A 72,089-nucleotide genomic window follows, 5' to 3' on the forward strand; every position below is an offset into this window, starting at 1 on the left:
ACCCGCGAGAGAATAAAAAGGAGATTTTTGGGCAAGTTTTCAAAGATAAATGTTGGCGGGAGCGAGCTGGAACCGAAGGTCATTGTTATATTGCAGGAGGATACTGGAATGGGGAGCTGTGTTGAGTGACCAGAAGATAGTGTGTGTGTGTGGGGCGGGGGGGGGGGGGGGGTGTAGTATGTAATCTGAGCAGCCGCATGTGGCAGGGAATGGGGACAGCAGTTCCTGCTCAGACCCATTGGTGAATGAGGATGGAACCGGGGGAATGGAGAGAATGCTGTGTTCACCTTGTAGACCGAGTTTGATTTTAGTCACTCTGTCAATATTGCAAATCACAAAGGACCCGATCGGAATCGCTGTCATTGAGAAATTTTTTTGGGCCGTGTTGTGAGTGAAGGAACCGGATGCAAATCAAACTTTGAGCCGCTTAGTCACTTCGGAAGCCCGTGTGTATTGCGGCCGGAGCGAGCTGAAAGTTTGAATTGCACCCGGATCCTTCACTCACAACACGGCCCCAAAAGATTTCTCAATGACAGGTGACCTCTGGACTGTGTGCACCTTCCTGTCTGTGGAAAGACTGAACTACACTGAATATTGTTATTAACACGGTAAATATCTAGAATCAGAAAGAATCCTTTTTGCAACCTATAATTTCAAATCTCTAATCAGACTCAATTCCTGGCACTGGATTGTGTCCAAAACTCATCCACAGGTCTGTGCAGATTCCAGCCAGTTCAGCTGCTCACTGCAATGAAAAGTTGTCTGTTTGATATAATGCTGAGCTGGTTAATTGTTCACTGATGCTCACTGTTGTCTCGAATCTCTGTGTCCTTTGTATTTTCTCCAGCACCAATTCAGTAAATAAAACCACAAATCGACAATTACTGGTGTCAGAGGGAGAAAGGGTCTGACATGTGTTGTAAATGGTCAAGTTTTCAAAATTACATCACTAAAATCAGATATATGCTGATATAATGGTTGCTATTCATGGGATCTTCCTGTGTGTAAATATCTTGTGGTGCTTCACAATACAATAGGGATTGTTCTTTGAAAGCATTTCTCCTCTTCCTGACGGCCCTCTTAGTGCTGTGTTACTGACAGAATTCTATCAACAAGGCTGCAGTGCTGCCAGCCCTGCTGTATGTGTCAGAGACATGGAGAATGGACAGCAGATACCTTCAATCCCTGGAGAAATATCATCAGGACACCTCTACAAAATACGGCAAATTCAATGGCAGAATAGGTGTTCCAATATTAGTGTCCTCTCTCATGCCAACGTCCCCAGTATGAGGCACTGGTTATGGTTCATCACCTACACTTTGTGGGCCACATGGCCCACATGCCTGATTCAAGACTCCCAAAACAAGCTTGCTACTCTGACCTACACCATGGCAACGAGTTACCAGTAGAATGTTTTCACTGACGTCCTCAAAGCCTCCCTGAGAAAATGTACCAGCCCCACCAATTTGCAGGGACCTCTTGCTCGAGATGACCAAACTGGAGAAAAAACATCCGGGAATGGCTCAACCACTTTGAGAGTCTTCGGCAGGTCCAGGTGGAGGCCAAGCACAAACAGCAGAAGGAGGTTCCAAAATCCAAGCCTCCCACCCACCTCATCAAGCACTACCTGCCCCACCTGTGACAGAGTGCGTGGACCCAGTATTGGACATTTTAGTCACCGCAGAACCCACATCCCTGGAGTGGAAGAAGGTCATCCTCGGTCGTCAGGGGCTGCTTAAGAGAGAGACAGACTGACAGAAAAGTTTTTTTTAATAGAAATTTAGAGTACCCAATTATTTCTTTCCAATTAAGGGGCAATTTGGCATGGCCAATCCACCAAACCTGCACATCTTTGGGTTGTGGGGTGAAACCCACGCAGCCAGGGGGAGAATGTACAAACTCCACATGCACAGTGCCCCAGGGCAGGGATTCGAACCCGAGTCCTCAGCCCCGTAGTCCCAGTGCAAACTACTGTGCCATTTGCCGCCCTGACTGACAGACTGACAGTTTTACCCATTTTACTGATAGCTATTCAAGAGATCTTCCTGTGTGCAACTATCCGGTGGTGCTTCACATTACAATAGGGATTATTCTTTGAAAGCAATACACCTCTTCCTGGTGGCCCTCTCACTGTTGACATTGTGAATTTCGTAAATTCCACTTTCATATTCTCTTTCAACACGCTCTCTGTCCTTGAAAGATAATGCCTCATCTCCAACCAACGGTATGGGGATGCAATGGTTAGCACTGTTGCCTCACAGCACTGTTGCCTCACAGTTCCAGGGACCCGGGTTCGATTCAGACCCGGGTGACTATCTGTGTGGATTTGCACGTTCTTCCCTTGTCTGCATGTGTTTCCAGCAGATGCTCCTGTTTCCTTCCACAGTCCAAATATGTTCAGGTTAGGTGGATTGGCCATAATAACTTGCCCCTTAGTATCCCAAAGGTTAGCTGAGGTTACTGGGTTACAGGGATAGGGCGGAAGCATGGGTTTAAGTCGGATTTTTCCAAGGCCGGTGCAGACCCGACGGCTGAATGCCCTCCTTTGCACTGTAAATTTAAATGAGTAGAGACACATAGTGGTAGTGATTGTTTAAAGTGAATTACACTATTTTGGATTTGAGCATGTGGATCACCAACAGGAAATCCACAATGTGAATGCTGTGGGGGAATGGAGATTTGAGTGAGGCTGTAAAAACACAGCCCCTGTGGCAAGTCTTTTTTTTCTCTTTTTCTAATATAAATATAGAGTACCCTATGCTTTTTTTCCACTTAAGGGACAACATGGCCTGGCCAATCCCCCTACCCTGCACATCTTTGGGTTGTAACCACTGCGGGCCTGTGATCCAAGAAACTCAAGCCAGGGGCTTTTCACAGTAACTTCATTTGAAGCCTACTTGTGACAATAAGCAATTTTCATTTCATTTCTCTCCTACACAATCCTGTATAAAATTTCCTCTTAGACTTCCCCACCTCAAGCAGAACAGTCCCAACCCGTCCATTCTATCCTCATAACGAGGTATCACATCCCTGGAACCATGGTTCTAAACCTCCTCTTCAGTCTCTCCAATGCATTCATTTCCTTCCTATACTGTGACACACAGAACTGCAAACAATATTCCAGTTGAGGTCTAATTAGTGTCTTATCCAAGTTCAGGAGAATCGCTTTTCTCTTCTACGCTATGTCATCATTAATGAAGCACAGAATTCTACATGCTTTATTAACTGTTATTTCAACCTCTCAATGAACTAGGCACACAATCAACCAGGTCCCTCTGCTCCTACAGGTCCTTATCAGTTTTACGCAATATTTTCGATTGGCTCTCCATATTCTTCAAACCAAAATACATTACTTCACATTCATACATCATTAAACATCATCTGCCGCCCAGCTGCCCAACCCAACAAATTGTCTGTCACTGTTTGAAGTTCTACTCTCTCAGTTTACAATACTTCCAAGTTTCATATCATTCGCACACTTTAAAACTGTCCCCTGCACACCAGGATTTAGATCATTGATATGTATCTGGAAAAGGAACACCCCCAATTTCCAGCCTGACATGCATCCATTGAGCAGTATACTTTGGTCCTTATTGCTTGGCCAATTTTCTATCCATAGAATCTGTACCGTGCAGAAGTTGGCCATTCATCCATCAAGTCTGTACTGACACTTCAAATGAGCGCTGTACATATGCCTACTCCCCCACCCTATCCTTGTAACCATAGGCAGTGATCATGGCCAGTCCACTTAAGCTGCACACCTTTGGACAGTGGGAGGAAACCAGAGCCCAGAGGAAACTCACACAGACAATGTGAAAAGTCCAAACACACAATCACACAAGGCAAAAATCAAGCCTGGGTCCATGGTGATGTGAGGCAGCAGTGCTAACCACAGTGCCACCGTGCTGCTGTAGCCCCTTTTGCCCATCATTTCACTATGAAGATTGGCTTGTTTCTGTCCTGTAATTTGCTCAGCCAAGCTGCCACGTCTATGTGCAGAAGTCTGACCATTACACCCTGTTTATTAGTATATTTCTTATCTTCACACACAGTGGTGAGTTGTTGGAACGTTTGACAGGCTGAATTGCAACCTGCATGAAGAGCATTTCAAGTTCTGCACCCGTGGCCAATAATTCCAGAGTGGATCTTGAACCCGCAGCTTAGGCATGCAGGTTACCTACTGAACCCAAAGACCTCACTCATCTAAGGCCCTCACGCCACATTACAGGGAGGGACTGGATGCTGTTTTACCCACTGGGACACAGTGTACCAGTGAATGTTTGACATGAAATGTAAATGTAATTTTAAAATATCACTGTAATGACAAGTGTAGTGAAGCAGTCTCCTGTACTGTATTGGCAGAAACTGGTCTATATTGCATTTTAACATTTTTAATGTCATGTGATGCACTTGTAAAATTTACAATTATCAGAAAGAAATCTGCACAAGATAATGAACATCTCCAAGAAGAGAGAATGTCATCACCTCTTCTTTAACTTTAATGACACTCCCATTGCTGAATCACCTCCCATGCTGGTCGTTGCAATTAACCAGAAATTGAACTGGACCAACCATATAAAAACTGTGACTACAAGAGCAGGTCAGGGGCTGGGAATTTCGCAGTGAGTAACTCACCTCCTGACTCCGCAAAGTGTGTCCACTGACTACGAGACACAAGTCAGGAGTGTGATGGAACATTCTCCAGTTGCCTGCATGACAGCAGCTTGTACAATACTCAAGAAACTTCACTCAAGTACTGGCAAAGCAAAAGTAAAATATTGTAGACGCTAAAGATCTGAAAATTCTGGAAAAGCTCAGCAGGTTTGGCAGCTTTTGTGGAAAGAGAAACAGAGTGAACATTTCAAATCCAGTTCTAAAGAAGACTCATATTGAACTTGAAATGTATACTGCTACCTATGGCACTGAAGACCAGGGTCCGATCCCAGCCCCGGGTCACTGTCTGTGTGGAGTTTGTACATCCTCCCCATGTCTGCATGGGTCTGACCCCCACAACCCAAAAGATGTGCAGGTTAGGTGGATACCACGCTAAATTGTTCATTAATTGGAAAAAATAATTGGGTGCTCTATCATTGACTCTATCATTTCCTACAGAGCTCCATCGTCACATAGTTTAAGTTCATTGACCAGACTGAAACAGATGGGAATGTGGTTTTAATACATAATATTATGCAATGTGGCTTGATGGTACAGTTAGATCTCAGCTCAATTCCTTGAGGGTCCTCTTTCATTAGGGGCAGCATGGCAGCACATTGGGTAGCACAGTTGCTCCACAGCTCCAGGATCCCAGGGTCCCAGATTCAATTCTCGGCTTGGGTCACTGTCTGTGCGGAGTCTGCACATTCTCCCCGTACCTGCGTGCGTTTCCTTCGGTGCTCCGGTTTCATCCTACAGTCCAAAGATTAGGTGGATTGGCCATGCTAAATTGCCCCTAGTGTCCAAAAAGGTTGGGTCGGGTTACGGGGTGACAGGGCTAGGATGGAGATGAGGGCTTGGGTAAGGTGCTCTTTCCAAGGGCCAGTGCAGTACAAATGAGCCGAATGGCCTCCTACTGCACTGTAAATTCTATGATATGATTCTATGATATTAGGAATATCACATCATTCAATAAAAGAATGACACTAATCACTGGAGATGTAATTATGAAATTTTATTCAATACATGACACAAATAACAGTAAATTCAATAATTCTCAGACACTTTTCATGGCTTTATGTAAACACAACTCATCAGGATACAGACACTGAAACATGCAGTGTGTGGAATACAGTACATATGGACAATATTTCAGATATTGTGTCTGAGGTGCCTGTTGTTCAGGAACAGCAGCTACATTTGTCAGAGGATTTGCCTTTACACACACAGCCATTGGCACAGTTCGTGCATCCTGCAGGACAGCAAGAGCAGCAACCTGAGAGGACAGGACAAAGACACAAATCAGTAACAATCAATGAGTTGACTGAAATCCCTCCAGAGCCTCCCATTGCAGCACTCAGCTCCTCACTCACAAACCCATCTGTGTCATATCCCATCTGCAGAGGCTCAGCACCAGAACACTGTGTGAGAGAGTTTGGGTGAAGATGTTCCACTCACTGTCTCCACTACACCATTTCTAATCATCAGTCTAGAATATCAACACTTTCTGATGTGACACTGAGACACTTCTTTAACCAGCAGCTTCCTGTCTCCACAATCTTTAGCCTGGGTATGGAATCAATTCGATGGGAATGAAATCAGGTGAAATCCTACATCTTGTACTTTTCTATCGTGTTCCTCTGTGAGTTCTACTCAGAACTACTGTCACATCAATACAATGTGAGCAGTTTGGAACTCTCCCCCAGTTACTCACTTTTCTGGCAGCGTCCAGCTTTGCTGATGGGACATCGGCAGTCGGAGCACCTGCAGGTGTTTTCACAGGAGCAGGATCCTGAAAAGAGGAGAAAGACAGACATTGAGTTGTGTTCAAAGCCTGAGAAATGCCGCCCATGCCGCCGTGTGGAGGAGGGCGGGCTCTGCGTCACATTCTCTTCTGCAGTGAGTTGAATAAAGAGCCGCCCCTCCAATGCTGCAGCCTCAGTGGGAGTGAGCCGGCACACTCTGCTAAAAACACTGACACCAGTCACCACTCACCATCCAGGCACACACAGGGCTTCGAGTCAGACATTTCACTAACTTCTTCTTCAGCTTCCAGTCCTCGCCCAGTCAGCGCTTCCCGATCTTGTGCCGTTTGCTGAATGGGAGCCGAGTTTTATGGGGTTGTGATCGGTGGGGAACCGGCTGCAAAACCGGGGAAGGGGCGGATCGGTGCCGCCTGAATGCACACGGGGAAGCCAAGTGAGTGAGCGGTTGAAAGTTTGAATTGCACCCGGCTCCTTCACTCCCAACACGGCCCAAAGAGATTTCTCAATCACAGCAATTTCACAACATTTCCTGTGGAATCAGCGTGTGTGTGCGCGTCTGCAACACGTTTCCCCTCACAGTGTGGGGGAGAGCAGCATCCACTTTCTGGTGCTGGGAGAGAGCAAGTGAGTAAATCAGTGAGTGAAGAATTATCAAGGTGATGGGAGGATCAAAGGCTGGAGAGCTTGAGTTTTTAAATTGTAGCTGTAACTAAATTGGGGGATAGTTTTTCCAGGAACAGATGCTGAAGAAAGTAAAGATTGGGAAGAGGGGAGGAGGATGTGGGCGAACAGTGAGACCAAGAAGTGATGCCAGATATCCTTGGATAGTCTCAGTGGACGTAGTGAGCCAATGTGAGATTGTAAGGTCAAGGGGGTGTCTGTGAACATGGATTGGGGATTCACCATGAAGAGGGAGACTATGGGAGGATAAGAGGGCAGTGAACTGAGTGGAGAGAGAAGATAGTGAATCAAGATGGAGGTTGAAATCATTCAGGACCCTGGATGATGTGGCTGAGGGAGATCATTGAGAATGCTGTGGACAGTAAAGTGATCTCAGAAACAATGGATCAGATTCAGTGCAGACACTCCCAATAATTACTGGTGGGAGACAATTTAATAACCAACAGGAGGTGAAATCACCACAAATATCCCCATCCTGTAAGATCTGGGTGCCCAGCACATGAAGACAAAACACAAAACCGATCATATTCAACCATCTCCAGCCAGAATGCTGAGTCGATAATATATCCTGGTCTCCTCCTCTGAACCCCAGTATCACAGACACCAGTCACCAGGCAATTTGATTTTCTCCATGTGATACCAAGAAACATCTGAAGACACTGGACACAGCAAAGGATCCAGGAGCTGACATCATCCTGGAAGTCGTACTGAAGACAGCCAAGCCCCTAACCAAGCTGTCGCAGTGTACAGCTGTAACCAGACAATTTGGAAAATTCCTCAGCTGTGTCTTATCCACTAAAAGCAGGTCAATGAAATGCTGGCAAAAACGTCCCCATGAGCCTAATCGTGATCTTCACAAGGAGCTGGAAGGTGTTCTCTAATGTGCTGTCAACCAGCACTTCGTCACCAATAATCTGATCAGCAATTTGGTCCATTAGGGCTACTTTGCGCATTACAGCCTTGGTACAAACAGGGAAAAAAGAGCAGAATTTGAGAGGTGAGGTGAGTGTAATTACACTTGATGTCAATGTGTCATTTGACCGAGTGACATCAGGAAGCTTGAACAAAACTGGAGTCAATGGGAATCAGGGGGAATATTCACCTCGGGTTGGAGTCGTACTTAGCAGGAAGGACGTGGGAGGTGGATCTCAATCATCTCTATTTCAGGACATGACTCAAGAGTTCCTCAGGGTAGTGTCCAAGGTCCAACCACCATCAGCTGCTTCATCAATGACCATCCCGCCATCATAAGGTCAGAAGTGGGGATGATCACTGATCAATGCCCAATGTACAGTAACATTCCCCAATCCTCAGATACAGGAGTAGTCCATGTCTGTATGAAGCGTAATGTGAACAATATAGAGATGTGTGATAAAAGTGGCAAGTAACGTTGACAACTCACTTGTGCCAGGCAATGACCAACTCCAACAAGAGGAGCTCAAACCACCTCCCTTTATATTCAATGGCATTACCATCACTGAATCCCCCACTGTCAACATCCTGGGGGTTAACATTAACCAGAAACTGAACTGGACGAGTCATATAAATACTGTGGCTGCAAGACCTGGTTAGAGGTTGTGTAATGTGGCAACAAATATCCAAAATCCTGATGCCCCAGAGCCTGTCAACTATCTACACGACACGAGTCTGAAGTGTGATGTTATACCCTCCACATGCCTGGGTGAATGTGGTTTCAACAACGCTTGACACCATTCAGTACAACACATGTTGGGCACACTATGATTGGCCCTAAACATTCGCTGCCTCCGGAGCAGCCATGTGTATGATCTGCAAGACGCACTGCAGGAACTCACCAAGGCTCCTGCCCCAGAACCTTCCAATTCCGGGACGACTAGCATCTAGAAGGGCAAGGAGAGCAGCTACATGGGAACATCAGCACCTGTAAGTTCCCACAGGCCACACACCATCCCAACTCTGAACTGTATCGTTGTTCATTCACTGTTGCTGGGTCAAAATCATGGAACATCCTCCCTAACTGCACTGTGGGTGTACCTACACCACACATACAGCGATTCAAGAAGCTGGATCAACACCACCCTGCAAGGGGCAATTAGGGATGGGGAATAAACATTGGCCTTATCAGTGATGTCCACACCCGCGAGAGAATAAAAAGGAGATTTTTGGGGGCAAGTTTTCAAAGATAAATGTTGGCGGGAGAGAGCTGGAACCGAGGGTCATTGTTATATTGCAGGAGGATTCTGGAATGGGGAGCTGTGCTGAGGGACCTGAAGACAGTGTGTGTGTGGGGGGGCGGGGGGGCGCAGTATGTAATCTGGAGCAGCCGCACGTGGCAGGGAATGGGGAAAGTAGTTCCTGCTCAGACCCATTGGTGAATGAGGATGGACCCGGGGGAATGGAGAGGATGCTGTGTTCACCTTGTAGACTGGAGTTTGATTTTAGTCACTCTGCCAATATTGCAAATCACAAAGGACCCGATCGGAATCGCTGTCATTGAGAAATCTTTTCGGGCCGTGTTGTCAGTGAAGGAACCGGATGCAAATCAAACTTTGAGCCGCTCAGTCACTTCGGAAGCCCGTGTGCATTGCGGCCGGAGCGAGCTGAAAGTTTGAATTGCACCCGGATCCTTCACTCACAACACGGCCCCAAAAGATTTCTCAATGACAGGTGACCTCTGGACCGTGTGCACCTTCCTGTCTGTGGAAAGACTGAACTACACGGAATATTGTTATTAACACGGTCAATATCTAGAATCAGAACGAATCCTGTTGGCAACCTATAATTTCAAATCTCAAATCACACTCAATTCCTGGCACTGGATTGTGTCCAAAACTCATCCACAGGTCTGTGCAGATTCCAGCCAGTTCAGCTGCTCACTGCAATGAAAAGTTGTCTATTTGATATAGTGCTGAGCTGGTTAATTGTTCACTGATGCTCACTGTTGCCTCGAATCTCTGTGTCCTTTGTATTTGCGCTAGCACCAATTCAGTAAATAAAACCAGAAATCTACAATTACTGGTGTTGGAGGGAGAAAGGGTCGGACATGTGTTGTAAATGGTCAAGTTTTCAAAATTGCATCACTAAAATCAGATTATATGCTGATATAATGGTTGCTATTCATGGGATCTTCCTGTGTGTAAATATCTTGTGGTGCTTCACAATACAATAGGGATTGTTCTTTGAAAGAATTTCTCCTCTTCCTGACGGCCCTCTTAGTGCTGTGTTACTGACAGAATTCTATCGACAGGGCTGCAGTGCTGCCAGCCCTGCTGTATGTGTCAGAGACATGGAGAATGGACAGCAGATACCTTCAATCCCTGGAGAAATATCATCAGGACACCTCTCCAAAATACGGCAAATTCAATGGCAAAATAGGTGTTCCAATATTAGTGTCCTCTCTCATGCCAACGTCCCCAGTATGAGACACTGGTTATGGTTCATCAGCTACACTGGGTGAGCCACATGGCCCACATGCCTGATTCAAGACTCCCAAAACAAGCTTGCTACTCTGACCTACACCATGGCAACGAGTTACCAGTAGAATGTTTTCACTGACGTCCTCAAAGCCTCCCTGAGAAAATGTACCAGCCCCACCAATTTGCAGGGACCTCTTGCCCGAGATGACCAAACTGGAGAAAAAACATCCGGGAATGGCTCAACCACTTTGAGAGTCTTCGGCAGGTCCAGGTGGAGGCCAAGCACAAACAGCAGAAGGAGGTTCCAAAATCCAAGCCTCCCACCCACCTCATCAAGCACTACCTGCCCCACCTGTGACAGAGTGCGTGGACCCAGTATTGGACATTTTAGTCACCGCAGAACCCACATCCCTGGAGTGGAAGCAGGTCATCCTCGGTCGTCAGGGGCTGCTTAAGAGAGAGACAGACTGACAGAAAAGTTAAAAAAAAAAATTGAGAGTACCCAATTATTTCTTTCCAATTAAGGGGCAATTTGGCATGGCCAATCCACCAAACCTGCACATCTTTGGGTTGTGGGGGTGAAACCCACGCAGTCAGGGGGAGAATGTACAAACTCCACATGCACAGTGCCCCAGGGCAGGGATTCGAACCCGAGTCCTCAGCCCCGTAGTCCCAGTGCAAACGACTGTGCCATTTGCCGCCCTGACTGACAGACTGACAATTTTACCCATTTTACTGATAGCTATTCAAGAGATCTTCCTGTGTGTAACTATCCGGTGGTGCTTCACATTACAATAGGGATTATTCTTTGAAAGCATTTCACCTCTTCCTGGTGGCTCTCACTGTTGACTTTGTGAATTTCGTAAGTTCCACTTTCATATTCCCTTTCAACACGCTCTTTGTCCTTGAAAGATAATGCCACATCTCCAACCAACGGTATGGGGATGCAATGGTTAGCACTGTTGCCTCACAGCACTGTTGCCTCACAGTTCCAGGGACCCGGGTTCGATTCAAACCCGGGTGACTATCTGTGTGGATTTGCACGTTCTTCCCTTGTCTGCATGTGTTTCCAGCAGATGCTTCTGTTTCCTTCCACAGTCCAAATATGTTCAGGTTAGGTGGATTGGCCATAATAACTTGCCCCTTAGTATCCCAAAGGTTAGCTGAGGTTACTGGGTTACAGGGATAGGGCGGAAGCATGGGTTTAAGTCGGATTTTTCCAAGGCCGGTGCAGACCCGACGGGCTGAATGCCCTCCTTTGCACTGTAAATTTAAATGAGTAGAGACACATAGTGGTAGTGATTGTTTAAAGTGAATTACTCTATTTTGGATTTGAGCATGTGGATCACCAACAGGAAATCCACAATGTGAATGCTGTGGGGGAATGGAGATTTGAGTGAGGCTGTAAAAACACAGCCCTTGTGGCAAGTCTTTTTTTTCTCTTTTTCTAATATAAATTTAGAGCACTCTATGCTTTTTTTCCACTTAAGGAACAATATGGCCTGGCCAATCCCCCTACCCTGCACATCTTTGGGTTGTAACCACTGCGGGCCTGTGATCCAAGAAACTCAAGCCAGGGGCTTTTTGCAGTAACTTCATTTGAAGCCTACTTGTGACAATAAGCAATTTTCATTTCATTTCTCTCCTACACAATCCTGTATAAAATTTCCTCTTAGACTTCCCCACCTCAAGCAAAACAGTCCCAACCCATCCATTCTATCCTCATAACGAGGTATCACATCCCTGGAACCATGGTTCTAAACCTCCTCTTCAGTCTCTCCAATGCATTCATTTCCTTCCTATACTGTGACACACAGAACTGCAAACAATATTCCAGCTGAGGTCTAATTAGTGTCTTATCCAAGTTCAGGAGAATCGCCTTTCTCTTCTACGCTATGCCCACATTAATGAAGCACAGAATTCTACATGCTTTATTAACTGTTATTTCAACCTCTCAATGAACTAGGCACACAATCAACCAGGTCCCTCTGCTCCTATAGGTCCTTATCAGTTTTATGCAATATTTTCGATTGGCTCTCCATATTCTTCAAACCAAAATACATTGCTTCACATTCATACATCATTAAACATCATCTGCCGGCCAGCTGCCCACCCCAACAAATTGTCTGTCACTGTTTCAAGTTCTACTATCTCAGTTTACAATACTTCCAAGTTTTCTTTCATTCGCACACTTTAAAACTGCCCACTGCACACCAGGATTTAGATCATTGATATGTATCTGGAAAAGGAACACCCCCAATTTCCAGCCTGACATGTATCCACTGAGCAGTATACTCTGCTCCCTATTGCTTGGCCAATTTTCTATCCATAGAATCTGTACAGTGCAGAAGGAGGCCATTCATCCATCAAGTCTGTACCAACACTTCAAAAGAGCGCTGTACATACGCCCACTCCCCCACCCTATCCTTGTAACCATAGGCAGTGCTCATGGCCAGTCCACTTCAGCTGCACACCTTTGGACGGTGGGAGGAAACCAGAGCCCAGAGGAAACCCAAGCAGACAATGTCAAAAGTCAAAACACACAATCACACAAGGCAAAAATCAAACCTGGTTCCCTGGTGATGTGAGGCAGCACTGCTAACCATTGTGCCACCATGCTGCTGGAGCCCCTTTTACCCTTCATTTCACCACGGAGATTGGCTTGTTTCTGTCCTATAATATGCTCAGCCATGCTGCCATGCCTCATGTGAAGAAGTCTGACCATTACACCCTGTTTATTAGTATATTTCTTATCTTCACACACAGTGGTGAGTTTTGGAACGATTGACAGGCTGAATTGCAACCTGCATGAAGAGCATTTCAAGTTCTGCATCCGTGTCCAATAATTCGAGAGTGGATCTTGAACCCGCAGCTTAGGCATGCAGGTTACCTACTGAACCCAAAGACCTCACTCATCTAAGGACCTCACGCCACATTACAGGGAGGGACTGGATGCAGTGTTATCCACTGGGACACAGTGTACCAGTGAATGTTTGACATGAAATGTAAATGTAATTTTAAAATATCACTGTAATGACAAGTATAGTGAAGCAGTCTCCTGTACTGTATTGGCAGAAACTGGTCTATATTGCATTTTAACATTTTTAATGTTATGTGATGCACTTGTAAAATTTACAATTATCAGAAAGAAATCTGCACAAGATAATGAACATCTCCAACAAGAGAGAATGTAATCACCTCTTCTTTAACTTTAATGGCACTCCCATTACTGAATCACCTCCCATGCTGGGCGTTGCAATTAACCAGAAATTGAACTGGGCCAAAACTGTGACTACAAGAGCAGGTCAGAGGCAGGGGATTTTGCAGTGACGAACTCACCTCCTGACTCCCCGAAGTATATCCACCATCTACGAGACACAAGTCAGGAGTGTGATGGAACATTCTCCACTTGCCTGCATGACAGCAGCTTGTACAATACTCAAGAAACTTAACGCATGCACTGGCAAAGCAAAAGGAAAATATTGTAGACGCTAAAGACCTGAAAGTTCTGGAAAAGCTCAGCAAGTTTGGCAGCTTCTGTGGAAAGAGAAACAGAGTGAACATTTCAAATCCAGTTCTGAAGAAGACTCATATTGAACTTGAAATGTTCACTGCTGCCTACGGCGCAGAAAACCAGGGTCCGATCTCAGCCCCGGATCACTGTCTGTGTGGACTTTGCACTTTCTCCCCATGTCTGCATGGGTATGACCCCCACAACCCAAAAGATGTGCAGGTTAGGTGGATACCACGCTAAATTGTTCATTAATTGGAAAAAATAATTGGGTGCTTCAAATTTATTTAAAAAAAAGAACTTGAAATGTTTAAAGAGACAATATCAGCAGAATTGTAGTGAATCATTGACTCTATCATTTCCTACAGAGCTCCATCGTCACATAGTTTAAGTTCATTGACCAGACTGAAACAGATGGGACTGTGGTTTTAATACATAATATTATGCAATGTGGCTTGACGGTACAGTTAGAATTCAGCTCAATTCCTTGAGGGTCCTCTTTCATTAGAGGCAGCACGGTAGCACAGTGGTTATCACAGTTGCTTCACAGCTCCAGGATCCCAGGGTCCCAGATTCAATTCTCGGCTTGGGTCACTGTCTGTGCGGAGTCTGCACGTTCTCCCCGTACCTGCGTGGGGTTGCTCCGGTGCTCCGGTTTCCTCCTACAGTCCAAAGATTAGGTGGATTGGCCATGCTAAATTGCCCCTAGTGTCCAAAAAAGTTGGGAGGGGTTACGGGGTGACAGGGATAGGATGGAGGTGAGGGCTTGGGTAAGGTGCTCTTTCCCAGGGCCAGTGCAGACCCAATGAGCCGAATGGCCTCCTACTGCACTGTACATTCTATGATATGATTCTATGATATTAGGAATATCACATCATTCAATAAAAGAATGACACTAATCACTGGAGATGTAATTATGAAATTTTATTCAATACATGACACAAATAACAATAAATTCAATAATTTTCATACACTTTTCATTTCTTTATGTAAACACAACTCATCAGGATATAGACACTGAAACATCCAGTGTGTGGAATACAGTACATATGGACAATATTTCAGATATTGTGTCTGAGGGGCCTGTTGTTCAGGAACAGCAGCTACATTTGTCAGAGGATTTGCCTTTACACACACAGCCATTGGCACAGTTCGTGCATCCTGCAGGACAGCAAGAGCAGCAACCTGAGAGGACAGGACAAAGACACAAATCAGTAACAATCAATGAGTTGACTGAAATCCCTCCAGAGCCTCCCATTGCAGCACTCAGCTCCTCACTCACAAACCCATCTGTGTCATATCCCCAAGTAACCCATCTGCAGAGGCTCAGCCTCAGAACACTGTGTGAGAGAGTTTGGGTGAAGATGTTCCACTCACTGTCTCCACTACACCATTACTAATCATCAGTCTAGAATATCAACACTTTCTGATGTGACACTGAGACACTTCTTTAACCAGCAGCTTCCTGTCTCCACAACCTTTAGCCTGGATATGGAATCAATTCGATGGGAATGAAATCAGGTGACATCCTACATCTTGTACTTTTCTATCGTGTTCCTCTGTGAATTCTACTCAGAACTATCTGTCACATCAATACTATGTAAGCAGTTTAAAACTCTCCCCCTGTTACTCACTTTTCTGGCAGCGTCCAGCCTTGCTGGTGGGACATCGGCAGTCGGAGCACCTGCAGGTGTTTTCACAGGAGCAGGATCCTGAAAAGAGGAGAAAGACAGACATTGAATTGTGTTCAAAGCCTGAGAAATGCCGCCCATGCCGCCGTGTGGAGGAGGGCGGGCTCTGCGTCACATTCTCTTCTGCAGTGAGTTGAATAAAGAGCCTCCCCTCCAATGCTGCAGCCTCAGTGGGAGTGAGCCGGCACACTCTGCTAAAAACACTGACACCAGTCACCACTCACCATCCAGGCACACACAGGGCTTCGAGTCAGACATTTCACTAACTTCTTCTTCAGCTTCCAGTCCTCACCCAGTCAGCGCTTCCCGATCTTGTGCCGTTTGCTGAATGGGAGCCGAGTTTTATGGGGTTGTGATCGGTGGGGAACCGGCTGCAAAACCGGGGAAGGGGCGGATCGGTGCCGCCTGAATGCACACGGGGAAGCCAAGTGAGTGAGCGGCTGAAAGTTTGAATTGCACCCGGCTCCTTCACTCCCAACACGGCCCAAAGAGATTTCTCAATGACAGCAATTTCACAACATTTCCTGCGGAATCAGCGTGTGTGTGCGCGTCTGCAACACGTTTCCCCCTCACAGTGTGGGGGAGAGCAGCATCCACTTTCTGGTGCTGGGAGAGAGCAAGTGAGTAAATCAGTGAGTGAAGAATTATCAAGGTGACGGGAGGATCAAAGGCTGCAGAGCTTGAGTTTTTAAATTGTAGCTGTAACTAAATTGGGGGATAGTTTTTCCAGGAACAGATGCTGAAGAAAGTAAAGATTGGGACGAGGGGAGGAGGATGTGAGTGAAGAGTGAGACCAAGAAGTGATGTCAGATATCCTTGGATAGTCTCATTGGAAGTAGTGAGCCAATGTGAGATTGTAAGGTCAAGGGGGTGTCTGTGAACATGGATTGGGGATTCACCATGAAGAGAGAGGCGATGGGAGGATAAGAGGGCAGTGAACTGAGTGGAGAGAGAAGATAGTGAATCGAGATGGAGGTTGAAATCATTCAGGACCCTGGGTGAAGTGGCTGAGGGAGATCATTGAGATTGCTGTGGACAGTAAAGTGATCTCAGAAACAATTGATCAGATTCAGTGCAGACACTCCCAATAATTACTGGTGGGAGACAATTTAATAACCAACAAGAGATGAAATCGCCACAAATATCCCCATCCTGTAAGATCTGGGTGCCCAGCACATGAAAACAAAACACAACACCGATCATATTCAACCATCTCCAGCCGGAATTCTGAGTCGATAATATATCCTGGTCTCCTTCTCTGGTCCCCAGTATCACAGCCACCAGTCACCAGGCAATTTGATTTTCTCCATGTGATACCAAGAAACATCTGAAGACACTGGATGCAGCAAAGGATCCAGGAGCCGACATCATCCTGGAAGTCGTACTGAAGACAGCCAAGCCCCTAACCAAGCTGTCGCAGTGTACAGCCAAAACCGGACAATTTGGAAAATTCCTCAGCTGTGTCTTATCCACTAAAAGCAGGTCAAGTCAAATGCTGGCAAAAACGTCCCCATGAGCCTAATCTTGATCTTCACAAGGAGCTGGAAGGTGTTCTCTAATGTGCTGTCAACCAGCACTTCGTCACCAATAATCTGATCAGCAATTTGGACCATTAGGGCTACTTAGCACATTACAGCCTTGGTACAAACAGGGAAAAAAGAGCTGAATTTGAGAGGTGAGGTGAGTGTAATTACACTTGATGTCAATGTGTCACTTGACCGAGTGACATCAGGAAGCTTGAACAAGACTGGAGTCAATGGGAATCAGGGGGAATATTCACCTCGGGTTGGAGTCGTACTTAGCAGGAAGGACGTGGGAGGTGGATCTCAATCATCTCTATTTCAGGACATGACTCAGGAGTTCCTCAGGATAGTGTTGTAGGACCAACCATCTTCAGCTGCTTCATCAATGACCTTCCCTCCCTATTAAAGTTAGAAGTGGGATGTGGTGTCAGAGCCGGGGAACATAAACGCGGTGTTTAGGGAGTACTACCAGTACTACCAGGGACTGTGAGAGGCAGACCCGGGTGGACAGCAGGTCTGACAGACCTCTGCATTCACCTGAGGAAGGAGCAGCGCTCCGAAAGCTAGTGACATCGAAACAAACCTGTTGGACTTTAACCTGGTGTTGTAAGACTTCGTACTGTGCTCACCCCAGTCCAACGCCGGCATCTCCACATCATGGCTACCTTGTAACCATAGGCAGTGATCATGGCCAGTCCAAGCCATGCACAACTTTGGACGGTGGGAGGAAACCAGAGCCCAGAGGAATCTCACGCAGACAATGTGAAAAGTCCAAACACACAATCACACAAGGCAAAAATCAAACCTGGGTCCCTGGTGATGTGAGGCAGCAGTGCTAACCACTGTGCCACCATGCTGCTGTAGCCCCTTTTACCCTTCATTTCACTATGGAGATTGGCTTGTTTCTGTCCTGTAATTTGCTCAGCCAATCTGCCACGGCTCATGTGAAGACGTCTGACCATTACACCCTGTTTATTAGTATATTTCTTATCTTCACACACAGTAGTGAGTTGTTGGAACGTTTGACAGGCTGAATTGCAACCTGCATGAAGAGCATTTCAAGTTCTGCACCCGTGTCCAATATTCCAGAGTGGATCTTGAACCCGCAGCTTAGGCATGCAGGTTACCTACTGAACCCAAAGACCTCACTCATCTAAGGCCCTCACGCCACATTACAGGGAGGGACTGGATGCTGTTTTACCCACTGGGACACAGTGTACCAGTGAATGTTTGACATGAAATGTAAATGTAATTTTAAAATATCACTGTAATGACAAGTGTAGTGAAGCAGTCTCCTGTACTGTATTGACAGAAACTGGTCTATATTGCATTTTAACATTTTTAATGTTATATGATGCACTTGTAAAATTTACAATTATCAGAAAGAAATCTGCACAAGATAATGAACATCTCCAAGAAGAGAGAATGTAATCACCTCTTCTTTAACTTTAATGGCACTCCCATTGCTGAATCGCCTCCCATGCTGGTCGTTGCAATTAACCAGAAATTGAACTGGACCAACCATATAAAAACTGTGACGACAAGAACAGGTCAGAGGCTGGGAATTCCACAGTGAGTAACTCACTTCCTGACTCCCCAAAGTGTGTCCACTGACTACGAGACACAAGTCAGTCGTGTGATGGAACATTCTCCACTTGCCTGCATGACATTAGCTTGTACAATACTCAAGAAACTTAACGCAAGTACTGGCAAAGCAAAAGTAAAATATTGTAGACGCTAAAGACCTGAAAGTTCTGGAAAAACTCAATAAGATTGCCAGCTTCTGTGGAAAGAGAAACAGAGTGAACATTTCAGATCCAGTTCTAAAGAAGTCTCATATTGAACTTGAAATGTTTACTGCTGCCTAGGGTGCTGAAAACCAGGGTCCGATCCCAGCCCCAGGTCACTGTCTGTGTGAACTTTGCACTTTCTCCCCATGTCTGCATGGGTCTGACCCCCACAACCCAAAAGATGTGCAGGTTAGGTGGATACCACGCTAAATTGTTCATTAATTGGAAAAAATAATTGGGTGCTTCAAATTTATTTTTAAAAAAGAACTTGAAATGTTTAAAGAGACAATATCAGCAGAATTGTAGTGAATCATTGACTCTATCATTTCCTACAGAGCTCCATCGTCACATAGTTTAAGTTCATTGACCAGACTGAAACAGATGGGAATGTGGTTTTAATACATAATATTATGCAATGTGGCTTGATGGTACAGTTAGATCTCAGCTCAATTCCTTGAGGGTCCTCTTTCATTAGGGGCAGCATGGCAGCACATTGGGTAGCACAGTTGCTCCACAGCTCCAGGATCCCAGGGTCCCAGATTCAATTCTCGGCTTGGGTCACTGTCTGTGCGGAGTCTGCACGTTCTCCCCGTACCTGCGTGGGGTTGCTCCGGTGCTCCGGTTTCCTCCTACAGTCCAAAGATTAGGTGGATTGGCCATGCTAAATTGCCCCTAGTGTCCAAAAAAGTTGGGAGGGGTTACGGGGTGACAGGGATAGGATGGAGGTGAGGGCTTGGGTAAGGTGCTCTTTCCCAGGGCCAGTGCAGACCCAATGAGCCGAATGGCCTCCTACTGCACTGTACATTCTATGATATGATTCTATGATATTAGGAATATCACATCATTCAATAAAAGAATGACACGAATCACTGGAGATGTAATTATGAAATTTTATTCAATACATGACACAAATAACAGTAAATTCAATAATTTTCATCCACTTTTCATGGCTTTATGTAAACACAACTCATCAGGATACAGACACTGAAACATGCAGTGTGTGGAATACAGTACATATGGACAATATTTCAGATATTGTGTCTGAGGTGCCTGTTGTTCAGGAACAGCAGCTACATTTGTCAGAGGATTTGCCTTTACACACACAGCCATTGGCACAGTTCGTGCATCCTGCAGGACAGCAAGAGCAGCAACCTGAGAGGACAGGACAAAGACACAAATCAGTAACCATCAATGAGTTGACTGAAATCCCTCCAGAGCCTGACATTGCAGCACTCAGCTCCTCACTCACAAACCCATCTGTGTCATATCCCATCTGCAGAGGCTCAGCACCAGAACACTGTGTGAGAGAGTTTGGGTGAAGATGTTCCACTCACTGTCTCCACTACACCATTTCTAATCATCAGTCTAGAATATCAACACTTTCTGATGTGACACTGAGACACTTCTTTAACCAGCAGCTTCCTGTCTCCACAATCTTTAGCCTGGATATGGAATCAATTCGATGGGAATGAAATCAGGTGAAATCCTACATCTTGTACTTTTCTATCGTGCTCCTCTGTGAGTTCTACTCAGAACTACTGTCACATCAATACAATGTGAGCAGTTTGGAACTCTCCCCCAGTTACTCACTTTTCTGGCAGCGTCCAGCTTTGCTGATGGGACATCGGCAGTCGGAGCACCTGCAGGTGTTTTCACAGGAGCAGGATCCTGAAAAGAGGAGAAAGACAGACATTGAGTTGTGTTCAAAGCCTGAGAAATGCCGCCCATGCCGCCGTGTGGAGGAGGGCGGGCCCTGCGTCACATTCTCTTCTGCAGTGAGTTGAATAAAGAGCCGCCCCTCCAATGCTGCAGCCTCAGTGGGAGTGAGCCGGCACACTCTGCTAAAAACACTGACACCAGTCACCACTCACCATCCAGGCACACACAGGGCTTCGAGTCAGACATTTCACTAACTTCTTCTTCAGCTTCCAGTCCTCACCCAGTCAGCGCTTCCCGATCTTGTGCCGTTTGCTGAATGGGAGCCGAGTTTTATGGGGTTGTGATCGGTGGGAAACCGGCTGCAAAACCGGGGAAGGGGCGGATCGGTGCCGCCTGAATGCACACGGGGAAGCCAAGTGAGTGAGCGGTTGAAAGTTTGAATTGCACCCGGCTCCTTCACTCCCAACACGGCCCAAAGAGATTTCTCAATCACAGCAATTTCACAACATTTCCTGTGGAATCAGCGTGTGTGTGCGCGTCTGCAACACGTTTCCCCTCACAGTGTGGGGGAGTGCAGCATCCACTTTCTGGTGCTGGGAGAGAGCAAGTGAGTAAATCAGTGAGTGAAGAATTATCAAGGTGATGGGAGGATCAAAGGCTGGAGAGCTTGAGTTTTTAAATTGTAGCTGTAACTAAATTGGGGGATAGTTTTTCCAGGAACAGACGCTGAAGAAAGTAAAGATTGGGAAGAGGGGAGGAGGATGTGGGGGAACAGTGAGACCAAGAAGTGATGCCAGATATCCTTGGATAGTCTCATTGGACGTAGTGAGCCAATGTGAGATTGTAAGGTCAAGGGGGTGTCTCTGAACATGGATTGGGGATTCACCATGAAGAGGGAGACTATGGGAGGATAAGAGGGCAGTGAACTGAGTGGAGAGAGAAGATAGTGAATCGAGATGGAGGTTGAAATCATTCAGGACCCTGGGTGAAGTGGCTGAGGGAGATCATTGAGAATGCTGTGGACAGTAAAGTGATCTCAGAAACAATGCATCAGATTCAGTGCAGACACTCCCAATAATTACTGGTGGGAGACAATTTAATAACCAACAGGAGGTGAAATCGCCACAAATATCCCCATCCTGTAAGATCTGGGTGCCCAGCACATGAAGACAAAACACAAAACCGATCATATTCAACCATCTCCAGCCAGAATGCTGAGTCGATAATATATCCTGGTCTCCTCCTCTGAACCCCAGTATCACAGACACCAGTCACCAGGCAATTTGATTTTCTCCATGTGATACCAAGAAACATCTGAAGACACTGGACACAGCAAAGGATCCAGGAGCTGACATCATCCTGGAAGTCGTACTGAAGACAGCCAAGCCCCTAACCAAGCTGTCGCAGTGTACAGCTGTAACCAGACAATTTGGAAAATTCCTCAGCTGTGTCTTATCCACTAAAAGCAGGTCAATGAAATGCTGGCAAAAACGTCCCCATGAGTCTAATCGTGATCTTCACAAGGAGCTGGAAGGTGTTCTCTAATGTGCTGTCAACCAGCACTTCGTCACCAATAATCTGATCAGCAATTTGGTCCATTAGGGCTACTTTGCGCATTACAGCCTTGGTGCAAACAGGGACAAAAGAGCAGAATTTGAGAGGTGAGGTGAGTGTAATTACACTTGATGTCAATGTGTCACTTGACCGAGTGACATCAGGAAGCTTGAACAAAACTGGAGTCAATGGGAATCAGGGGGAATATTCACGTCGGGTTGGAGTCGTACTTAGCAGGAAGGACGGGGAAGGTGGATCTCAATCATCTCCATTTCAGGACATGACTCAAGAGTTCCTCAGGGTAGTGTCCAAGGTCCAACCACCATCAGCTGCTTCATCAATGACCATCCCTCCAGCATAAGGTCAGAAGTGGGGATGATCACTGATCAATGCCCAATGTACAGTAACATTCCCCAATCCTCAGATACAGGAGTAGTCCATGTCTGTATAAAGCGTAATGTGAACAATATAGAGATGTGTGATAAAAGTGGCAAGTAACGTTGACAAAACACTTGTGCCAGGCAATGACCAACTCCAACAAGAGGAGCTCAAACCACCTCCCTTTATATTCAATGGCATTACCATCACTGAATCCCCCACTGTCAACATCCTGGGGGTTAACATTAACCAGAAACTGAACTGGACGAGTCATATAAATACTGTGGCTGCAAGACCTGGTTAGAGGTTGTGTAATGTGGCAACAAATATCCAAAATCCTGATGCCCCAGAGCCTGTCAACTATCTACACGACACGAGTCTGAAGTGTGATGTTATACCCTCCACATGCCTGGGTGAATGTGGTTTCAACAACGCTTGACACCATTCAGTACAACACACTATGATTGGCCCTAAACATTCGCTGCCTCCGGAGCAGCCATGTGTATGATCTGCCAGACGCACTGCAGGAACTCACCAAGGCTCCTGTCCCAGAACCTTCCAATTCCGGGACCACTAGCATCTAGAAGGACAAGGAGAGCAGCTACATGGGAACATCAGCACCTGTAAGTTCCCACAGGCCACACACCATCCCGACTCTGAACTGTATCGTTGTTCATTCACTGTTGCTGGGTCAAAATCCTGGAACATCCTCCCTAACTGCACTGTGGGTGTACCTACACCACACATGCAGCGATTCAAGAAGCTGGATCAACACCACCCTGCAAGGGGCAATTAGGGATGGGGAATAAACATTGGCCTTATCAGTCATGTCCACACCCGCGAGAGAATAAAAAGGAGATCTTGGGGCAAGTTTTCAAAGATAAATGTTGGCGGGAGAGAGCTGGAACCGAGGGTCATTGTTATATTGCAGGAGGATTCTGGAATGGGGAGCTGTGCTGAGGGACCTGAAGACAGTGTGTGTGTGTGGGGGGGGGGCGGGGGGGGGGGGTGTAGTATGTAATCTGAGCAGCCGCATGTGGCAGGGAATGGGGAAAGCAGTTCCTGCTCAGACCCATTGGTGAATGAGGATGGAACCGGGGGGCTAGAGAGGATGCTGTGTTCACCTTGTAGACTGGAGTTTGATTTTAGTCACTCTGCCAATATTGCAAATCACAAAGGACCCGATCGGAATCGCTGTCATTGAGAAATCTTTTCGGGCCGTGTTGTCAGTGAAGGAACCGGATGCAAATCAAACTTTGAGCCGCTCAGTCACTTCGGAAGCCCGTGTGCATTGAGGCCGGAGCGAGCTGAAAGTTTGAATTGCACCCGGATCCTTCACTCACAACACGGCCCCAAAAGATTTCTCAATGACAGGTGACCTCTGGACCCTGTGCACCTTCCTGTCTGTGGAAAGACTGAACTACACTGAATATTGTTATTAACACGGTCAATATCTAGAATCAGAACGAATCCTGTTGGCAACCTATAATTTCAAATCTCAAATCACACTCAATTCCTGGCACTGGATTGTGTCCAAAACTCATCCACAGGTCTGTGCAGATTCCAGCCAGTTCAGCTGCTCACTGCAATGAAAAGTTGTCTATTTGATATAGTGCTGAGCTGGTTAATTCTTCACTGATGCTCACTGTTGCCTCGAATCTCTGTGTCCTTTGTATTTGCGCTAGCACCAATTCAGTAAATAAAACCAGAAATCTACAATTACTGGTGTTGGAGGGAGAAAGGGTCGGACATGTGTTGTAAATGGTCAAGTTTTCAAAATTGCATCACTAAAATCAGATTATATGCTGATATAATGGTTGCTATTCATGGGATCTTCCTGTGTGTAAATATCTTGTGGTGCTTCACAATACAATAGGGATTGTTCTTTGAAAGAATTTCTCCTCTTCCTGACGGCCCTCTTAGTGCTGTGTTACTGACAGAATTCTATCGACAGGGCTGCAGTGCTGCCAGCCCTGCTGTATGTGTCAGAGACATGGAGAATGTACAGCAGATACCTTCAATCCCTGGAGAAATATCATCAGGACACCTCTACAAAATACGGCAAATTCAATGGCAAAATAGGTGTTCCAATATTAGTGTCCTCTCTCATGCCAACGTCCCCAGTATGAGACACTGGTTATGGTTCATCAGCTACACTGGGTGAGCCACATGGCCCACATGCCTGATTCAAGACTCCCAAAACAAGCTTGCTACTCTGACCTACACCATGGCAACGAGTTACCAGTAGAATGTTTTCACTGACGTCCTCAAAGCCTCCCTGAGAAAATGTACCAGCCCCACCAATTTGCAGGGACCTCTTGCTCGAGATGACCAAACTGGAGAAAAAACATCCGGGAATGGCTCAACCACTTTGAGAGTCTTCGGCAGGTCCAGGTGGAGGCCAAGCACAAACAGCAGAAGGAGGTTCCAAAATCCAAGCCTCCCACCCACCTCATCAAGCACTACCTGCCCCACCTGTGACAGAGTGCGTGGACCCAGTATTGGACATTTTAGTCACCGCAGAACCCACATCCCTGGAGTGGAAGAAGGTCATCCTCGGTCGTCAGGGGCTGCTTAAGAGAGAGACAGACTGACAGAAAAGTTTTAAAAAAAAATTTAGAGTACCCAATTATTTCTTTCCAATTAAGGGGCAATTTGGCATGGCCAATCCACCAAACCTGCACATCTTTGGGTTGTGGGGGTGAAACCCATGCAGTCAGGGGGAGAATGTACAAACTCCACATGCACAGTGCCCCAGGGCAGGGATTCGAACCCGAGTCCTCAGCCCCGTAGTCCCAGTGCAAACGACTGTGCCATTTGCCGCCCTGACTGACAGACTGACAGTTTTACCCATTTTACTGATAGCTATTCAAGAGATCTTCCTGTGTGTAACTATCCGGTGGTGCTTCACATTACAATAGGGATTATTCTTTGAAAGCATTTCATCTCTTCCTGGTGGCTCTCACTGTTGACTTTGTGAATTTCGTAAGTTCCACTTTCATATTCCCTTTCAACACGCTCTTTGTCCTTGAAAGATAATGCCTCATCTCCAACCAACGGTATGGGGATGCAATGGTTAGCACTGTTGCCTCACAGCACTGTTGCCTCACAGTTCCAGGGACCCGGGTTCGATTCAAACCCGGGTGACTATCTGTGTGGATTTGCACGTTCTTCCCTTGTCTGCATGTGTTTCCAGCAGATGCTCCAGTTTCCTTCCACAGTCCAAATATGTTCAGATTAGGTGGATTGACCATAATAACTTGCCCCTTAGTATCCCAAAGGTTAGCTGAGGTTACTGGGTTACAGGGATAGGGCGGAAGCATGGGTTTAAGTCGGATTTTTCCAAGGCCGGTGCAGACCCGACGGGCTGAATGCCCTCCTTTGCACTGTAAATTTAAATGAGTAGAGACACATAGTGGTAGTGATTGTTTAAAGTGAATTACTCTATTTTGGATTTGAGCATGTGGATCACCAACAGGAAATCCACAATGTGAATGCTGTGGGGGAATGGAGATTTGAGTGAGGCTGTAAAAACACAGCCCTTGTGGCAAGTCTTTTTTTTCTCTTTTTCTAATATAAATTTAGAGTACTCTATGCTTTTTTTCCACTTAAGGAACAATATGGCCTGGCCAATCCCCCTACCCTGCACATCTTTGGGTTGTAACCACTGCGGGCCTGTGATCCAAGAAACTCAAGCCAGGGGCTTTTTGCAGTAACTTCATTTGAAGCCTACTTGTGACAATAAGCAATTTTCATTTCATTTCTCTCCTACACAATCCTGTATAAAATTTCCTCTTAGACTTCCCCACCTCAAGCAGAACAGTCCCAACCCGTCCATTCTATCCTCATAACGAGGTATCACATCCCTGGAACCATGGTTCTAAACCTCCTCTTCAGTCTCTCCAATGCATTCATTTCCTTCCTATACTGTGACACACAGAACTGCAAACAATATTCCAGCTGAGGTCTAATTAGTGTCTTATCCAAGTTCAGGAGAATCGCCTTTCTCTTCGACGCTATGTCCACATTAATGAAGCACAGAATTCTACATGCTTTATTAACTGTTATTTCAACCTCTCAATGAACTAGGCACACAATCAACCAGGTCCCTCTGCTCCTATAGGTCCTTATCAGTTTTATGCAATATTTTCGATTGGCTCTCCATATTCTTCAAACCAAAATACATTGCTTCACATTCATACATCATTAAACATCATCTGCCGGCCAGCTGCCCACCCCAACAAATTGTCTGTCACTGTTTCAAGTTCTACTATCTCAGTTTACAATACTTCCAAGTTTTCTTTCATTCGCACACTTTAAAACTGTCCACTGCACACCAGGATTTAGATCATTGATATGTTTCTGGAAAAGGAACACCCCCAATTTCCAGCCTGACATGTATCCACTGAGCAGTATACTCTGGTCCCTATTGCTTGGCCAATTTTCTATCCATAGAATCTGTACAGTGCAGAAGGAGGCCATTCATCCATCAAGTCTGTACCAACACTTCAAAAGAGCGCTGTACATACGCCCACTCCCCCACCCTATCCTTGTAACCAAAGGCAGTGCTCATGGCCAGTCCACTTAAGCTGCACACCTTTGGACGGTGGGAGGAAACCAGAGCCCAGAGGAAACCCACGCAGACAATGTCAAAAGTCAAAACACACAATCACACAAGGCAAAAATCAAACCTGGTTCCCTGGTGATGTGAGGCAGCACTGCTAACCATTGTGCCACCATGCTGCTGGAGCCCCTTTTACCCTTCATTTCACCACGGAGATTGGCTTGTTTCTGTCCTGTAATATGCTCAGCCATGCTGCCATGCCTCATTTGAAGAAGTCTGACCATTACACCCTGTTTATTAGTATATTTCTTATCTTCACACACAGTGGTGAGTTTTGGAACGATTGACAGGCTGAATTGCAACCTGCATTAAGAGCATTTCAAGTTCTGCATCCGTGTCCAATAATTCGAAAGTGGATCTTGAACCCGCAGCTTAGGCATGCAGGTTACCTACTGAACCCAAAGACCTCACTCATCTAAGGACCTCACGCCACATTACAGGGAGGGACTGGATGCAGTGTTATCCACTGGGACACAGTGTACCAGTGAATGTTTGACATGAAATGTAAATGTAATTTTAAAATATCACTGTAATGACAAGTATAGTGAAGCAGTCTCCTGTACTGTATTGGCAGAAACTGGTCTATATTGCATTTTAACATTTTTAATGTTATGTGATGCACTTGTAAAATTTACAATTATCAGAAAGAAATCTGCACAAGATAATGAACATCTCCAACAAGAGAGAATGTAATCACCTCTTCTTTAACTTTAATGGCACTCCCATTACTGAATCACCTCCCATGCTGGGCGTTGCAATTAACCAGAAATTGAACTGGGCCAACCATATAAAAACTGTGACTACAAGAGCAGGTCAGAGGCAGGGGATTTTGCAGTGACGAACTCACCTCCTGACTCCCCGAAGTATATCCACCATCTACGAGACACAAGTCAGGAGTGTGATGGAACATTCTCCACTTGCCTGCATGACAGCAGCTTGTACAATACTCAAGAAACTTAACGCATGCACTGGCAAAGCAAAAGGAAAATATTGTAGACGCTAAAGACCTGAAAGTTCTGGAAAAGCTCAGCAAGTTTGGCAGCTTCTGTGGAAAGAGAAACAGAGTGAACATTTCAAATCCAGTTCTGAAGAAGACTCATATTGAACTTGAAATGTTCACTGCTGCCTACGGCGCAGAAAACCAGGGTCCGATCTCAGCCCCGGGTCACTGTCTGTGTGGACTTTGCACTTTCTCCCCATGTCTGCATGGGTATGACCCCCACAACCCAAAAGATGTGCAGGTTAGGTGGATACCACGCTAAATTGTTCATTAATTGGAAAAAATAATTGGGTGCTTCAAATTTATTTAAAAAAAAGAACTTGAAATGTTTAAAGAGACAATATCAGCAGAATTGTAGTGAATCATTGACTCTATCATTTCCTACAGAGCTCCATCGTCACATAGTTTAAGTTCATTGACCAGACTGAAACAGATGGGAATGTGGTTTTAATACATAATATTATGCAATGTGGCTTGACGGTACAGTTAGAATTCAGCTCAATTCCTTGAGGGTCCTCTTTCATTCGGGGCAGCACGGTAGCACAGTGGTTAGCACAGTTGCTTCACAGCTCCAGGATCCCAGGGTCCCAGATTCAATTCTCGGCTTGGGTCACTGTCTGTGCGGAGTCTGCACGTTCTCCCCGTACCTGCGTGGGGTTGCTCCGGTGCTCCGGTTTCCTCCTACAGTCCAAAGATTAGGTGGATTGGCCATGCTAAATTGCCCCTAGTGTCCAAAAAAGTTGGGAGGGTTTACGGGGTGACAGGGATAGGATGGAGGTGAGAGCTTGGGTAAGGTGTTCTTTCCCAGGGCCAGTGCAGACCCAATGAGCCGAATGGCTTCCTTCTGCACTGTAAATTCTATGATATAATTCTATGATATTAGGAATATCACATCATTCAATAAAAGAATGACACTAGTCACTGGAGATGTAATTATGAAATTTTATTCAATACATGACACAAATAACAGTAAATTCAATAATTTTCATACACTTTTCATTTCTTTTTGTAAACACAACTCATCAGGATACAGACACTGAAACATCCAGTGTGTGGAATACAGTACATATGGACAATATTTCAGATATTGTGTCTGAGGGGCCTGTTGTTCAGGAACAGCAGCTACATTTGTCAGAGGATTTGCCTTTACACACACAGCCATTGGCACAGTTCGTGCATCCTGCAGGACAGCAAGAGCAGCAACCTGGGAGGACAGGACAAAGACACAAATCAGTAACAATCAATGAGTTGACTGAAACCCCTCCAGAGCCTCCCATTGCAGCACTCAGCTCCACACTCACAAACCCATCTGTGTCATATCCCCAAGTAACCCATCTGCAGAGGCTCAGCCTCAGAACACTGTGTGAGAGAGTTTGGGTGAAGATGTTCCACTCACTGTCTCCACTACACCATTTCTAATCATCAGTCTAGAATATCAACACTTTCTGATGTGACACTGAGACACTTCTTTAACCAGCAGCTTCCTGTCTCCACAATCTTTAGCCTGGATATGGAATCAATTCGATGGGAATGAAATCAGGTGAAATCCTAGATCTTGTACTTTTCTATCGTGTTCCTCTGCGAATTCTACTCAGAACTATCTGTCACATCAATACTATGTAAGCTGTTTAAAACTCTCCCCCTGTTACTCACTTTTCTGGCAGCGTCCAGCTTTGCTGGTGGGACATCGGCAGTCGGAGCACCTGCAGGTGTTTTCACAGGAGCAGGATCCTGAAAAGAGGAGAAAGACAGGCATTGAATTGTGTTCAAAGCCTGAGAAATGCCGTCCATGCCGCCGTGTGGAGGAGGGCGGGCTCTGCGTCACATTCTCTTCTGCAGTGAGTTGAATAAAGAGCCTCCCCTCCAATGCTGCAGCCTCAGTGGGAGTGAGCCGGCACACTCTGCTAAAAACACTGACACCAGTCACCACTCACCATCCAGGCACACACAGGGCTTCGAGTCAGACATTTCACTAACTTCTTCTTCAGCTTTCAGTCCTCACCCAGTCAGCGCTTCCCGATCTTGTGCCGTTTGCTGAATGGGAGCCGAGTTTTATGGGTTTGTGATCGGTGGCGAACCGGCTGCAAAACCGGGTGAGGGGCGGCTCGGTGCCGCCTCAATGCACACGGGGAAGCCAAGTGAGTGAGAGGCTGAAAGTTTGAATTGCATCCGGCTCCTTCACTCCCAACACGGCCCAAAGAGATTTCTCAATGACAGCAATTTCACAACATTTCCTGTGGAATCAGCGTGTGTGTGCGCGTCTGCAACACGTTTCCCCCTCACACTGTGGGGGAGAGCAGCATCCACTTTCTGGTGCTGGGAGAGAGCAAGTGAGTAAATCAGTGAGTGAAGAATTATCAAGGTGACGGGAGGATCAAAGGCTGGAGAGCTTGAGTTTTTAAATTGTAGCTATAACTAAATTGGGGGATAGTTTTTCCAGGAACAGATGCTGAAGAAAGTAAAGATTGGGAAGAGGGGAGGAGGATGTGAGTGAAGAGTGAGACCAAGAAGTGATGTCAGATATCCTTGGATAGTCTCATTGGAAGTAGTGAGCCAATGTGAGATTGTAAGGTCAAGGGGGTGTCTGTGAACATGGATTGGGGATTCACCATGAAGAGAGAGGCGATGGGAGGATAAGAGGGCAGTGAACTGAGTGGAGAGAGAAGAGAGTGAATCAAGATGGAGGTTGAAATCATTCAGGACCCTGGATGAAGTGGCTGAGGGAGATCATTGAGACTGCTGTGGACAGTAACGTGATCTCAGAAACAATGGATCAGATTCAGTGCAGACACTCCCAATAATTACTGGTGGGAGACAATTTAATAAACAACAGGAGATGAAATCGCCACAAATATCCCCATCCTGTAAGATCTGGGTGCCCAGCACATGAAGACAAAACACAACACCGATCATATTCAACCATCTCCAGCCGGAATTCTGAGTCGATAATATATCCTGGTCTCCTTCTCTGGTCCCCAGTATCACAGCCACCAGTCACCAGGCAATTTGATTTTCTCCATGTGATACCAAGAAACATCTGAAGACACTGGATACAGCAAAGGATCCAGGAGCCGACATCATCCTGGAAGTCGTACTGAAGACAGCCAAGCCCCTAACCAAGCTGTCGCAGTGTACAGCCAAGACCGGACAATTTGGAAAATTCCTCAGCTGTGTCTTATCCACCAAAAGCAGGTCAAGTCAAATGCTGGCAAAAACGTCCCCATGAGCCTAATCTTGATCTTCACAAGGAGCTGGAAGGTGTTCTCTAATGTGCTGTCAACCAGCACTTCGTCACCAATAATCTGATCAGCAATTTGGACCATTAGGGCTACTTAGCACATTACAGCCTTGGTACAAACATGGAAAAAAGAGCTGAATTTGAGAGGTGAAGTGAGTGTAATTACACTTGATGTCAATGTGTCATTTGACCGAGTGACATCAGGAATCTTGAACAAGACTGGAGTCAATGGGAATCAGGGGGAATATTCACGTTGGGTTGGAGTCATACTTAGCAGGAAGGACGTGGGAGGTGGATCTCAATCATCTCTATTTCAGGACATGACTCAGGAGTTCCTCAGGATAGTGTTGTAGGACCAACCATCTTCAGCTGCTTCATCAATGACCTTCCCTCCCTATTAAAGTTAGAAGTGGGATGTGTGTCAGAGCCGGGGAACATAAACGCGGTGTTTAGGGAGTACTACCAGGGACTGTGAGAGGCAGACCCGGGTGGACAGCAGGGGGGCATGGGGCAGTTTCTGGACGAGCTGGAGTTTCCCCAGGTGGAGGGAGCAAAGAGGCAGGCATTGTAGGAGCCTCTGGGTCTGAGGGAGGTGCTGGATAGTATCAGGGGTATGTAGTCGGGGAAGGTTCAGGCGCCGGATGGGTACCCAGCGGAACTTTATAAGGAACTTGCGATGGACCTGGCATCACATCAGTTGGGGCTGTTTAATGAAACACTGGAGAAGGAGGAGCTGCTGGAGACGATGAAGCAGGCAGCAATCACTCTAATCATGAAAAAGGAGAAGGACCCGGTGGAGTGTGGGTCGTATAGGGCCATATCACTATTGAACATTCATGTGAAAGTATTGGCTAAGTTGTTGGTGTGGTGGATGGAGGATTGTGTCCCAGTGGTGGTTGCAGAAGGTCAAATAGGTTGCGTGAAGGGCAGGCAGTACGCAAGACGTTTGTTGAACGTAGTGATGAATCCATCAGGGCCTCTAGTACCGGAAGTGGTGGTGTCCATGGATGTGGAGAAGGCATTTTTTCGGGTGGAGTGGTGGAACTTGTTTGAGGTTTTGGGAAGGTTTGGATTTGGGATGACATTTGTGGCCTTGGTGCGCTTGCTATATGTGGCACCAAACGCGAGTGTGAGGACGAACAATATGAGTTTGCGAAGCTTTGATTTATCCAGGTGTATGAAGTAGGGGTGCCCGCTGTCACCGTTGTTGTTTGGCTGGCCATAGAGCCATTGGCGATGGCTCTTAGGGGGTTGGCGGAGTGGTGGGGGATTATGAGGGAATGGAGGGAGCATCGGGTGTCACTCTGTACCGTCGACATGTTGCTTTATGTTTCAGATCCACTGGAGAGTATGGGAAGGATAATGGGCCTACTGGGGAGGTTTGCAGAGTTCTCAGGATACAAGCTGAATGTAGGGAAAAGTGAGGTATTCCCGGTGAATGACTGGGATAGCGGGCTAATTTAGGGGGTGTGCCATTGACGGTGGTGAGGGATAGGTTCAAGTATTTGGGGATTCAGGTAGCGAGGGATTGGATGGGGCTCCATAAGTGAATCTTAACGAAACTGGTGGAGGAAGCCAGGGGGGATCCCAGGAGGTGGGATACACTGCAGGTGACGTTGGCGGGGAGGGTCCAAGTGGTAAAAATGAACATTCTGCTGATGTTTTTCTTTAATTTTCAGGTTCTCCCGATCTTTATACCGAAGGCCTTTTTTTCAGGAATTGGATGCGACTATTTCGGACTTTGTATCGGCACGGAGTGTGAAAAATGGGAAAATGTTGTACAGTCTGTACAGTTAATTGCTGGGAAGTCTGTTTCCTGGGCTGTTCATTTGCTGTAACCAGTTTTGATACATGTTTGGAATAAAATATTTTTTTTAAAAAAGGTCAGAAGTAGGGATGATCACTGATGTAGAGTAACATTTCCCACTCCTCAGACACTGGAGCAGTCCATGTCTGTATGAAGCACAAGGTGGACAACATAGAGGTGTGGGATAAAAAGTGGCAAGTAATGTTTCCAACACACTTGTGCCAAGAATGATCATCTCCAACAAGAGAGGCTCGAACTATCTTCCTCTATACACAATGGCATTACCATCACTGAATTCGCCCACTGTCAACGTCCTGGGAGTTATCATTGACGAGAAATTGAACTGGACTGGCCAGATGAATACTGTGGCGACAAGAGCTGGTTAGAGGTTGTGTAATTTTGCAGCAAATAACCCATCCGCTGATGCCCCAGAGCCAGTCAGGTATTGACAAGGCACCAGTTAGGAGTGTGATGTTATACTGTCCACTCACCTGAGGAAGGAGCTAGTGAAAGCTAGTGATTTGAAACAAACCTGTTGGACTTTAACCTGGTGTTGTAAGACTTCTTACTGTGCCCACCCCAGTCCAACGCCGGCATCTCCACATCATACTCTCCACAGGCCTGGGTTAATGTGGTTTCAAAAACACTTGACACCTTCCAGGACAATGCACTCCTGATTAATGGCCACCCCATGATTGCTCTTAAACATTTGCTCCATCCACAGCAGCCATGTGTACCATCTGCGAGATGGACTGCAGGAACACCCCAGGGCTCCTGAGACAGCATCTTGCAAATCCGGGACCACTACAATTTAGGACAAGGGAAAATCAGCCACTTGCAAATTCCCCCCATGTCACACACCATCCTGACTCTGAACTGTATCACTGTTCATTCAGTGTTGCTGGGTCAAAACCCTGGAACATTCTGCCTAACAGCATTGTAGGTGTACCTACACCACACATACTACAGCGATTCAAGAAGCGGGATCAACACCACCCTGCAAGGGGCAATTAGGATGGGGAATAAACCTTGGCCTTGTCAGTGATGTCCACACCCGCGAGAGAATAGAAAAGGAGAACTTGGGGCATGTTTTCAAAGATAAATGTTGGTGGGAGTGAGCTGGAAGTGAGGGGCATTGTTATATTGCAGGAGGATTCTGGAATGGGGAGCTGTGTTGAGGGACCAGAGGAGAGGGGATAGTATGTAATCTGGAGCAGCCGCATGTGGCAGGGAATGGGGACAGCAGTTCCTGCTCAGACCCATTGGTGAATGAGGATGGAACCGGGGGGATAGAGAGGTTGCTGTGTTCACCTTGTAGACTGGAGTTTGATTTTAGTCACTCTGCCAATATTGCAAATCACAAAGGACCCGATCGGAATCGCTGTCATTGAGAAATCTTTTCGGGCCGTGTTGTGAGTGAAGGAACCGGGTGTAAATCGAACTTTGAGCCGCTCAGTCACTTCGGAAGCCCGTGTGCATTGAGGCCGGAGCGAGCTGAAAGTTTGAATTGCACCCGGCTCCTTCGCTCACAACACGGCCCCAAAAGATTTCTCAATGACAGGTGACCTCTGGACCGTGTGCACCTTCCTGTCTGTGGAAAGACTGAACTACACTGAATATTGTTATTAACTCTGTCAATATCTAGAATCAGAACGAATCCTGTTTGCAACCTATAATTTCAAATCTCAAATCACACTCAATTCCTGGCACTGGATTGTGTCCAAAACTCATCCACTGGTCTGTGCAGGTTCCAGCCAGTTCAGCTGCTCACTGCAATGAAAAGTTGTCTATTTGATATAATGCTGAGCTGGTTAATTGTTCACTGATGCTGACTGTTGTCTCGAATCACTGCGTCCTTTGTATTTTCTCCAGCACCAATTCAGTAAATAAAACCACAAAACTACAATTACTGGTGTTGGAGGGAGAAAGGGTCTGACATGTGTTGTAAATGGTCAAGTTTTCAAATTACATCACTAAAATCAGATTATATGCTGATATAATGGTTGCTATTCATGGGATCTTCCTGTGGGTAAATATCCTGTGGTGCTTCACATTACAGTAGAGATTGTTATTTAAAAGCATTTAACCTTTTCCTGGCAGCCCTCTTACTGTTGACAGTCCCAATTAGGCACTTTCTGAATTTAGTAAATTCCACATTCAAATTCCCTTTCAGCAATTTCTCTGTCCTTGAAAGATACTGCCTCATCTCCATCCAATGGCACAGTGGTTAGCACTGCTGCCTCACAGCTTCAGGGACTTGGGTCCGATTCCAGCCTCGGGTGACCATCTGTGTGGAGTTTGCACGTTCTTCCCGTGTCTGCATGGGTTTCCTCTGAATGTTCCCATCCTTTTTCCCTCTTCCTCCAGGCAGTAATCCTTTCACTCTGGTCTAACGGAGCCTTTTCTGGGTCGAGGATCGTCCCTTCCTGAGTTGCCACTTTCTTCCCCAGCCCATCGATTGCCTTCTGCATGGTGGCCATCGCCTCTGCCACCTTGACCGTCACCTGGACTCCCATCCTGATCGCCTCCTTCAACCCACAGCCCAAAGATGTGCAGGTGGATTGGCCATGCTAAATTGCGCTTAGTGTTCAAAAATGGTTAGGTGGGGTTACTGGGTTACGGGGATGAGGTGGAGGTGTGGGCTTAAATGGGGCACTCTTTTGAAGGTCTGGTGCAGACTCGATGGGCCGAATGGTGTCCTTCTGCACTGTAAATTCTATGATTCTATGATTCATGGTGGTCAGTTCCTTCATCAGGAAGCTCTTCCATCTATCTCCAGGTGGTGGGTGGGGGCTGAAGCTCGACATTGGCCAGCCTCTCTCCTGGTTGGCCAGGACTCTTTCACCTAGTGTATCTGCCGTCTCATCCGCCTACTGCTTGTGGCTCTTTCCGCCACTTCTGCCGTCTCTTCAGCCCCTCAAACTCTCATTTGCTGGCATCTCTCGTTGGTTGCCCTTCTTTTGCTGCGAAGGGTATTCTTTTGCCTTTGAAATTTGGGCAAAATCTGACTAAAGTGTCTTTTATTTGGTCCCGGCAAAAGGGGAGCCAGGTGATGTGTGTATGGTAGTCGGTATTAGGGGTATTACGGTACCCTGAATAATGCTGTAAGACACGGGTGTGGGAGGTACCTGAGACTGCTATTTTCATTGGTGAAGACTGCCTGCTGGTTCCGCCCAGTAAGGCGGAGTATAAGAGCCTGAATCTCCCCAGCAGCTGCATTCTGTACCTGCGCTGCTGGGGGAAACATCTAGTGCAATAAAGCCTTCAATTGTCTCCAATCTCGTCTCAGGAGTTATTGATCCAGCATCAGTGTGTCTGTTCAGCATATCACCTTCACCGGTACTCGGAAGTCACCTTTCCTTTTACGCACACCACGGAATAGTTATGTTCCGCACTCTACTCTCTTTTTTCCCCCCTTTTTCTTTTTCTTTCGTTTACTTTACTTTTCTTCTCTTTCTCTCAGAGGGAGGTTGGTGACCTTGGTCTTCCTGGTCTAGCTGGCCTGCCTGGATCTGAGCTCTGCACTAGCCCAGCTTGAGCCCCGTGTGAACTTGCCTGAGCCACACTTGACAGCACCTCTGCTCTCTCACCACAATCCTGGGGCCCCAAACTCCACGACCGGACTTTCTGGTGAGGACATTCGATTTTTGTTGTGCTTTTTTTTTTATAGGGGTTTCCCTTCGATCGGGCAGATAAGCCCGAAGTGCTGGAGCCTGCGAGGGAGCCACCCGAGATGCGGCCACTACCCAGCACTTACTATTTCCAATATCACAAAATAGATTATTTAAATCTATCTGTGTTTTCTGACAGTACGAAGAACATTTCCAATCTCCTTGTCCAATCTCCTTTAAGTATAACACAGATCTGTGAGTTGTTAAGAGGAATATCAATATTTTATTAAACATATGACATGAGTCACACACAGACACACAGGAGAGAGAGAAAACAAAATAAAAAGCACATCAGAATGACTTAGACGTTTAGTCCAAACAGAATCATGTGACCCGTATTTCAGTCTACAAACGGATTGGCCTGAGTGGCTCCATGTGATGTCAATGACGCTGAGAAAGGTAGCGAAGGTGATGGAGGATGTGTCATTGAGCATGTTAATGGCAGCAGGGTGATTGAGCAGGAATAATGGGCTATGATCACTATCACACAGGATGTCATTATGAATTTGGGTAGAGGCCTCACAGTGCTGTAAGGTGATGAAACCTGATTGGAGAGGGTCAAACAGGAAATTCTGGAAAAGTTGTATGTAAATCCGTAAAATGACAACAATTTCAAGGAATTAGGAGAGTCAGGGGTTAGTTGGAGATGAAGCAGGAGTTTCTTTTTTTTTGAAAAATATTTTATTGAGGCATATATATATATTCACACAACAAACATAATCACAAATAGAAACAAAACAACAGGGCTGCAAATAAGAAAGTGAACAAAATACCATTCCCTTCCGCCCCACACTTCCCAACTTCCCTGCCTCACCATTTTAAACGCACCCCCCCCCCCCCCCCCCCCGCCCTGCTGACATCTTAACTTTTCTCTAAGAAGTCGATAAACAGCTGCCACCATCGGGCGAACCCCTCCACAGAACCCCTCAAAGCAAACTTTATTTTTTCTAACCTGAGAAACTCTGCCAGGTCACTCACCCACAGCCCCTGTTTCGGGTGCCCGAGACTCTCCATTTCAACAATATCCGTCTCTGGGCCACCAGGGACGCAAAGGTCAAGACATCGGCCTCTCTCGACCCCTGGACTCCCAGGTCCTCTGACACTCCGAAGATCGCTACTTCTGGACTCAGGACCACCTTCACCCTCAGGATCTTTGACATAACGTTGGAAAACCCCCGCCAGATCGCCCCAAGCTTCGGACATGTCCAGAAGATGTGGACATGATTTGCGGGCCCACCCGCACACCGCCCACACCTATTCTCTGCCCCTTCAAACAACCTGCTCATCCTGGCCACAGTCATATGTGCCTTGTGAATCACCTTAAACTGTATAAGGCTAAGCACAACAAGGATGCATTCACCCTCCTCTGGGGCTCCTCCCACAACCCAGCCTCCAATTCCCTACCCAACTCTTCCTCCCACTTGCGCTTCACTACTCCTATCGGGGCACCCTCCCAGTCCATCAGTTCTTTTTAAATTTCCAACACCTTCCCCTCCACTACCCCTGTTCTTGACGCCACCTTATCCTGTAGCCCCTGGGGTGACAGGTGAGGAAAAAGCAATCCCTGCCTCCAAACAAAGTCCCTCACCTGCAAATACTGGAAGCCATTCCTGACGGCAGCTCGAATTCCTCCTCCAAGCTCGGAAAGCCGCAGTCAATGAACAGATCGCCAAACCACTCAATCCCCGCCCGATGGCACCTGCGAAACCCCCCATCCAGCCCCCCTGAATAAACCGGTGACTTCCACAATTCAGAGCCCAAAACGAGGCCCCCTCCAGCCCCAGCTGCTGCAGCCATTGCCCCCACACCCTAAGAGCCGCCACCACCACTGGGCTTGTGGAGTACATGGATGGCGTGAGCGAGAAAGGTGCTGTCAACAAAGCCCCAAACTCGTATCCCTGCAAGAGGCTAAAGCAGGAGTTTCAAAGGACAGAGAGTGTGCTGAAAGGGAAATTTGAAAGTGGAGTTTACTCATTTGCAAAGTGCCTAATTGGGACTGTACAGAACTGTCCAACATTCTGTCAGTATCTCTCTCTTTGGCAGCCCCTCAAGCTTGAGGATGACCTTCTTCCATTCCAGGGTTGTGAGTCTTGAAGTGATTAAAAAGTCCAATACTGTCTGCGCACACTCTGTCACAGGTAATGTTTGTTAGAGTGGATGGGTGGGAAGCTCGGGTTTTGGGGAACATTTCTTCCGCAGTGTGTGCTTGGCCTTCACCTGGGGCTGCCGAAGATGCTCAAAATGGTTGGCACCTTCTTGGATGCTTTAACGCCAGTTTGGAACGCCCTGAGCAAGAGGTTCCTGCAAATTGGAGAGGCTGGGACATTTTTCAGGGAGGCTTTGAGGAAAAATTCCTGAAACATTTCCGCTGCCCTCTTGGAAGCTCATTGTCGTGATGTAGGTCAGGGTAGAAAGATTGTTTTGGGAGTCTTGAATCAGGCATGTGGGCCATGTGGCTCGCCCAGTGTAGCTGATGAACCATAACCAGTTCCTCATACTGGGGATGTTGGCCTGAGAGAGAACACTAATATTGGAGCACCTATTCTGCCATTGAATTTGTAGGATTTTGTTGGGGAGTCCTGGTGATATTTCTCCAGGGATTGAAGGTGTCTGTTTACATTGTCTGTGTGCTGGATTCTCCATTCTGTGCTGACGCCAGCGTAGAATGTGATGACTTTCACAACAGGAAATGCGACGCCGATCCCGCATCCGTTCCGGTACTGGTGAGGGGCTAGCAACGGCGCCGACTGAAACCCCGCCTCCCCCACCGAAAACAGCCGGAGAATGGCTGGGTCCCGGGCCGCGCATGACGACGTCTGACGACCTGCATGGGTCGTGCCGTACAACATGGCGCCAGCCAGGTGCGTAACGTAACCCGCAAACCGCGACCCCACAGCCCAACCCCTGGCCACCCCCCACCAGACACCCAGCCCTAGCAGACGCCTCCCCTCCCCCCCGCCCCCCCCCCCCCCCCCGTGGCGGCGCTGGACACAGTCCGCAGCCGGCACGCTGGCTCAGACCAAACATGTCCAACACCATCTGGAATTCGGCCCATCAGGGGCAGAGCATTGCGGGTGGACCGGCCCATCACGTGGCAATGGCGCTGAAGTGCCGCATGGCGCGTGACACGTGACGCCATTTTGGAGACACCACCTTTGGAGCATGGCAGACCAGCGCCAAACTGCCGCCAACCCTGATTTCGGCGGCAAAACAGATTCTCCGCCCCATCGCCGACGAGATTTCGTAGTCGGGCAGCGTAGAATCCAGCCCCATGTCTCTGACACATACAGGAGGGCAGGTAGCACTGCAGCCCTATGCACAGAATTCTGTCCGTAACACGGCAGTAAGGGGGCCGTCAGGAAGAGGAGAAATGCTTTAAAAGACCAATCCCTATTGTAATGTGAAGCACCACAGGATATTTACACAGAGGTAGGTCCCATGAATAGCAATCAGTAAAATGAGCATGTAACCTGATTTTGGTGATGTTAATCATAGATTATCATAGAATTTACAGTGTAGAAGGAGGCCATTCGGCCCACCAGGTCTGCACCGGGTCTTGGAAAGAGCACCCTACCCAAGGTCAACACCTCCACCCCATCCCCATAACCCAGTAACCCCACCCAACACTAAGGGCAATTTAGCATGGCCAATCCACCGAACCTGCACATCTTTGGACAGTGGGAGGAAACCGGAGCACCCGGAGGAAACCCAAGCACACACGGGGCGAATGTGCAGACTCCGCACAGACAGTGACCCAAGCCGGAATCAAACCTGGGACCCTGGAGCTGTGAATGGTGAAGTGTGTGTCGGTTGCGACTGGATAAGCTCAAATGTAACATTTTTAATTTTGGAAATTTGACCATTTACAACACATGTCAGACCCTTTCTCCCTCCGACACCAGTAATTGTAGTTTTGTGGTTTTATTTACTGAATTGGTGCTGGAGAAAATACAAGGACACAGAGATTCGAGACAACAGTGAGCATCCGTGAACAATTAACCAGCTCAGCACTATATCAAATAGACAACTTTTCATTGCAGTGAGCAGCTGAACTGGCTGGAACCTGCACAGACCTGTGGATGAGTTTGGGACACAATCCAGTGCCAGGAACTGAGTGTGATTTGAGATTTGAAATTATAGGTTGCAAACAGGATTCGTTCTCATTCTAGATATTTAGAGTTAATAACAACATTCAGTGTAGTTCAGTCTTTCCACAGACAGGAAGGTGCACACAGTCCAGAGGTCACCTGTCACTGAGAAATCTTTTGGAGCCGTGTTGTGAGCGAAGGAGCCGGGTGCAATTCAAACTTTCAGCCGCTCACTCACTTGGCTTCCCCGTGTGCATTGAGGCGGCACCGAGCCGCCCCTTCCCTGGTTTTGCAGCCGGTTCCCCACCGATCACAAACCCATAAAACTCGGCTCCCATTCAGCAAACGGCACAAGATCGGGAAGCGCTGACTGGGTGAGGACTGGAAGCTGAAGAAGAAGTTAGTGAAATGTCTGACTCGAAGCCCTGTGTGTGCCTGGATGGTGAGTGGTGACTGGTGTCAGTGTTTTTAGCAGAGTGTGCCGGCTCACTCCCACTGAGGCTGCAGCATTGGAGGGGAGGCTCTTTATTCAACTCACTGCAGAAGAGAATGTGACGCAGAGCCCGCCCTCCTCCACACGGCGGCATGGGCGGCATTTCTCAGGCTTTGAACACAACTCAATGTCTATCTTTCTCCTCTTTTCAGGATCCTGCTCCTGTGAAAACACCTGCAGGTGCTCCGACTGCCGATGTCCCACCAGCAAAGCTGGACGCTGCCAGAAAAGTGAGTAGCTGGGGGAGAGTTTCAAACTGCTCACATTGTATTGATGTGACAGATAGTTCTAAGTAGAACTCACAGAGCAACACGATAGAAAAGTACAAGATCTAGGATTTCAGCTGACGTCATTCCCATCAAATTGATTCCATATCCAGGCTAAAGGTTGTGGAGACAGGAAGCTGCTGGTTAAAGAAGTGTCTCAGTGTCACATCAGAAAGCGTTGATATTCTAGACTGATGTTTAGAAATGGTGTAGTAGAGACAGTGAGTGGAACATCTTCACCCAAACTCTCTCACACAGTGTTCTGAGGCTGAGCCTCTGCAGATGGGTTACTTGGGAATATGACACAGATGGGTTTGTGAGTGAGGAGCTGAGTGCTGCAATGGGAGGCTCTGGAGGGGTTTCAGTCAACTCATTGATTGTTACTGATTTGTGTCTTTGTCCTGTCCTCTCAGGTTGCTGCTCTTGCTGTCCTGCAGGATGCACGAACTGTGCCAATGGCTGTGTGTGTAAAGGCAAATCCTCTGACAAATGTAGCTGCTGTTCCTGAACAACAGGCACCTCAGACACAATATCTGAAATATTGTCCATATGTACTGTATTCCACACACTGGATGTTTCAGTGTCTATATCCTGATGAGTTGTGTTTGGATAAAGCCATGAAAAGTGTATGAAAATTATTGAATTTACTGTTATTTGTGTCATGTATTGAATAAAATTTCATCATTACATCTCCAGTGATTAGTGTCATTCTTTTATTGAATGATGTGATATTCCTAATATCATAGAATCATATCATAGAATGTACAGTGCAGAAGGAAGCCATTCGGCTCATTGGGTCTGCACTGGCTCTTGGAAAGAGCACCTTACTCAAGCCCTCACCTCCATCCTATCCCTGTCACCCCGTAACCCCACCCAACCTTTTTGGACACTAGGGGCAATTTGGCATGGCCAATCCACCTAATCTTTGGACTGTAGGAGGAAACCGGAGCACCGGAGCAAACCCACGCAGGTACGGGGAGAATGTGCAGACTCCGCACAGACAGTGACCCAAGCCGAGAATTGAATCTGGGACCCTGGGATCCTGGAGCTGTGAAGCAACTGTGCTAACCACTGTTCTACCGTGCTGCCCCTAATGAAAGAGGACCCTCAAGGAATTGAGCTGAGTTCTAACTGTACCGTCAAGCCACATTGCATAATATTATGTATTAAAACCACATTCCCATCTGTTTCAGTCTGGTCAATGAACTTAAACTATGTGACGATGGAGCTCTGTAGGAAATGATAGAGTCAATGATTCACTACAATTCTGCTGATATTGTCTCTTTAAACATTTCAAGTTATTTTTTTAAAATAAATTTGAAGCACCCAATTATTTTTTCCAATTAATGAACAATTTAGCGTGGTATCCACCTAACCTGCACATCTTTTGGGTTGTGGGGGTCAGACCCATGCAGACATGGGGAGAAAGTGCAAAGTCCACACAGACAGTGACCCGGGGCTCGGATCGGACCCTGGTTTTCAGCGCCGTAGGCAGCAGTAAACATTTCAAGTTCAATATGAGTCTTCTTCAGAACTGGATTTGAAATGTTCACTCTGTTTCTCTTTCCACAGAAGCTACCAAACCTGCTGAGCTTTTCCAGAACTTCCAGGTCTTTAGCGTCCACAATATTTTACTTTTGCTTTGCCAGTACTTGCGTTAAGTTTCTTGAGTATTGTACAAGCTGCTGTCATGCAGGCAAGTGGAGAATGTTCCATCACACTCCTGACTTGTGTCTCTTAGACGGTGGACACACTTTGGGGAGTCAGGAGGTGAGTTACTCACTGTGGAATTCCCAGCCTCTGACCTGCTCTTGTAGTCACAGTTTTTATATGGTTGGTCCAGTTCAATTTCTGGTTAATTGCAACGACCAGCATGGGAGGTGATGTAGCAATGGGAGTGCCATTAAAGTTAAAGAAGAGGTGATTACATTCTCTCTTGTTGGAGATGTTCATTATCTTGTGCAGATTTCTTTCTGATAACTGTAAATTTTACAAGTGCATCACATAACATTAAAAATGTTAAAATGCAATATAGACCAGTTTCTGCCAATACAGTACAGGAGACTGCTTCACTACACTTGTCATTACAGTGATATTTTAAAATTACATTTACATTTCATGTCAAACATTCACTGGTACACTGTGTCCCAGTGGGTAACACTGCATCCAGTCCCTCCCTGTAATGTGGCGTGAGGGCCTTAGATGAGTGAGGTCTTTGGGTTCAGTAGGTAACCTGCATGCCTAAGCTGCGGGTTCAAGATCCACTCTGGAATTATTGGACACGGATGCAGAACTTGAAATGCTCTTCATGCAGGTTGCAATTCAGCCTGTCAATCGTTCCAACAACTCACCACTGTGTGTGAAGATAAGAAATATACTAATAAACAGGGTGTAATGGTCAGACTTCTTCACATGAGCCGTGGCAGCTTGGCTGAGCAAATTACAGGACAGAAACAATCCAATCTCCGTAGTGAAATGAAGGGTAAAAGGGGCTACAGCAGCATGGTGGCACAATGGTTAGCAGTGCTGCCTCACATCACCAGGGACCCAGGTTTGATTTTTGCCTTGTGTGATTGTGTGTTTTGACTTTTGACATTGTCTGCGTGGGTTTCCTCTGGGCTCTGGTTTCCTCCCACCGTCCAAAGATGTGCAGCTTAAGTGGACTGGCCATGAGCACTGCCTATGGTTACAAGGATAGGGTGGGGGATTGGGCGTATGTACAGCGCTCTTTTGAAGTGTTGGTACAGACTTGATGGATGAATGGCCTCCTTCTGCACTGTACAGATTCTATGGATAGAAAATTGGCCAAGCAATAGGGACCAGAGTATACTGCTCAGTGGATACATGTCAGGCTGGAAATTGGGGGTGTTCCTTTTCCAGATACATATCAATGATCTAAATCCTGGTGTGCAGTGGACAGTTATAAAGTGTGTGAATGATACAAAACTTGGAAGTATTGTAAACTGAGAGAGTAGAACTTCAAACAGTGACAGACAATTTGTTGGGGTGGGCAGCTGGGTGGCGGATGATGTTTAATGATGTATGAATGTGAAGTAATGTATTTTGGTTTGAAGAATATGGAGAGCCAATCGAAAATATTGCGTAAAACTGATAAGGACCTATAGGAGCAGAGGGACCTGGTTGATTGTGTGCCTAGTTCATTGAGAGGTTGAAATAACAGTTCATAAAGCATGTAGAATTCTGTGCTTCATTAATGTGGACATAGCGTAGAAGAGAAAGGCGATTCTCCTGAACGTGGATAAGACACTAATTAGACCTCAACTGGAAGATTGTTTGCAGTTCTGTGTGCCACACTATAGGAAGTAAATGAATGCATTGGAGAGACTGAAGAGGAGGTTTAGAACCATGGTTCCAGGCATGTGATACCTCGTTATGAGGATAGAATGGACGGGTTGGGACTGTTCTGCTTGAGGTGGGGAAGTCTAAGAGGAAATTTTATACAGGATTGTGTAGGAGAGAAATGAAATGAAAATTGCTTATTGTCACAAGTAGGCTTCAAATGAAGTTACTGTGAAAAGCCCTTGGCTTGAGTTTCTTGGATCACAGGCCCGCAGTGGTTACAACCCAAAGATGTGCAGGGTAGGGGGATTGGCCAGGCCATATTGTCCCTTAAGTGGAAAAAAGCATAGAGTACTCTAAATTTATATTAGAAAAAGAGAAAAAAAAGACTTGCCACAAGGGCTGTGTTTTTACAGCCTCACTCAAATCTCCATTTCCCCACAGCATTCACATTGTGGATTTCCTGTTGGTGATCCACATGCTCAAATCCAAAATAGTGTAATTCACTTTAAGCAATCACTACCACTATGTGTCTCTACTCATTTAAATTTACAGTGCAAACGAGGGCATTCAGCCCGTCGGGTCTGCACCGGCCTTGGAAAAATCCGACTTAAACCCATGCTTCCGCCCTATCCCTGTAACCCAGTAACCTCAGCTAACCTTTGGGATACTAAGGGGCAAGTTATTATGGCCAATCCACCTAACCTGAACATATTTGGACTGTGGAAGGAAACTGGAGCATCTGCTGGAAACACATGCAGACAAGGGAAGAACGTGCAAATCCACACAGATAGTCACCCAGGTCTGAATCGAATCCGGGTCCCTGAAACTGTGAGGCAACAGTGCTGTGAGGCACCAGTGCTAACCATTGCATCCCCATACCGTTGGTTGGAGATGAGGCATTATCTTTCAAGGACAGAGAGTGTGTTGAAAGGGAATAGGAAAGTGGAATTTACGAAATTTACAAAATCAACAGTGAGTGGGCCACCAGGAAGAGAGGTGAAATGCTTTCAAAGAATAATCCCTATTGTAATGTGAAGCACCACCGGATAGTTACACACAGGAAGATCTCTTGAATAGCTATCAGTAAAATGGGTAAAACTGTCAGTCTGTCAGTCAGGGCGGCAAATGGCACAGTCGTTTGCACTGGGACTACGGGGCTGAGGACTCGGGTTCGAATCCCTGCCCTGGGGCCACTGTGCATGTGGAGTTTGTACATTCTCCCCCTGACTGCGTGGGTTTCACCCCCACAACCCAAAGATGTGCAGGTTTGGTGGATTGGCCATGCCAAATTGCCCCTTAATTGGAAAGAAATAATTGGGTACTCTAAATTTCTTTTAAAAAAAAACTTTTCTGTCAGTCTGTCTCTCTCTTAAGCAGCCCCTGATGACCGAGGATGACCTTCTTCCCTCCAGGGATGTGGGTTCTGCGGTGACTAAAATGTCCAATACTGGGTCCACGCACTCTGTCACAGGTGGGGCAGGTAGTGCTTGAGAGGTGGGTGGGAGGCTTGGATTTTGGAACCTCCTTCTGCTGTTTGTGCTTGGCCTCCACCTGGACCTGCCGAAGACTCTCAAAGTGGTTGAGCCATTCCCGGATGTTTTTTCTCCAGTTTGGTCATCTCGAGCAAGAGGTGCCTGCAAATTGGTGGGGCTGGTACATTTTCTCAGGGAGGCTTTGAGGACGTCAGTGAAAACATTCTACTGGTAACTCGTTGCCATGGTGTAGGTCAGAGTAGCAAGCTTGTTTTGGGAGTCTTGAATCAGGCATGTGGGCCATGTGGTTCACCCAAAGTAGGTGATGAACCATAACCAGTGTCTCATACTGGGGACGTTGGCATGAGAGAGGACACTAATATTGGAACACCTATTTTGCCATTGAATTTGCCGTATTTTGTAGAGGTATCCTGATGATATTTCTCCAGGGATTGAAGGTATCTGCTGTCCATTCTCGATGTCTCTGACACATACAGCAGGGCTGGCAGCACTGCAGCCCTGTCGATAGAATTCTGTCAGTAACACAGCAGTAAGAGGGCCGTCAGGAAGAGGAGAAATGCTTTCAAAGAACAATCCCTATTGTATTGTGAAGCACCACAAGATATTTACACACAGGAAGATCCCATGAATAGCAACCATTATATCAGCATATATCTGATTTTAGTGATGTAATTTTGAAAACTTGACCATTTACAACACATGTCCGACCCTTTCTCCCTCTGACACCAGTAATTGTAGTTTTGTGGTTTTATTTACTGAATTGGGGCTGGAGAAAATACAAAGGACACAGAGATTCGAGACAACAGCCAGCATCAGTGAACAATTAACCAGCTCAGCACTATATCAAACAGACAACTTTTCATGGCAGTGAGCAGCTGAACTTGCTGGAATCTGCACAGACCTGTGTATGCGTTTTGGACACAATCCAGTGCCAGGAATTGAGTGTGATTTGAGATTTGAAATTATAGGTTGCAAACAGGATTCGTTCTGATTGTAGATATTTACAGAGTTAATAACAATATTCAGTGTAGTTCAGTCTTTCCACAGACAGGAAGGTGCACAGGGTCCAGAGGTCACCTGTCATTGAGAAATCTTTTGGGGCCGTGTTGTGAGGGAAGGATCCGGGTGCAATTCAAACTTTCAGCTCGCTCCGGCCTCAATGCACACGGGCTTCCGAAGTGACTGAGCGGCTCAAAGTTTGATTTGCATCCGGTTCCTTCACTGACAACACGGCCCGAAAAGATTTCTCAATGACAGCGATTCCGATCGGGTCCTTTGTGATTTGCAATATTGGCAGAGTGACTAAAATCAAACTCCAGTCTACAAGGTGAACACAGCATCCTCTCCATTCCCCCGGTTCCATCCTCATTCACCAATGGGTCTGAGCAGGAACTGCTGTCCCCATTCCCTGCCACGTGCGGCTGCTCCAGATTACATACTGCGCCCCCCCCCCCCCACACACACACACTGTCTTCAGGTCCCTCAGCACAGCTCCTCATTCCAGAATCCTCCTGCAATATAACAATGACCCTCGGTTCCAGCTCTCTCCCGCCAACATTTATCTTTGAAAACTTGCCCCAAGATCTCCTTTTTATTCTCTCGCGGGTGTGGACATCACTGATAAGGCCAATGCTTATTCCCCATCCCTAATTGCCCCTTGCAGGGTGGTGTTGATCCAGCTTCTTGAATCGCTGCATGTGTGGTGTAGGTACACCCACAGTGCAGTTAGGGAGGATGTTCCATGATTTTGACCCAGCAACAGTGAATGAATAGCGAGACAGTTCAGAGTCGGGATGGTGTGTGGCCTGTGGGAACTTACAGGTGCTGATGTTCCCATGTAGCAGCTCCCCTTGTCCTTCTAGATGCCAGTGGTCCCGGAATTGGAAGGATCTGGGGCAGGAGTCTTGGTGAGTTCCTGCAGTGCGTCTTGCAGATCATACACATGGCTGCTCCGGAGGCAGCGAATGTTTAGGGCCAATCATAGTGTGCCCAACATGTGTTGTACTGAATGGTGTCAAGTGTTGTTGAAACCACATTCACCCAGGCATGTGGAGAGTATAACACCACACTTCAGACTCGTGTCGTGTAGATAGTTGACAGGCTCTGGGGCATCAGGATTTTGGCTATTTGTTGCCACATTACACAACCTCTAACCAGGTCTTGCAGCCACAGTATTTATATGACTAGTCCAGTTCAGTTTCTGGTCAATGTTAACCCCCAGGATGTTGACAGTGGGGGATTAAGTGATCGTAATGCCATTGAATGTAAAGGGAGGTGGTTTGAGCTCCTCTTGTTGGAGTTGGTCATTGCCTGGCACAAGTTTCTTGTCAACGTTACTTTCCACTTTTATCACACATCTCTATATTGTTCACATTACGCTTCATACAGACATGGACTACTCCTGTATCTGAGGATTGGGGAATGTTACTGTACATTGGGCATTGATCAGTGATCATCCCCACTTCTGACCTTCTGATGGAGGGATGGTCATTGATGAAGCAGCTGACGGTGGTTGGACCTTGGACACTACCCTGAGGAACTCTTGAGTCATGTCCTGAAATGAAGATGATTGAGATCCACCTTCCCCGTCCTTCCTGCTAAGTACGACTCCAACCCAAGGTGAATATTCCCCCTGATTCCCATTGACTCCAGTTTTGTTCAAGCTTCCTGATGTCACTCGGTCAAATGACACATTGACATCAAGTGTAATTACACTCACCTCACCTCTCAAATTCTGCTCTTTTGGCCCTGTTTGTACCAAGGCTGTAATGTGCTAAGTAGCCCTAATGGACCAAATTGGTGATCAGATTATTGGTGACGAAGTGCTGGTTGACAGCACATTAGAGAACACCTTCCAACTCCTTGTGAAGATCAAGATTAGGCTCATGGGGACGTTTTTGCCAGCATTTGACTTGACCTGCTTTTAGTGGATAAGACACAGCTGAGGAATTTTCCAAATTGTCCGGTTTTGGCTGTACACTGCGACAGCTTGGTTAGGGGCTTGGCTGTCTTCAGTACGACTTCCAGGATGATGTCGGCTCCTGGGTCCTTTGCTGTATCCAGTGTCTTCAGATGTTTCTTGGTATCACATGGAGAAAATCAAATTGCCTGGTGGCTGGTGGCTGTGATACTGGGGACCAGAGGAGGAGACCAAGATATATTATCGACTCAGCATTCTGGCTGGAGATGGTTGAATATGATCGGTGTTGTGTTTTGTCTTCATGTGCTGGGCACCCAGATCTTACAGGATAGGGATATTTGTGGCGATTTCGTCTCCTGTTGGTTATTAAATTGTCTCCCACCAGTAATTATTGGGAGTGTCTGCACTGAATCTGATCCATTGTTTCTGAGATCACGTTACTGTCCACAGCAGTCTCAATGATCTCCCTCAGCCACTTCATCCAGGGTCCTGAATGATTTCAACCTCCATCTTGATTCACTATCTTCTCTCTCCACTCAGTTCACTGCCCTCTTATCCTCCCATCGCCTCTCTCTTCATGGTGAATCCCCAATCCATGTTCACAGAAACCCCCTTGACCTTACAATGGCACATTGGCTCACTACTTCCACTGAGACTATCCAAGGATATCTGGCATCACTTCTTGGTCTCACTGTTCACCCACATCCTCCTCCCCTCTTCCCAATCTTTACTTTCTTCAGCATCTGTTCCTGGAAAAACTATCCCCCAATTTAGTTACAGCTACAATTTAAAAACTCAAGCTCTCCAGCCTTTGATCCTCCCATCACCTTGATAATTCTTCACTCACTGATTTACTCACTTGCTCTCTCCCAGCACCAGAAAGTGGATGCTGCTCTCCCCCACACTGTGAGGGGAAACGTGTTGCAGACGCGCACACACACGCTGATTCCACAGGAAATGTTGTGAAATTGCTGTGATTGAGAAATCTCTTTGGGCCGTGTTGGGAGTGAAGGAGCCGGGTGAAATTCAAACTTTCAGCCTCTCACTCACTTGGCTTCCCCGTGTGCATTGAGGCGGCACCGAGCCGCCCCTCACCCGGTTTTGCAGCCGGTTCCCCACCGATCACAACCCCATAAAACTCGGCTCCCATTCAGCAAACGGCACAAGATCGGGAAGCGCTGACTGGGTGAGGACTGGAAGCGGAAGAAGAAGTTAGTGAAATGTCTGACTCGAAGCCCTGTGTGTGCCTGGATGGTGAGTGGTGACTGGTGTCAGTGTTTTTAGCAGAGTGTGCCGGCTCACTCCCACTGAGGCTGCAGCATTGGAGGGGCGGCTCTTTATTCAACTCACTGCAGAAGAGAATGTGACGCAGAGCCCGCCCTCCTCCACACGGCGGCATGGGCGGCATTTCTCAGGCTTTGAACACAACTCAATGTCTGTCTTTCTCCTCTTTTCAGGATCCTGCTCCTGTGAAAAGACCTGCAGGTGCTCCGACTGCCGATGTCCCACCAGCAAAGCTGGACGCTGCCAGAAAAGTGAGTAACTGGGGGAGAGTTTTAAACTGCTCACATTGTATTGATGTGACAGATAGTTCTGAGTAGAACTCACAGAGGAACACGATAGAAAAGTACAAGATGTAGGATTTCACCTGATTTCATTCCCATCAAATTGATTCCATATCCAGGCTAAAGATTGTGGAGATAGGAAGCTGCTGGTTAAAGAAGTGTCTCAGTGTCACATCAGAAAGTGTTGGTATTATAGGCTGATGATTAGAAATGGTGTAGTAGAGACAGTGAGTGGAACATCTTCACCCAAACTCTCTCACACAGTGTTCTGAGGCTGAGCCTCTGCAGATGGGTTACTTGGGGATATGACACAGATGGGTTTGTGAGTGAGGAGCTGAGTGCTGCAATGGGAGGCTCTGGAGGGGTTTCAGTCAACTCATTGATTGTTACTGATTTGTGTCTTTGTCCTGTCCTCTCAGGTTGCTGCTCTTGCTGTCCTGCAGGATGCACGAACTGTGCCAATGGCTGTGTGTGTAAAGGCAAATCCTCTGACAAATGTGGCTGCTGTTCCTGAACAACAGGCACCTCAGACACAATATCTGAAATATTGTCCATATGTACTGTATTCCACACACTGGATGTTTCAGTGTCTATATCCTGATGAGTTGTGATTACATAAAGCCACGAAAAGTGTATGAAAATTATTGAATTTATTGTTATTTGTGTCATGTATTGAATAAAATTTCATAATTACATCTCCAGTGATTAGTGTCATTCTTTTATTTAATAATGTGATATTCTTAATATCATAGAATCATATCATAGAATTTACAGTGCAGAAGGAAGCCATTCGGCTCATTGTGTCTGCACTGGCCCTGGGAAAGAGCACCTTACTCAAGCCCTCATCTCCATCCTATCCCTGTCACCCCGTAACCCCACCCAACCTTTTTGGACACTGGGGGCAATTTAGCATGGCCAATCCACCTAATCTTTGGACTGTAGGAGGAAACCGGAGCACCGGAGGAAACCCACGCAGGTACGGGGAGAACGTGCAGACTCCGCACGGACAGTGACCCAAGCCGAGAATTGAATCTGGGACCCTGGGATCCTGGAGCTGTGAAGCAACTGTGCTAACCACTGTGCTACCGTGCTGCCCCTTATGAAAGAGGACCCTCAAGGAATTGAGCTGAGTTCTAACTGTACCGTCAAGCCACATTGCATAATATTATGTATTAAAACCACACTCCCATCTGTTTCAGTCTGGTCAATGAACTTAAACTCTGTGACGATGGAGCTGTGTAGGAAATGATAGAGTAAATGATTCACTAAAATTCTGCTGATATTGTCTCTTTAAACATTTCAAGTTCTTTTTTAAAAATAAATTTGAAGCACCCAATTATTTTTTCCAATTAATGAACAATTTAGCGTGGTATCCACCTAACCTGCACATCTTTTGGGTTGTGGGGGTCAGACCCATGCAGACATGGGGAGAAAGTGCAAAGTCCACACAGACAGTGACCCGGGGCTGGGATCGGACCCTGGTTTTCAGCGCCGTAGGCAGCAGTAAACATTTCAAGTTCAATATGAGTCTTCTTTAGAACTGGATTTGAAATGTTCACTCTGTTTCTCTTTCCACAGAAGCCGGCAATCTTACTGAGCTTTTCCAGAACTTTCAGGTCTTTAGCGTCTACAATATTTTACTTTTGCTTTGCCAGTACTTGCGTTAAGTTTCTTGAGTATTGTACAAGCTGCTGTCATGCAGGCAAGTGGAGAATGTTCCATCACACTCCTGACTTGTGTCTCGTAGACAGTGGATATACTTTGGGGAGTCAGGAGGTGAGTTACTCACTGCGAAATCCCCTGCCTCTGACCTGTTCTTGTAGTCACAGTTTTTATATGGTTGGTCCAGTTCAATTTCTGGTTAATTGTAGCGACCAGCATGGGAGGTGATTCAGCAATGGGAGTGCCATTAAAGTTAAAGAAGAGGTGATTACATTCTCTCTTGTTGGAGATGTTCATTATCTTGTGCAGATTTCTTTCTGATAATTGTAAATTTTACAAATGCATCACATAACATTAAAAATGTTAAAATGCAATATAGACCAGTTTCTGCCAATACAGTACAGGAGACTGCTTCACTACACTTGTCATTACAGTGATATTTTAAAATTACATTTACATTTCATGTCAAACATTCACTGGTACACTGTGTCCCAGTGGGTAAAACAGCATCCAGTCCCTCCCTGTAATGTGGCGTGAGGGCCTTAGATGAGTGAGGTCTTTGGGTTCAGTAGGTAACCTGCATGCCTAAGCTGCGGGTTCAAGATCCACTCTGGAATTATTGGACATGGGTGCAGAACTTGAAATGCTCTTCATGCAGGTTGCAATTCAGCCTGTCAATCGTTCCAAAACTCACCACTGTGTGTGAAGATGAGAAATATACTAATAAACAGGGTGTAATGGTCAGACTTCTTCACATGAGCCGTGGCAGCTTGGCTGAGCATATTACAGGACAGAAACAAGCCAATCTCCGTAGTGAAATGAAGGGTAAAAGGGGCTACAGCAGCATGGTGGCACAATGGTTAGCACTGCTGCCTCACATCACCAGGGACCCAGGTTTGATTTTTGCCTTGTGTGATTGTGTGTTTTGACTTTTGACATTGTCTGCGTGGGTTTCCTCTGGGCCCTGGTTTCCTCCCACCGTCCAAAGATGTGCAGCTTAAGTGGACTGGCCATGAGCACTGCCTATGGTTACAAGGATAGGGTGGGGGAGTGGGCGTATATACAGCGCTCTTTTGAAGTGTAGGTGCAGACTTGATGGATGAATGGCCTCCTTCTGCACTGTCCAGATTCTATGGATAGAAAATTGGCCAAGCAATAGGGACCAGAGTATACTGCTCAGTGGATACATGTCAGGCTGGAAATTGGGGGTGTTCCTTTTCCAGATACATATCAATGATCTAAATCCTGGTGTGCAGTGGACAGTTTTAAAGTGTGCGAATGAAAGAAAACTTGGAAGTATTGTAAACTGAGAGAGTAGAACTTCAAACAGTGACAGACAATTTGTTGGCGTGGGCAGCTGGGCGGCAGATGATGTTTAATGATGAATGAATGTGAAGTAATGTATTTTGGTTTGAAGAATATGGAGAGCCAATCGAAAATATTGCGTAAAACTGATAAGGACCTATAGGAGCAGAGGGACCTGGTTGATTGTGTGCCTAGTTCATTGAGAGGTTGAAATAACAGTTAATAAAGCATGTGGAATTCTGAGCTTCATTAATGTGGACATAGCGTAGAAGAGAAAGGCGATTCTCCTGAACTTGGATAAGACACTAATTAGACCTCAACTGGAAGATTGTTTGCAGTTCTGTGTGCCACAGTATAGGAAGGAAATGAATGCATTGGAGAGACTGAAGAGGAGGTTTAGAACCATGGTTCCAGGGATGTGATACCTCGTTATGAGGATAGAATGGACGGGTTGGGACTGTTCTGCTTGAGGTGGGGAAGTCTAAGAGGAAATTTTATATAGGATTGTGCAGGAGAGAAATGAAAGAAAATTGCTTATTGTCACAAGTAGGCTTCAAATGAAGTTACTGTGAAAAGCCCCTGGCTTGAGTTTCTTGGATCACAGGCCCGCAGTGGTTACAACCCAAAGATGTGCAGGGTAGGGGGATTGGCCAGGCCATATTGTTCCTTAAGTGGAAAAAAAGCATAGTGTACTCTAAATTTATATTAGAAAAAGAGAAAAAAAAGACTTGCCACAAGGGCTGTGTTTTTACAGCCTCACTCAAATCTCCATTCCCCCACAGCATTCACATTGTGGATTTCCTGTTGGTGATCCACATGCTCAAATCCAAAATAGTGTAATTCACTTTAAACAATCACTACCACTCTGTGTCTATACTCATTTAAATTTACAGTGCAAAGGAGGGCATTCAGCCCGTCGGGTCTGCACCGGCCTTGGAAAAATCCGACTTAAACCCATGCTTCCGCCCTATCCCTGTAACCCAGTAACCTCAGCTAACTTTTGGGATACTAAGGGGCAAGTTATTATGGCCAATCCACCTAACCTGAACATATTTGGACTGTGGAAGGAAACCGGAGCATCTGCTGGAAACACATGCAGACAAGGGAAGAACGTGCAAATCCACACAGATAGTCACCCGGGTCTGAATCGAACCCGGGTCCCTGGAACTGTGAGGCAACAGTGCTGTGAGGCACCAGTGCTAACCATTGCATCCCCATACCGTTGGTTGGAGATGAGGCATTATCTTTCAAGGACAGAGAGCGTGTTGAAAGGGAATATGAAAGTGGAATTTACGAAATTCACAAAGTCAACAGTGAGAGGGCCACCAGGAAGAGGTGAAATGCTTTCAAAGAATAATCCCTATTGTAATGTGAAGCACCACAGGATAGTTACACACAGGAAGATCTCTTGAATAGCTATCAGTAAAATGGGTAAAACTGTCAGTCTGTCAGTCAGGGCAGCAAATGGCACAGTAGTTTGCACTGGGACTACGGGGCTGAGGACTCGGGTTCGAATCCCTGCCCTGGGGCACTGTGCATGTGGAGTTTGTACATTCTCCCCCTGGCAGCGTGGGTTTCACCCCCACAACCCAAAGATGTGCAGGTTTGGTGGATTGGCCATGCCAAATTGCCCCTTAATTGGAAAGAAATAATTGGGTACTCTAAATTTCTTTCTTAAAAAACTTTCCTGTCAGTCTGTCTCTCTCTTAAGCAGCCCCTGACGACCGAGGATGACCTTCTTCCACTCCAGGGATGTGGGTTCTGCGGTGACTAAAATGTCCAATACTGGGTCCACGCACTCTGTCACAGGTGGGGCAGGTAGTGCTTGAGAGGTGGGTGGGAGGCTTGGATTTTGGAACCTCCTTCTGCTGTTTGTGCTTGGCCTCCACCTGGACCTGCCGAAGACTCTCAAAGTGGTTGAGCCATTCCCGGATGTTTTTTCTCCAGTTTGGTCATCTCGAGCAAGAGGTGCCTGCAAATTGGTGGGGCTGGTACATTTTCTCAGGGAGGCTTTGAGGACGTCAGTGAAAACATTCTACTGGTAACTCGTTGCCATGGTGTAGGTCAGAGTAGCAAGCTTGTTTTGGGAGTCTTGAATCAGGCATGTGTGCCATGTGGCTCACCCAGTGTAGGTGATGAACCATAACCAGTGCCTCATACTGGGGACGTTGGCATGAGAGAGGACACTGATATTGAAACACCTATTCTGCCATTGAATTTGCCGTATTTTGTAGAGGTGTCCTGATGATGATGATGTCCTGAGGACTTTGGAGGAAACCGACGCAGGTGAGGGGAGAACGTGCAGACCCCGCACAGACAGTGACCCAAGCTGAGAATTGAACCTGGGAACCTGGGACCCTGGAGCTGTGAAGCAACTGTGCTAACCACTGTGCTGCCGTGCTGCCCCTAATGAAAGAGGACCCTCAAGGAATTGAGCTGATTTCTAACTGCACCGTCAAGCCGCATTGCATAATATTATGTATTAAAACCACATTCCCATCTGTTTCAGTCTGGTCAATGAACTTAAACTATGTGACGATGGAGCTCTGTAGGAAATGATAGAGTCAATGATTCACTACAATTCTGCTGATATTGTCTCTTTAAACATTTCAAGTTCTTTTTTAAAAATACATTTGAAGCACCCAATTATTATTTCCAATTAATGGGCAATTTAGCGTGGTATCCACCTAACCTGCACATCTTTTGGTTGTGGGGGTCAGACCCATGCAGACATGGGGAGAATGTGCAAACTCTACACAGACAGTCACCAGGGGCTGGGATCAGACCCTGGTCTTCAGCGCTGTAGGCAGCAGTGTTGCTCGTTTTAGCCTTAGTTTAATTGCTCTTGTTCTATCACCTTTGCTCTTGTCGCCAGGTATCTTTCTGATACCGCCACGTGGTTCAAGTCCGAGTAATAATCAATAATCCAACACACCACTTAGTACGAGTTAAATCAACGCACATTCATTATCTACAGTAATCAATACTTATACATTAATTCTACTTCTAAGCTACTTCCTGCAACTAACAGGCCAATACTTAACTTTGGGAATGGCCTACCAGGTCAGGGAAACGAATGGCCTTTCGTATGGGTTCTGAGCCTGCGGGATTCAAAGCTGGTACAGGTCGATAGCCAGGAGTGCCTATCTCGTAGCAAGCGTTGAAGTAAGACTTACGATTTTAGCGGCTGTTGCAGAAGGTCAGCAGAAGGGTCTCGAAGGATGGAGAGAGGAGAAGAAGGGTCGATTTGAACTTGGACTCTATTCTTATGGTCACCAGGGGTTTCCCGCCTTTCGGGGCAGACCCTGTACCTGGTTCCAAGTGATTGGACTTTGTCCCAATCACTTGGTTCGATATTCTCCAATGCTGGAGCGATTCCTTGACCGATGGGCGGTTTTGGGGTGGTCGTTCACCTCTCTTTGTGTAGGCTCCTGCTGGCGCCGAAAAGTCTGGGTTGGCTTTGTGTGTCTAATTTGTTGCACATTGATCCCGGGGATTGCTACTTAATATTCAGATGGCTGGTGTGCTGTTATGCTGATGGCTGCAGGTATCGATTCTGTCTGGCATCCCCAGAGGCGAATACACAGTTTTACCTGCAGCTACCTGTTTGAGTCCTGTTGGCTGATTTTCCCATCAGCCTCTTCCGTTTGCCATTTTAAATCGGGGTTTGGCCATTCTAATCGGGAGTTAGCAATTTTAACTGGCTACAGCAGTAAACATTTCAAGTTCAATATGAGTCTTCTTCAGAACTGGATTTGAAATGTTCACTCTGTTTTTCTTTCCACAGAAGCTGCCAAACCTGCTGAGCTTTTCCAGAACTTTCAGATCCTTAGCATGTACAATATTTTACGTTTGCTTTGCCAGTACTTGCATTAAGCTTCTTTGTTTTTAAAAATTTAGATTACCCCATTATTTTCCAATTAAGGGGCAAATTAGTGTGGCTAATCTCCCTACTCTGCACATTTTTGGGTTGTGGGGGCAAAACCCATGCAGACACGGGGAGAATGTGCAAACTCCACATGGACAGTGACCCAGAGCCGGGATCGAACCTGGGACTTCAGCGCCGTGAGGCAGCTGTGCTAACCACTAAGCCAGCCTGCTGCCCTTGCATTAAGTTTCTTGTGTATTGTACAAGCTGCTGTCATGCAGGCACGTGGAGAATGTTCCATCACACTCCTGACTTGTGTCTCGTAGTCGGTGGACACACTTTGGGGAGTCAGGAGGTGAGTTACTCACTGCGGAATTCCCAGCCTCTGACCTGCTCTTGTAATCATAGTTTTTATATGGTTGGTCCAGTTCAGTTTCTGGTTAATTGTAGCGATCAGCATGGGAGGTGATTCAGCAATGGGAGTGCCATTAAAGTTAAAGAAGAGGTGATGACATTCTCTCTTCTTGGAGATGTTCATTATCTTGTGCAGATTTCTTTCTGATAATTGTAAATTTTACAAGTGCATCACATAACATTAAAAATGTTAAAATGCAATATAGACCAGTTTCTGCCAATACAGTACAGGAGACTGCTTCACTACACTTGTCATGTGATATTCCTTTTTTTTAAAAGAAAAAATTGTTTTGCGCCATTTATAATTTTAACACTTTTAAACATAAACATCCAACAAAGACAAAAAACTCACAATGACATAACCCCCCCACCCCAACCCCCAAACACAGACCCCAACCAACATGGTCCATGTAAACACTCCATCTCACGGCCATACCTTCATTAGTTTTCCTTCCCTCATTCCTCACTTCCATGCCTGATATTCCTAATGAGAGAGTGACCTCGAGGAATTGAGCTGAGATCTAACTGTACCATTAAGCCACATTGCATAATATTATGTATTAAAACCACACTCCCATCTGTTTCAGTCTGGTCAATGAACTTAAACAATGTGACGATGGAGCTCTGTAGGAAATGATAGTGTGAATTATTCAATAACAGTTCTGCTGACATTGTCTCTTTAAACATTTCCAGTTCAATATGAGTCTTGCTCAGAAATGGATTTGAAATGTTCCCTCTGTTTCTCTTTCCACAGAACCTGCCAATCTTACTGAGCTTTTCCAGAACATTCAGATGTCCGGTATCTACAATAGTTTACTTTTGTTTTGCCCTTAGTTGCGTTAAGCCTCTTGAGTATTGTTGGTCCAGTTCAGTTTTTGATTAATTGTAACCACCAACACGGTAGGTGATTCAGCGATGGGAATGGCATTAATATCAAGAAGTGACGGTTAAATTCTCTCTTATTGGAGATCGCCACTTTCTGACAATTATCTTGTGCAGATTTCTTTCTGATAATTGTAAATTTTAGAAGTGCATCACATAATAGTATGGACGCACAGTGGTTAGCACTGTTGCTTCACAGCGCCGGCGTCCCAGGTTCGAGTCCCGGCTCAGGTCACTGTCTTTGCGGCGGTAGCACGTTCTCCCTGCGTCCGCATGGGTTTCCTCCGAGTGCTCCGGTTTCCTCCCACAAGTCTTTTAGGTAATTTGAACATTATGATTTCTTCCTCCGTGTTCCCGAACAGGCGCTGGAATGTGGCGAGTAGGGGCTTCTCACAGTAACTTCATTGCAGTGTTAATGTAAGCCTACTTGTGACAATAAAGATTAATATAAAGGTTACATGACAGAAAATGCAATTATCTTGTGCAGATTTCTTTCTGATAATTGTAAATTTTAAATGCATCACAAACGGTACAAATATTACATGACAGAAAAGCAACATAGACCAGTTTCTGTCAATACAGTACAGGAGGAGGGCGCCATGTGGCGCATTGAATAGCGCTGGTACTGCGGCGCTGAGGACCTGGGTTCGAATTCCGGCCCTGAGTCACTGTCCATGTGGAGTTTGCACATTCTCCCCAAGTCTGCGTGAGTTTCACCCCCACAACCCAAAGATGTACAGGTAAGGTGGATTGGCTACGCTAAATTGCTCCTTAATTGGAGAAAAAATAATTGGGTACTCTAAATTTATTTTTAAAATACAGTACAGGAGACTGCCTCACTACACTTGTCATTACAGTGATATTTAAAATTACATTTACATTTCATGTCAAACATTCACTGGTACACAGTGTCCCAATGGATAACAGTTACAAGTCCCTCCCTCTAATGTGGTGTGAGTGCCTTAGATGAGTGAGGTCTTTTGGTTCAGTTGGTACCCTCCCTGCTTAAGCTGCGGGTTCAAGATCCACTCCGGAATTCCTGGCCATGGATGCAGAACTTAATATGTTATTCATGCAGGTTGCGATTCAGCCTGTCAATCCTTCCAGCATCTCACCCCTGGGTGTGAAGATAAGAAATAAACTAATAAACAGGGTTCGATGGTCAGACGTCTGCACATGTGATCTGGCAGCTTCGATGAGCAAACTACAGGACAGAAACAAGCCAATCTCTGCAGTGAAATGAAGGGGTAAAGGAATTCCAGCAGCACGGTGGCAATGTCGCTAGCACTGCTGCCTCACATCATCAGGGACCCAGGTCCGATTTTGGCCATGGATGATTGCGTGTTTGGACTTTTCTCATTGTCTGCGTGGGTTTCCTCTGGGTTCTGGTTTCCTCCCACCGTCCAACCATGTGCAGCTGAGGTGGATTGGTCATGATCAGTGCCTGCGGTTACAAGGATAGGGTGGGGAAATGGGCCTATGAACAGCGCTGCTTTGAAGTGTCGGTACAGACTTGATGGGCGAATGGTCTCCTTCTGCACTGGATTGATTCTGTGGAAAGAAAATTGGCCGAGTAATAGGAACCACAGACTACTGCTCAGTGGACACATGTCGGACTGGAATATTTCCTTTTCCAGATATATATCAATGATCTAGATCCTGGTGGGCAGGGGACACTTTTAAAGGTTTTTACAATGGTAGCCAATTCATTTTTTCCAATTCAGGGAACATTAATTCGCCAAATTTAAAACTGTCCCGGGGCAGCGTGGTGGCACACTGGTTAGCACTGCTGCATCACGGCGCCGAGGTCCCAGGTTCGATCCCAGCTCTGGGTCACTGTCTGTGTGGAGTTTGCACATTCTCCCTTGGTTTGCATGGGTTTCACTCCCACAACCCAAAGATGTGTACGATAGGTGGATTGGCTCACTAAATTGCCCCTTAATTGGAAAAAATGAATTGGGCACTCTAAATTTAAAAACAAAATTAAATTTTTTTTTTAATCCCATCCTTCTCCACAGCATTTACATTGTGGATTTCCTGTTGGTGGCCGACATGCCCAAATCCAAGATAGTGTAAGTCACTTTAAACAATCGCGACCACCATGTGTCTCTACTCCTTTAAATATTACACATAGCTGTGAGTTGTTAAAAGGAATATCAATATGTTATTAAACATATGACATGAGTCACACACAGACACACTGTAGAGAGAAAAATAAAAATAAAAATCACATGAGAAAGACTTGGATGTTTAGTCCAAACAGAAACATGTGACCCGTATTTCAGTCTGCAAACGGATTGGGCTGAGTGGAACCATGGGATGGTAATGGCACTGAGAAAGGTATCGAAGATGATGGTGGATGTGTCATGGAGCATGTTAAAGGCAGCAGGGTGATTGAGCAGGGATAATGGGCTATGATCACTATCACACAGGATTTCATTATGAATATGGGTAGAGTCCTCACAGTGGTGTAATGGGGTGAAACCTGAATGGATAGGATCAAACAGGAAATCCTGGGAAAGATGTGTGTGAACATGTAAGCTGACAACAATTTCAAGGAATTAGGAGAGTAAGGGATTAATAGAATCATATAATTTACAGTGCAGAAGGACGCTATTCAGCCCATTGAGACTGCACTGGCCATTGGAAATAACATCCTACTTAAACCCATGCCTCCATCCTATCCCTGTAATCCAGTAACCCAACCTAACCTTTTGGACACTAAGTCGCAATTTTGCATTGCCAATCCACCTGATGTACGCATCTTTGGACTGTGGGAGGAAGCTGGAGCATCCAGAGAAAACCCACGCAGACACGGGACGAACATGCAAACTCCACACTGATAGTCACCCGAGGCCGGAATTTCAATCCCGGGTCCCTGGAGCTGTGAGGCAGCAGTGCTAACCACTGTGCCACCATTCCATTGGTTGGAGATGAGCCGGCATCTTTCAAGGACAGAGAGCGTGCAGAAAGGGAATTTGAAAGTGGAATTTACTAAATTCACAATGTGCTTGATTGGGACTTTCAATAAGAAGTTTTACAACACCAGGTTAAAGTCCAACAGGTTTGTTTCGATGTCACTAGCTTTCGGAGCGCTGCTCCTTCCTCAGGTGAATGAAGAGGTATGTTCCAGAAACATATATATAGACAGATTCAAAGATGCCAGACAATGCTTGGAATGCGAGCATTAGCAGGTGATTAAATCTTTACAGATCTAGAGATGGGGTAACCCCAGGTTAAAGAGGTGTGATTTGTGTCAAGCCAGGACAGTTGGTAGGATTTTGCAGGCCAGATGGTGGGGGATGAATGTAATGCGACATGAATCCCAGGTCCCGGTTGAGACCGCACTCATGTGTGCGGAACTTGGCTATAAGTTTCTGCCTGGCGATTCTGCGTTGTCGCGCGTCCTGAAGGCCGCCTTGGAGAACGCTTACCCAGAGATGAGAGGCTGAATGCCCTTGACTGCTGAAGTGTTCCCTGACTGGAAGGGAACATTCCTGCCTGGCGATTGTCGCACGATGTCCGTTCATTCGTTGTCGCAGCGTCTGCATGGTCTCGCCAATATACCACGCTTCGGGACATCCTTTCCTGCAGCGTATGAAGTAGACAACGTTGGCCGAGTCGCACGAGTATGTACCGCGTACCTGGTGGGTGGTGTTCACACGTGTAATGGTGGTATCCATGTCGATGATCTGGCACGTCTTGCAGAGATTGCCATGGCAGGCTGTGTGGTGTCGTGGTCACTGTTCTGAAGGCTGAGTAGTTTGCTGCAAACAATGGTTTGTTTGAGGTTGTACGGTTGTTTGAAGGCAAGTAGTGGGGATGTGGGGATGACCTTGGCAAGATGTTCATCTTCATCGATGATATGTTGAAGGCTCTGAAGAAGATGTAGTTTCTCTGCTCCGGGAAAGTACTGGACGACGAAGGGTATTCTGTCAGTTGTGTCCCATGTTTGTCTTCTGAGGAGGTCGGTGCGGTTTTTTGCTGTGGCGCGTTGGAACTGTCGATCGATGAGTCGAGCGCCATATCCCGTTCGTACGAGGGCATCTTTCAACGTCTGTAGATGTCTGTTACGCTCCTCCTCGTCTGAGCAGATCCTGTGTATACGGAGAGCTGGTCCATAGGGGATGGCTTCTTTAATGGTTTTGGGGTGGAAGCTGGAGAAGTGGAGCATCGTGAGGTTATCCGTGGGTTTGCGGTAAAGCGAAGTGCTGAGGTGACCGTCCTTGATGGAGACGAGTGTGTCCAAGAATGCAACTGATTTTGGAGAGTAGTCCATGGTGAGTCTGATGGTTGGATGGAACTTATTGATGTCATCGTGTAGTCGTTTCAGTGATTCTTCACCATCGGTCCAAAGGAAAAAAATGTCATCGATGTATCTGGTGTATAACGTCGGTTGAAGGTCATCGACATGGATACCACCATTACACGTGATAACACCACCCACCAGGTACGCGGTACATACTCGTGCGACTTGGCCAACGTTGTCTACCTCATACGCTGCAGGAAAGGATGTCCCGAAGCGTGGTACATTGGCGAGACCATGCAGACACTGCGACAACGAATGAATGGACATCGTGCGACAATCACCAGGCAGGAATGTTCCCTTCCAGTCGGGGAACACTTCAGCAGTCAAGGGCATTCAGCCTCTCATCTCCGGGTAAGCGTTCTCCAAGGCGGCCTTCAGGACGCGCGACAACGCAGAATCGCCGAGCAGAAACTTATAGCCAAGTTCCGCACACATGAGTGCGGCCTCAACCGGGACCTGGGATTCATGTCGCATTACATTCATCCCCCACCATGTGGCCTGCGAAATCCTACCAACTGTCCTGGCTTGACACAATTCACACCTCTTTAACCTGGGGTTACCCCATCTCTGGATTTGTAAAGATTTAATCACCTGCTAATGCTCGCATTCCAAGCATTGTCTGGCATATTTGAATCTGTCTATATATATATGTTTCTGGAACATACCTCTTCATTCACCTGAGGAAGGAGCAGCGCTCCGAAAGCTAGTGACATCGAAACAAACCTGTTGGACTTTAACCTGGTGTTGTAAAACTTCTTACTGTGCTCACCCCAGTCCAACGCCGGCATCTCCACATCGGGACTTTCAATAGTAAGAGGGCTGTCAGGAAGAGGTGAAATACTTTCAAGTAACAATCTCTATTGTAATGTGAAGCACCCCAGATATTTACACACAGGAAGTTGCCATGAATAGCAATCAGTAAAATGAGTAAAACTGTCAAACGTTCTGTCAGTCTCTCTCTCTCTCTTAAGCAGCCCCTCAGGACCGAGGATGACCTTCTTCCACTCCAGGGATGTGGGTCTTGGGGTGACAAAAATGTCCAATACTGAGTCCACACACTCTGCCACATCTGGGGCAGGTAATGTTTGATGTGGTGGGCGGGAGGCTTCGATTTTGAAACCTCCTCCCGCTGTTTCTACTTGGACTCCACCTGGGCCTGCCGAAGACACACAGAATGGTTGACACCCTCCCAGATGTTTTATCTCCAGTTTGGGTGTTCTTGAGCAAGAGGTTCCTGCAAAATGGTGGGGCTGGTACATTTTCTCAGGGAGGTCTTGAGGACATCCCTGAAAACATTCTACTGCCCTCTTGGTAACTCGCTGCCATGACGTAGTTCAGAGCAGATAACCTCTTGTGGGACTGTTGAATCAGGCAAGTGGGCCATGTAGCTCGCCCAGTGTACCTGATCAACCATAACCACTGCCTCATACTGGGGATGTTGGCCTGAGAGAGGACACCAACATTGGGGCACCTATTATACCATTGAATTTCCAGGATTTTCAAGCAGAGTCCTGGTGATATTTCTCCAGGGATTGAAGGTATCTGCTGTACATTCTCCATGTCTCTGATACATCCAGGAGGGCGGGTAGCACAGCAGCCCTGTGGACAGAATTCTGTCAGTAATACAACAATAAGAGGGACGTCAGGAAGAGGTGAAATGCTTTCAAACAATCCCTATTGTAATGTGAAGCACCACAGGATATTTACACACAGGAAGACACCATGAATAGCAATCAGTAAAATGAGCATGTAATCTGATTTTAGTGATGTTAATGGTGACGTGTGTGTCAGCTGCGACTGGGTAAACGCAAATGTAACATTTTTAATTTGGGAAACTTGACCATTTACAACACATGTCAGACCCTTTCTCCCACCGACACCAGTAATTGTCGTTTTCTTTACTGAATTGGTGCTGGAGAAAATACAAAGAACACAGAGATTCGAGACAACAGTGAGCATCAGTGAACAATTAACCAGCTCAGCACTATACCAAACAGACAACTTTTCATTGCAGTGAGCAGCTGAACTGGCTGGAACCTGCACAGACCTGTGGATGAGTTTTGGACACAATCCAGTGCCAGGAACTGAGTGTGATATGAGATTTGAAATTATAGATTGCCAACAGGATTCGTTCTGATTCTAGATATTTACAGAGTTAATAACAATATTCAGTGTAGTTCAGTCTTTCCACAGACAGGAAGGTGCACACAGTCCAGAGATCACCTGTCATTGAGAAATCTTTTGGGGCCGTGTTGTGAGTGAAGGATCCGGGTGCAACTCAAACTTTCAGCTCGCTCCGGCCGCAATACACACGGGCTTCCGAAGTGACTGAGCGGCTCAAAGTTTGATTTGCATCTGGTTCCTTCACTCACAACACGGCCCAAAAAGATTTCTCAATGACAGCGATTCCGATCGGGTCCTTTGTGATTTGCAATATTGGCAGAGTGACTAAAATCAAACTCCGTCTACAAGGTGAACACAGCATCCTCTCTATCCCCCCGGTTCCATCCTCATTCACCAATGGGTCTGACCAGGAACTGCTGTCCCCATTCCCTGCCACATGCGGCTGCTCCAGATTACATACTATCCCCTCTCCTCTGGTCCCTCAATACAGCTCCCCATTCCAGAATCCTCCTGCAATACAACAATTACCCTCGGTTCCAGCTCTCTCCCGTCAACATTTAACTTTGGAAAGTGCATTGTCCTGGATGGAGTCAAGTGTTGTTGAAACCACATTAATCCCGGCACGTGGAGAGTATTACATCACACACCTGACTTGAGCCTTGTAGATAGTGGACAGGTTCTGAGGCATCAGGAGTTGGGTTATTTGCTGCAAACTTACATAACTTCTAACCAGCTCTTGTGCCAACAGTATTTATCTTCGTAGAATTTATAGGGCAGAAGGAGGCGATTCGGCCCATCGAGTCTGCAGCGCCCCTTTGAAAGAGCACCCTTCAAAATTCCATACCTCTACTCAATCCCCGTAACTCATTAGCCATACCCGACATTTTTGGAAACTAAGGGCAATTTAGCACGGCCAATCCACCTAACCTGCACATCTTTGGACTGTGGGAGGAAACCGGAGCACCCGAAAAAACCCACGCAAACACGGGGAGAACGTGCAGACTCCGCACAGATCGTGACCCAAGCCGGGAATCGAACCTGGGACCTCAGAACTGTAAAGCAACTGTGCTAACCACTGTCCTACCATGGCTAATCTAGTTTCTGGTAAATGGTAACCCCAGGATGTTGACAGGGGGATTCAGTGATGGTAATGTCATTGAATATAGAGGGAGGTGGTTCAAGCCTCTCTTTCTGGAGATGGCCATTGCCTGGCACAAGTGTGTTGTCAACGTTACTTGTCACTTTTTATCCCACACCTTTACATTGTCCACATTGTGCATCATACAGACATGGACTACTCCAGTATCTGAGGATTGGGGAATATTACTCTACATTGGGCATTGATCAGTATTCACCCCCACTTCTGACCTTATGATGGAAGGATGGTCATTGTTGAAGCAGCTGAAGGTGGTTGGACCTCGGACATTATTCCTTGAGTTGATTAAGCTCCATCACCCACTTCCTTTCTTGATGTACAGAGATGATGTGGAGATGCCGGTGTTGGACTGGGGTGAGCACAGTAAGAAGTCTTACAACACCAGGTTAAAGTCCAACAGGTTTGTTTCAATGTCACTAGCTTTCGGACAGGCTCTCCATATACACAGGATCTGCTCAGACGAGGAGGAGCGTAACAGACATCTACAGACGTTGAAAGATGCCCTTGTACGAACGGGATATGGCACTCGACTCATCGATCGACAGTTCCAATGCGCCACAGCAAAAAACCGCACCGACCTCCTCAGAAGACAAACATGGGACACAACTGACAGAATACCCTTCGTCGTCCAGTACTGTCCCAGACCAGAGAAACTACGACATCTTCTTCAGAGCCTTCAACACATCATCGATGAAGATGAACATCTTGCCAAGGTCATCCCCACACCCCCACTACTTGCCTTCAAACAACCGTACAACCTCAAACAAACCATTGTTTGCAGCAAACTACCCAGCCTTCAGAACAGTGACCACGACACCACACAACCCTGCCATGGCAATCTCTGCAAGACGTGCCAGATCATCGACATGGATACCACCATTACACGTGAGAACACCACCCACCAGGTACGGGGTACATACTCGTGCGGCTCGGCCAACGTTGTCTACCTCATACACTGCAGGAAAGGATGTCCCGAAGCGTGGTACATTGGTGAGACCATGCAGACACTGCGACAACGAATGAACGGACATCGCGCGACAATCACCAGGCAGGAATGTTCCCTTCCAGTTGAGGAACACTTCAGCAGTCAAGGGCATTCAGCCTCTCGTCTCCGGGTAAGCGTTCTCCAAGGCGGTCTTCAGGATGCGCGACAACGCAGAATCGCCGAGCAGAAGCTTATAGCCAAGTTCCAGACACATGAGTGCGGCCTCAACTGGGACCTGGGATTCATGTCACATTACATTCATCCCCCACCATCTGGCCTGCAAAATCCTACCAACTGTCCTGGCTTAACACAATTCACACCTCTTTAACCTGGGGTTACCCCATCTCTGGATCTGTAAAGATTTAATCACCTGCTAATGCTCGCATTCCAAGCATTGTCTGGCATCTTTGAATCTGTCTATATATATGTTTCTGGAACATACCTCTTCATTGACCTGAAGAAGGAGCAGCGCTCCGAAAGCTAGTGACATTTAAACAAACCTGTTGGACTTTAACCTGGTGTTGTAAGACTTCTTACGATGTACAGAGAGATCTGGGAGTTCAGGTCCATTGTACCCTGAAGGTGGCAACACAGGTCGATAGAGTGGTCAAGAAGTCATACAGCATGCTTGCCTTCATCGGACGGGGTATTGAGTACAAGAGTCGGCAGGTCATGTTACAGTTGTATAGGACTTTGGTTAGGCCACATTTGGAATACTGCGTGCAGTTCTGGTCACCACATTACCAGAAGGATGTGGATGCTTTAGAGAGGGTGCAGAGGAGGTTCACCAGGATGTTGCCTGGGATGGAGGGTTCTAGCTATGAAGAAAGGTTGAGTAGATTATGATTGTTTTCGTTGGAAAGACAGAGGTTGAGGGGGGACCTGATTTAGGTCTACAAAATTATGAGAGGTATGGACAGGGTGGATAGCAACAAGCTTTTTCCAAGAGTGGGGGTGTCAATTACAAGGAGTCGCGATTTTAAGGTGACAGGGGGAAAGTTTAAGGGAGATGTGCGTGGAAAGTTTTTTACGCAGAGGGTGGTGGGTGCCTGGAACGCTTTGCCAGCAGAGGTGGTAGAGGCGGGCACGATAGCATCATTCAAGATGCATCTAGACAGATATATGAACGGGCGGGGAACAGAGGGAGGTAGATCCTTAGAAAATAGCGACAGGTTTAGATAAAGGATCTGGATCAGCGCAGGCTGGGAGGGCAGAAGGGCCCGTTCCTGTGCTGTAATTGTCTTTGTTCCTGCTAAGTAAAATTCCAACCCGAGGTGAATATTCCTCCTGATTCCCATTGACTCCAGTTTTGTAAAAGCTTCCTGATGCCATTCGGTCAAATGATACATTGACATCAAGTGTAATTACACTCACCTCACCTCTGAAATTCAGCTCCTTTGTCCATGTTTGGACCAAGGCTGTAATGTGCGGAGTCGCCCTAATGGAGCTCACATTGAGCATCGGTGATCAGATTATTGCTGACTACGTGCTGGTTGACAGCATGTTAGAGAACACCTTCCAGCTCCTTGTAATGATCATGTTGAGGCTCATGGGGAAGTTTTTGCCAGCATTGGGTTTGTCCTGCTTTTAGTGGACAGGACACAGCTGAGGAATTTTCCGCATTGTCCAGTTGTAGCTTTACGCTGTTTCAGTTCTACTGGGACAGCTTGGCTATGGACTTGGCGAGTTACACAGCAGCTGTGTTCAGTACGGCTGGCAGGATGATGTCGGGTCCTGGATCCTTTGCTGTATCCAATGTCTCCATCTGTTATCTGATATCACATGGAGAAAATCAAATTGCCTGGCGACTGTTGCCTGTGATACTGGGGACCAGAGGCGGAGACCAGGATATATTATCCACTCAGCACTCTGGCTGGAGATGGTTGAATATGATCAGTGTTGTGTTTTTTCTTCATGTCCTTGACTTCCAGATCTTACAGGATGGGGATATTTGTGGCGATTTCTCCTCCTGTTGGTTATTAAATTGTCCCCCACCAGTAATTATTGGGAGTGTATGCACTGAATCTGATCAATTGTTTCTGAGATCACTTTACTGTCCACAGCATTCTCAATGATCTCCCTCAGCTACTTCAACCAGGGTCCTGAATGATTTCAACCTCCATCTCGATTCACTATCTTCTCTCTCCACTCAGTTCACTGCCCTCTTATCCTCCCATCGCCTCTCTCTTCATGGTGAATCCCCAATCCATGTTCACAGACACCCCCTTGACCTGACAATCTCACATTGGCTCCCATCACCTTGATAATTCTTCACTCACTGATTTACTCACTTGCTCTCTCCCAGCACCAGAAAGTGGATGCTGCTCTCCCCCACACTGTGAGGGGGAAACGTGTTGCAGACGCGCACACACACGCTGATTCCGCAGGAAATGTTGTGAAATTGCTGTGATTGAGAAATCTCTTTGGGCCGTGTTGGGAGTGAAGGAGCCGGGTGCAATTCAAACTTTCAGCCGCTCACTCACTTGGCTTCCCCGTGTGCATTCAGGCGGCACCGAGCCGCCCTTTCCCCGGTTTTGCAGCCGGTTCGCCACCGATCACAAACCCATAAAACTCGGCTCCCATTCAGCAAACGGCACAAGATCGGGAAGCGCTGACTGGGTGAGGACTGGAAGCTGAAGAAGAAGTTAGTGAAATGTCTGACTCGAAGCCCTGTGTGTGCCTGGATGGTGAGTGGTGACTGGTGTCAGTGTTTTTAGCAGAGTGTGCCGGCTCACTCCCACTGAGGCTGCAGCATTGGAGGGGAGGCTCTTTATTCAACTCACTGCAGAAGAGAATGTGACGCAGAGCCCGCCCTCCTCCACACGGCGGCATGGGCGGCATTTCTCAGGCTTTGAACACAACTCAATGTCTGTCTTTCTCCTCTTTTCAGGATCCTGCTCCTGTGAAAACACCTGCAGGTGCTCCGACTGCCGATGTCCCACCAGCAAAGCTGGACGCTGCCAGAAAAGTGAGTAACTGGGGGAGAGTTTCAAACTGCTCACATTGTATTGATGTGACAGATAGTTCTGAGTAGAACTCACAGAGGAACACGATAGAAAAGTACAAGATCTAGGATTTCACCTGACGTCATTCCCATCAAATTGATTCCATATCCAGGCTAAAGATTGTGGAGACAGGAAGCTGCTGGTTAAAGAAGTGTCTGAGTGTCACATCAGAAAGTGTTGATATTCTAGACTGATGATTAGAAATGGTGTAGTGGAGACAGTGAGTGGAACATCTTCACCCAAACTCTCTCACAGTGTTCTGGCGCTGAGACTCTGCACATGGGTTACTTGGGGATATGACACAGATGAGTTTGTGAGTGAGGAGCTGAGTGCTGCAATGGGAGGCTCTGGGGGAGGGGTTTCAGTCAACTCATTGATTGTTACTGATTTGTGTCTTTGTCCTGTCCTCTCAGGTTGCTGCTCTTGCTGTCCTGCAGAATGCACGAACTGTGCCAATGGCTGTGTGTGTAAAGGCAAATCCTCTGACAAATGTAGCTGCTGTTCCTGAACAACAGGCCCCTCAGACACAATATCTGAAATATTGTCCATATGTACTGTATTCCACACACTACATGTTTCAGTGTCTGTATCCTGATGAGTTGTGTTTACACAAAGTAATGAACAGTGTATGAATATTATTCAATTTATTGTTATTTGTGTCTCGTAATAAATAAAATTTAACAATTTCATCTCCAGTGATTAGTGTCATTCTTTTGTTTAAGAATGTGATATCCCTTTTTTTTAAGAAAAAATTGTTTTACGCCATTTATAATTTTAACACTTTTAAACAGAAAAATCCAACAAAGCCAAAAAACCCACAATGACATAGCCATCCCACACCCCAAACACAGACCCCAACCAACATGCTCCATGTAAACACGCCATCTTACGGCCATCCCTTCATTGGGTTTCCTGCCCTTATTCGTCCCTTCCATGCCTGATATTCCTAATGAGAGAGTGACCTCGAGGAATTGAGCTGAGTTCTAACTGTACCATTAAGCCACATTACCTAATATTATGTATTAAAACCACATTCCCATCTGTTTCAGTCTGGTCAATGAACTTAAACAATGTGACGATGGAGCTCGGTAGGAAATGATAGTGTGAATTATTCAATAACAGTTCTGCTGATATTGTCTCTTTAAACATTTCGAGTTCAATATGAGTCTTGCTCAGAAATGGATTTGAAATGTTCCCTCTGTTTCTCTTTCCACAGAAGCTGCCAATCTTACTGAGCTTTTCCGGAACATTCAGATGTCCGGTATCTACAATATTTTACTTTTGTTTTGCCCTTAGTTGCGTTAAGCCTC

At 46.4% G+C, this 72,089-nt stretch overlaps 6 long non-coding RNA genes across 6 annotated transcripts; 2 read left to right on the top strand and 4 right to left on the bottom strand.

The window, feature by feature from the left end:
- Nucleotides 1-5,653: 5,653 nt before the first annotated feature.
- Nucleotides 5,654-6,809, bottom strand: LOC140430747 (uncharacterized). The gene is made up of 3 exons (XR_011949526.1): nt 6,649-6,809; nt 6,368-6,445; nt 5,654-5,929 (listed from the first exon to the last, which is right to left on the bottom strand). It is a non-coding gene; the product is annotated as an uncharacterized lncRNA (long non-coding RNA).
- Nucleotides 6,810-14,915: 8,106 nt separating this feature from the next.
- On the bottom strand, nt 14,916-16,135 carry LOC140384841 (uncharacterized). Its single transcript, XR_011933166.1, has 3 exons — nt 15,922-16,135; nt 15,641-15,718; nt 14,916-15,191 (listed from the first exon to the last, which is right to left on the bottom strand). It is a non-coding gene; the product is annotated as an uncharacterized lncRNA (long non-coding RNA).
- Nucleotides 16,136-19,886: 3,751 nt separating this feature from the next.
- Nucleotides 19,887-21,048, bottom strand: LOC140384843 (uncharacterized). Its single transcript, XR_011933167.1, has 3 exons — nt 20,882-21,048; nt 20,601-20,678; nt 19,887-20,162 (listed from the first exon to the last, which is right to left on the bottom strand). It is a non-coding gene; the product is annotated as an uncharacterized lncRNA (long non-coding RNA).
- An 8,105-nt stretch (nt 21,049-29,153) lies between these two features.
- LOC140430748 (uncharacterized) lies at nt 29,154-30,315 on the bottom strand. The gene is made up of 3 exons (XR_011949527.1): nt 30,160-30,315; nt 29,879-29,956; nt 29,154-29,429 (listed from the first exon to the last, which is right to left on the bottom strand). It is a non-coding gene; the product is annotated as an uncharacterized lncRNA (long non-coding RNA).
- A 10,980-nt stretch (nt 30,316-41,295) lies between these two features.
- On the top strand, nt 41,296-42,477 carry LOC140430749 (uncharacterized). The gene is made up of 3 exons (XR_011949528.1): nt 41,296-41,471; nt 41,675-41,752; nt 42,202-42,477. It is a non-coding gene; the product is annotated as an uncharacterized lncRNA (long non-coding RNA).
- A 27,742-nt stretch (nt 42,478-70,219) lies between these two features.
- Nucleotides 70,220-71,468, top strand: LOC140430750 (uncharacterized). Its single transcript, XR_011949529.1, has 3 exons — nt 70,220-70,461; nt 70,665-70,742; nt 71,193-71,468. It is a non-coding gene; the product is annotated as an uncharacterized lncRNA (long non-coding RNA).
- Nucleotides 71,469-72,089: the final 621 nt, after the last annotated feature.

The sequence above is a fragment of the Scyliorhinus torazame genome, chromosome 10 (assembly GCF_047496885.1).
Source record: "Scyliorhinus torazame isolate Kashiwa2021f chromosome 10, sScyTor2.1, whole genome shotgun sequence".
NCBI lineage: Eukaryota > Metazoa > Chordata > Chondrichthyes > Carcharhiniformes > Scyliorhinidae > Scyliorhinus > Scyliorhinus torazame.